This window comes from Camellia sinensis, chromosome 2 (assembly GCF_055761805.1).
Source record: "Camellia sinensis isolate YWXY chromosome 2, ASM5576180v1, whole genome shotgun sequence".
NCBI classification, from domain to species: domain Eukaryota; kingdom Viridiplantae; phylum Streptophyta; class Magnoliopsida; order Ericales; family Theaceae; genus Camellia; species Camellia sinensis.
Genome location: NC_138962.1, coordinates 23,819,379 through 23,891,467, shown reverse-complemented (window position 1 = coordinate 23,891,467; position 72,089 = coordinate 23,819,379). Strand labels below are relative to the sequence as shown.

At 35.4% G+C, this 72,089-nt stretch overlaps 1 protein-coding gene, 1 non-coding gene and 1 pseudogene across 5 annotated transcripts; all 3 read right to left on the bottom strand.

Annotated features, from left to right (window-relative positions):
• Positions 1–34,963: 34,963 nt before the first annotated feature.
• On the bottom strand, positions 34,964–35,664 carry LOC114313604 (uncharacterized). The gene is made up of 3 exons (XR_014360693.1): positions 35,385–35,664; positions 35,132–35,185; positions 34,964–35,044 (listed from the first exon to the last, which is right to left on the bottom strand). It is a non-coding gene; the product is annotated as an uncharacterized LOC114313604 (transcript).
• A 314-nt stretch (positions 35,665–35,978) lies between these two features.
• LOC114313650 (pentatricopeptide repeat-containing protein At1g31430 pseudogene) lies at positions 35,979–39,497 on the bottom strand (annotated as a pseudogene). Of its 2 annotated transcripts, none has more exons than XR_014360691.1 (2): positions 36,660–39,497; positions 35,979–36,453 (listed from the first exon to the last, which is right to left on the bottom strand). The product of XR_014360691.1 is annotated as a pentatricopeptide repeat-containing protein At1g31430 pseudogene, transcript variant X1 (transcript). The 2 variants fall into 2 exon arrangements; XR_014360692.1 differs by having other exon boundaries at positions 36,671–39,497.
• Positions 39,498–62,400: 22,903 nt separating this feature from the next.
• Positions 62,401–66,590, bottom strand: LOC145819511 (uncharacterized). Of its 2 annotated transcripts, XM_082913499.1 has the most exons (4): positions 66,527–66,590; positions 63,468–63,604; positions 63,313–63,388; positions 62,401–63,215 (listed from the first exon to the last, which is right to left on the bottom strand). In XM_082913499.1, exons 2-4 carry the CDS (start codon positions 63,552–63,554, stop codon positions 62,923–62,925), a joined length of 456 nt encoding a protein of 151 aa, XP_082769625.1. In that variant the 5' UTR covers positions 63,555–63,604; positions 66,527–66,590; the 3' UTR covers positions 62,401–62,922. The 2 variants fall into 2 exon arrangements, with proteins under 2 accessions (XP_082769625.1, XP_082769624.1); XM_082913498.1 differs by lacking the exon at positions 66,527–66,590 and having other exon boundaries at positions 63,468–63,725.
• Between the last annotated feature and the right edge of the window lie 5,499 nt (positions 66,591–72,089).

Here is a 72,089-nt window from a genome sequence, read left to right as displayed (position 1 = left end):
CGTTTGTGATAAATGGAAATAGCTTATGAAATGAGATAAAGCGAATTGAGATAAAAAAAAAAAGAGATTAAGACAGCATAAATTGTGATATAAAACTTAGTATGGCACCGTCTACAAAAAAGTTGTAAAAGATTTTGTCGTCAGTATATATGTGCATCATATTTATATTTTTGTTAAGATTCATATATTGTGTTAGATTATTTTTAATAGGCTTTGGCTCACCCTATTTGGGAAAACCATTTTCAAGTGCTGGTAATATGCCTCACTAAGGACTTAGCTTAGGAGGACTGTGGAGTTGAAGGCTCGATCTTATTATTTTCATACTTAATTTTTGTACAGCCAAAGGGTTTTAAATGTATTGGACTGAAAGTCCATTTTTGTTGTAATCAAGAACTATGTTGGAAAGATGTAAGCCTTTAGGGCATTTATTCTTGTTTTGCTTCCCGCTCTATCTCATGCTGTAGATTTAGGGGCAGACTCATGAATATATGATTGCATATGTCACTCTCTTGTACAATTGGATCTCATGTAATAGAAGGATTTTATACTCTGATTCTCACTGTCATTGTGATAACCCTGTCCCGTATTATGTTAATTAATCTTGATTATAATTGTGATTATGTACTTAATATGATTTTGAGTGCTATTTATATGATTATATGTGTTTTTGAATTTCTATCTGTTCACCGTAGGAAAATCTATTTAACTTTCTACTGTAGAATTTAAATTGGAGAGCGTAGAGGTTTCAGAAACTGAAATTGACTGTATTATTGTAATTGGAATAATTTTTAGAGCCTATGGTGAAATTTAATTAGAAATTGATTCAGATCAAAATAATTAGGTTCAGAATGATTAAATTGGAGCATCATTACTTAGCCTTAATCAATTTGATTAGTCAAGCCTATAAATAGGCCAATATACACTCAAATTCCTTCTTTTGAATGCATCTTGGTTGAAATCACATTCTAGAGAGAGAGAGACGGCCGATTTAGAGAGAGAGAAAAGCCATCCTTGTAGATTTTTGCAAGAGAATTCAAGATTTGAAAGGCTAGGCCCAAGTACTAGCTAGAAATTGGATGATTGGAGCCTCTAGGTGAGTAGTTAGACATAAATTTATGAATTTGAGTTGTAATTATATGAACTCAAAGATAAATTGTAATCAAAAATATGAATTGAGTTGAATTTGATGAATTTGAAGTTAGTATGTACATGCATGTAAAGAATTGTCATGAGTTTGCATAATTGAGTACAACCATGCATTTTATGATGAATTAAAGGTTGTTTGGCCCATGCAAGCATGATAATGTTGAGTTTCATGAAGATGATCATTAATTGTATTATTTAAGTTGAAAATGAAGCCTATATTTCACATGCATGTAAAATTCAAAATGATATGGAAATTAATTTGCATGAGCTTTGAAGATATGAAGTTTGGTAACTTGTGTTATGAGGTTGTCAAGAAAAATGTGAAATAGTTTGGGATTTGAATTATGATTTTGGACAAATTAGACTCGATTTGCTTATGTCCTCATGTTGTATAAAGATTTCCATGATTTTGTATCAAGAGCATGGGCTTAGGACATTTGAAGATGTGTTTTCAAGTTTAGACAGAATTCTGAATTCGACCTGTCTGCTTGAGCGAGGAAAGTCTCGCTTGAGCATGAAATTTAGCTCCTAGAAGTTTTGCAGAGATTGCACGGTGGCTCGAGCGGCCGAATCTGCGCTCGAGCGTACCCTGCTTTGGATGACTCCTCGCTCAAGCATCAATAGTTTCACTCGAGCGTAAATTGCAAGCAACCAAAACTTTTGCAGACCAAAGGGGTCCGCTGCCCTCAAGCGGAGAACCCTGTTTTAGAAATTTTGAAAAGTGGTTTTGTGTTTTGTTTTCCGTTCTCTTTTATTTCTAAGCACTCTTAGGCATACATTGAGTATTGTAAATGAATTAAGAAGATAAGAAAGTAACCTCAGAGGAATATATAAATTAAGAATGGACCGAATTGCTTGTGACCCATTATGTTTATGATATATGTAGGGTCAAGCGCAAGGGCAAATCATCTGCCACATCACTGTGAGTAATATTAATAAGAATGTATTGAAGTATGCTACTTCCAAATGTTTACTTCGGCATAAGCTCTATGGATTCGTTAATTTGAATCGAATGTCTGTTTGATAGAAATAATTGGGCCAAAGGCCGTTTGACATGAATGATTGGGCCAAAGACCGTTTGATAGAAATGATTAGGCCAAAGGTCGTTTGATAGAAATAATTAAACCAAAGGTCGTTTGACATGAATGACTGGACCAAAGGCCGTTTGATAGAAATGATTAGACTAAAGGTCGTTTGATAGAAATGATTGGGCCAAAGGCTGTTTGATATGAATGATTGGGCCAAATGTCGTTTGATATAAATGATTAGGCCAAAGGTCGTTTGATATAGATGATTGGGCCAAAGGCCGTTTGACATGAATGATAGGGCCAAAGGCTGTTTGACACAAGCGAATAGGACCGAAGGCCGTTTAATAAGAATGAATTGGGCTCGAGGCCATTTGACACATTTGAGCCCAAGGCCGTTTGATGTATTAGATAGAACATGAATGGGCCTAAGGCCATTCGATATGATTGTTATGAATTTTCATTCATGTAACTTCCTTATTTGATATTATTCACGAGCTTTCGCTCACTCTCATTCATGTGTATGTAGGTGAGCAAAGAGACGTCCAAACCCAACCTCGGTGAAGATTATGAGAGGAAGTCGAGTTTTGAGGAGTCAGCCCAAATGTCTCACGCACGAGACCTTGTTTTTGTCCTTTCGTTCTTTTGTTACTCTTTTGCTATTTTGGTGAATATGTTATATCACCTATGTGTATAAGTCTTTGTTTGGCTGACTAATTCTTTGGAGTTCCTGGATGTATAAGATGTTAATTCTGTATATATGTGTGAGTTATTATAAAATGCCATTGGAATGATTTTGTTATGCCATGTAAGCATAGCTTATTGGATAAAATATTTAAGCCTGCTTCTGTTTGGCCCCTTTATTTCTATTAAAACAAGTTTAATCAAGTTTAAGGCCGCAGGTAATCTCATGATTACTATCCGGCTATGACCTTAATCCATAGGGGTGGGTTCGGGTCATGACAAAGTGGTATCAGAGCACGAGTTAATAACTCACACACTTGTCCAAATGAGCAATAAGCATCTAGAAAAGATCTAGGATGCATTCATGTGATAAATAAAAACTTGAAGATATCGAAAATGTGCTTAAATGTTTGAAATAAATGACTATGTGCTATATGATTTATGATTTACTTGCATTGTGAATTATTTGAATACATATGCTCTTTTGTGTATACGTGCTTGTGAACGTTTTTGTATGAAGAATAATGCAAGTTTAATCAGATAATGGTGAGAACAAAAGGTGATGAATTAAAGGAGTCCTCTACTGCCAGAATGGATAGGATGAAAAGAATGATTCAGGAAATGGTAGAAACATTGAGACAACAACAGCAGTGGCAACAACAATGGCAACAGCCACACCCTTCACCTCCACCTCCGGTACGACCTGTACCAGATTTGTAAAATGATGACCGGACAATAGCTCTTACCAAAGAGTTCAAAAAGATAAAACCGCTATAGTTTCATGGGGAATTGGATCCGTTAAAGGCTGAAGCATGGGTCTTTGGGATAGAAAAATTGTTTGAGGTGTTTCCTTGTCAAGAAACACAGAAAGTATTACCAGCCACCTTTACGTTAGAAGATGAAGCAAGAAGGTGGTGGATGTTGATACGTGAAAACAATAAAGATATTAGCTGGGCGCGGTTCTTAGAAATTTTCTACGACAAGTACTTTCCACAATGTGTTCACGATAGGAAAGTGTCGGAGTTCATGGAACTTAAGCAAAATAGCATGATAGTAGTTGAGTATGAGGCCAAGTTCACTGAATTAGCCAGATTTGTACCACACATGGTCGACACCGACTATAAGAAAGTAAGACACTTTGAAGGAGGCCTTCAAGATGATATTCTAGACAAGGTGAATATGCTAACGTTGGAAACCTACATTGACGTGTTAGACTGGGCCATAATATCAGAAGCTAACATAGCCAGACAAAACAAATCATCAATTGATTGAAAAAGTAAGAGGCAGGGCTTCTTTTCGAAGAAAAGACTTTTAAAGAGGCAGAATACGGGGTCCTCGAGTACTTCAAATTCTTCCCGAGACGCATGTCCAATGTGTAGCCAATGTGGTAAAAGACACCATGGGGTTTGTTACCGTCTTTCGGGGGCCTGTTTTAAGGGTGGAACATATGGCATGAGATTGCAATCAAGTCAGCGGAAAAGTGGCTGCTAGTTCAACTGAATCAATCCCAAAACTAGGAAATACCATGAAACCTGCTATGATGAGAGACATCATGAGATAAGGAAGGGTCTTTGCACTTGTTCCGGGCAATACACGGAACGCAGAAGCCTTCATTTCAAGTACTATCTCTCTATGTAACCAGGATGCATTTGTGTTAATTGACTCTGGATCAACGCACTCCTTTGTAACATATGCATTTACATCTAGATTGAGTAGACCTCTAGAATCATTGCCATATTTGTTATGTGTATTTGCTCCATTCGGGGAATCTGTGTTGTGTACATCTGTGTATTGATTTTGTGATATGCGTGTCAGGAATGCTACTTTGTATGTGGATCTGTTACCCGTGGACTTTAGACATTTTGATGTAATTCTGGGCATGGACTGGTTATCTAAATACTATGCCACCATTGATTGTGTAACGAAACAAGTTGTATTTAGACCACCAGGACATGAAGAAACTGTGTTTGTGGGTAACGGGGTAGTGCCTCCACCTTATTTGATATCTACAATGCAAGCATGTAAATTGATCAGGAAAGGGTGTCAGGCCTATTTGTGTTATGTATTATCTGAATAATCTGTAAATGTTGAATTGAACAGTATTCCCGTTGCTAGGAGAATTGGTTGACAGGGAGATAGAGTTTACTATTGATGTGGTGCCAAGCACACAGCCTATCTCAAAAACCCCTTACAGAATGGCCACTGCTGAGATGAAAGAATTGAAAGAACAGTTGCAAGACCTACTGGACAAAGGGTTTATTCGACCAAGCACTTTGCCATGGGGTGCACTGGTATTATTTGTGAAAAAGAAATATAGAACCTTGCGCCTATGTATTGACTATCGTGAATTGAATAAGGTAACGATAAAGAATAAATATCCCTTACCCCGTATTGACGACTTATTTGATCAGTTACAGGGCTCGCAAGTGTTTTCCAAAATTGATTTGAGATCCGGGTACCACTAGTTGAAGGTAAAAGCAGAGGATGTTGAGAAAACTATGTTTCAGACAAGGTATGGCCATTATGAGATTCTTATTACTCCATTTGGGGTGACTAATGCTCCTGCAACATTTATGGACCTAATGAACCGAATTTTTAAGACTTACCTTGATAATTTTTTTGTGGTTTTTATTGATGATATCTTGATATATTCAAAGAGTAGACTTGAACATGAATGCCACTTGAGAACTGTCTTGCAAACACTTAGAGAAAAGAAATTATTTGCCAAACTAAAGAAATGTGAATTTTGGTTGGATGAAGTTATTTTCTTAGGGCATGTTATCAACAAGGAGGGGATTTCAGTAGACCCACAGAAGATAGAGGCAATTGTGAACTAGCCTACTCCAACGAATGTAACAGAAGTCCGTAGTTTCATGGGCCTGGCCGAGTATTATAGACGGTTTGCAAAGGACTTTTCAAAAATAGTTGTACCCTTTACCCAACTCACATGCAAAGGACAACCATTTGAGTGGACTGATGAAAGAGAGTCTACCTTTTAGAAATTGAAGCCAAGACTAACCACTGCACCAGTTTTGATATTGCCCCCAGGTATAGAAAACTTTGTGATATATAGTGATGCTTCTTATAAAGGTTTAGGCTGTGTACTAATGCAGAATAGAAGGGTGATCGCCTATGCCTCTCGTCAATTGAGACCGCATGAAAAGAACTACCCGACACATGACTTGGAGCTAGCCGTTGTTGTGTTTGCTTTGAAAATTTGGCGACACTACCTTTATTCGGCGAGATGTGAAGTCTACACGGATCACAAGAACCTAAAATACTTCTTTACTCAAAAGGAACTGAATATGCGACAAAGAAGATGGCTTGAACTAATAAAATATTATGATCTTCAGATTCAATATCACCCCGGGAAAGCCAATACCATTGCCGATGCATTGAGCAGAAAATCAACGGGGAATTTAGCTTATCTGCTCACCGAACAGAAAGAAATTTTGTAAGATTTTGAGAAAGCCGAGATTGAAGTCGTGCAACATGAACAAGCTAGGTTGATAGCTGCCATTTCTGTTGAACCAGCAATAATTACTAAAGTCAAGCAAAGACAAGAAGAGGATGAGTTACTTAAGAAAATAATTGAAGAGTTTGAGATAAATCCGAAATTAGAATTTAGCGTTGAGGGTAAAGTATTGAGATTTCAAAACCGAATGTGTGTCTCAAACATTCCTGAACTAAAGAGGAGGATCCTAGATGAAGCTCACAAGTCGATGTTTGCTATGCAAGCGGGTAACAACAAAATGTATCGGGACTTGAAGCAAAGCTATTGGTGGCCCAAAATGAAGAAGAAAATAGAAGAGTATGTGTCCAAGTGCCTTCAATGTCAGCAAAATAAAGCTGAACATCAGAAACCAAGCAGTCTACTCCAACCTCTCCCTATTCCAGAATGGAAGTGGGAACATGTGACCATGGATTTTGTTGTTGGCCTACCTCGAACTCCTAGAGGTATGGATTCTATTTGGGTTATAGTTGATAGACTGACTAAATATGCACATTTTTTTACCTATTAGAACTATATTTGATGTTTATAAACTAGCTACTATATATGTTGATAAAATTGTTCACCTACATGGGGTTCCGGTGTCCATTGTCTCGGATAGAGATCCGAAATTTGTATCTAGATTGTGGAAAAGTTTGCAAAGAGCTATGGGAACAGAATTGAGATTCAGTACTACATTTCATCCACAAATAGACGGGCAATCAGAGCGAACCATACAAACCTTGGAGGACATGCTTAAAATGTGTGCTTTAGATTTTCAAGGGAGTTAGGAGGATTATTTGCCACTAACAGAATTTGCATACAACAACAGCTACCACTCTAGCATTGGTATGGCACCATACGAAGCTTTGTATGGTAAGAAGTGTAGATCACCAATTTGTTGGACAGAAGTCGGAGATAGGGCTTTACTTGGGCCCGAAATTGCGCAAGACACTTCCGAGAAGATTAAAATCATCCAACAAAGGTTCAAGATAGCACAGAGCCAGCAGAAGAATTATCCTGATGTTTGAAGAAGACCTCTTGAATATGAGGTTGGCAACCATGTGTTTATTCGTGTGATTCCGATGAAAGGCCAGTTGAGGTTCGATAAGAAAAATAAATTGTCACCTCGTTACATTGGGCCGTTTCAAATTCTGGAAAGACTTGGTCCAGTTGCTTACAGAATTGCCTTACCACCAGGATTTGAACAAATGCATAATGTGTTTCATGTATCAATGTTGAGGAGTTACCTTCGAGATCCGTCTCATGTGATTGATTACCACCTGTAGACACCCCATTTTTTACGGCCCTTCAAGACTTAGATGTTCTTGTAGGTACATTCGATGACGAGTCTGTTCGCTCACCGAGCACTCAAAGTCCTCAGCAAAATGCCACAAATTTGAGCCTATCAAACCCTGCATCCATTTTGTCTCATTTTTGGACCATGCCTTGGTCTTTCTATCTTGCAATCTCTGGTGGCCTGCCAGCCATCCTGGAGGCTGCTGACCATCATTTCTTGTCTACCGGCCATTGATGTGCCTTGCCGGCCATCAATGATGCCTTGCCGGCCATCACTGATGGCAAGCCGACTACTAGTGTTTTCTGCAAATATTTTATGCCAGCTGTTTGCACAGATGCTTGCATCTATCCACACGTGGAGGGCTGGATCTCCTTGTATAGATTTTATCTTTTCTATATATAGGGACCCCCTCTCTCATGTTTTGAGATTAGAAAATTTTAGACTCAAAATTTTCCTCTCTCCCTCTCTCTCTCTCTCTCTCTCTCTCTATATATATATATTCTCTCTCTACAAATTTTCTACACATTTGCCTACAATTCCTACACTCTTGCCTTTACACCCTTAACCAAATCCCCTAACCTCTAAGATGAGGTGTTCTTGGGATTGGTTTGAGCTCTAGAATGTGGTATTTGCTTGGAATTGTTGCTTGGCATCACTCTTCTCTTCAAGAGGTATAATACTAGCTTTGTAGGCTTGCTTTACATACTTGTATTCCTATCTTTTTTTCATTGTTTTGGGCTGTTTTTGAGCTGTAAAAAAACCTGTTTTTATGGGCTGAAATTGGTGTTTTTTGGCCATTTGAGGTTAGGGGGTGGTTCATCCCTCTTTATTCCCTGTTTACAAAGCCTTTGCACCTTTGTTTCCCATTTTCAAACCATCTTTTTTTGGGCCTTTAAACACTGAATTTTAGAGTGTTTTCAGTTGTAAAAATCATGTTTTGAAGTCCAAATTTGAAGGGGTTAGCCTCCCCTCCTTATGTCTTGTTTGCTAGCCTAGTTGGTGCCATGCTTTAGCTTAATTTCCTAGCTTGTGGTAGCTTTATTCCAGCATGCTTTGGGCTCTATTTTAGACTATTTTAACTCTGTTTTGGGTTGGTTGCTGCATTTGAGTCTTGTATTGCGTAGTTATAGTGTAATAGTCCTTACAAGCCTGGTGTTTTAGGCCTTTGGACATCACTTGTTTGAGTTGATTGCATGTTTTTGGTGCTTTTCACACTTAATTTCAGCACTAATTATCTCTGCAACTTCTCTCCTTTCTTGGCTTTTGATTTTGCTTTGAAAGTGGTTTCAAGTCATTTGTTTGCCTAAGTGTGAAATTGAGGTTTCATACTTAATGGTTTAATCTCTTAGGGGGTTTATTACCAATGGTATGATACTTCTTTCATACCCAAAGCAACTTGTGTCTTGAGCTTTTCTTTCCAGTAGAATACTTTAACTCACATTTTGGACTTAATTGGATTAAGGAATGGTTGGTAAAATAAAATGAGTAATTAAAACTTGGAACTAAAAGTGAGCCAAGATAAGAATTTGGTTGTGTTTTGATGTGTTCAATTGGAGGTTAATTGAACACATGGAACTTGGACCATTTCATACTTGTTAGTGATAAAATGATCTAAGTCTCCAAGGTCAACTTCTTCCCTTGATCTTTCATGAAAGGGAGGACATTTGTGTCTTATTTTGCATTTATTGAATTTGCACCTCTTGAATCACAAGCCATCATGCAATAAAATTACTTGAGTTTGTGGTTTGTGGCTTGTGGCTTAAGTTCACAACTTCTTGGATTTGCTCATGAAAAAGAGGGGTGAGTTATGTAAACAATCTGTGGGAATACCCTATTTTTGCTCTGTTTGTTCTCTGTTGTAACAAGTTGAACCAGTGCATCAGTGGCCGACAAGTGGCCGGCAGGCCGCTTCCATGGCCGGCAGATGGCCGGCAGTCTTTACCAGCAGCCAACTGGCCACTGATGCAAACCTTAGCAAAATTTTGGTAAGGTGGAGCAAAATGGTTCTGGAAGTGTTTAACTCTACAAACAGAGGCTTACAGGAGCGAAATGGAGATCTTTTCGGGTGATATCCGAGCATGTGCTTCTTCCATTGCCCGAGGCAGAGTAGTGGTAGAGTAGTTAAATACTTTAATTACTTAGCTTATTTGCATTTGTGTTATAATTTGTTTAGCTTACTAGTTAAATAAAAAGTGTTGTAATAATTAGTTAATTAGTTTAGCTAGTTATTTACTTGGTTTGTAATAATTAGCTTAATTAGCTTAGCCCTAATAAGTTGCTAGTTAGTTTTTCTTTATTCATTCGGACTCTCCTTCGTGAGAGTAAAATGTAATAATATGTATGTCTTCCAACCCCACGTTTTTTTCCATTTTATTTAATCATTTTTGATGGTTAGATTAGGGACATGTTTCAATTAGCATACCTTATTGTAGACACCCCATTTTTGACCGTCCTAAAGACTTGGACGTCATTGTTTGAGTGCTCGATGATTGTGCATGTTCGCGCTTGTTTGGAGTCCCCGAGGTTTTCGGCTGCGCGCTTTGCCTCTAAGTCTTTGAACACTCTTGGTTTTGTGCTTGTTTTAAGCCAACTCTTGGTCCCCCTCTTTTTCCTGGAGGGAGAAACAGTGGTGTAGACCACTTTTCTCCCATGTCGACCAGTTTTCTCCCTTGTCAGCCACTTTAGGTGGTCGGTTGGCTAGGGTGGGTGGTCGGTCGACCACTTCAAGTGGTCTGCAATATGCCACAACCTTCTACTCTTTTGGGAGACCCCTTTTTTTCCCTATTGACCAGATGTTTCCCCTGTCGACCACCTGAGGTGGTCGGTTGACTAGGTGGGGTGGTCGGTCGACCACTTTGAGTGGTCGGCGGCCATTTTTCACTTTCTGTAGATATTTTTGGTGCCAACTGTGCCAGCTGTTAGGCACAAAATGCATCCTCCCTATTTAAACAAGCTTTGTCTTGCATTTCTATAAAAAGGGAGGTGCCTCCCCCTTCTCAAGGGTTTAGAAATTTTGAGAGCAAATTTTCCTCTCTCTCTTCCCTTTAAGTGCTTGAAAGTGAGCTTTTTTCATACTTTTGCAAAGAGACTCTTAGCCAAACGCTACCATCATTGGGTTGAGGTTCTTGGAGGTCATATTTGAGGGCTAAAAGCTAGTTTTAACTAAAGAAACTTGATGTTCTTGCCGTGCTTCAAGGATGAGTCCCGTATCCTCTTTAAAGCTTTATTCTAATTGCATATTTGGCTGCCTTTGCATGCCACTTTAGGCCTTGCTTTCAACTACAAAAACCTTTGTTTTTAAGTGTTTAAAATGGTTGTTTGAGGCCTTGTTTGAGTTAGGGGTGTTTCTCCCTCTTTTGTGCCTTATTTGCTATGCTTCTTGACATCTTTTAAAGCTTTTGAAACCATCTCTTTTTGGCCTTCTTACCACTGAAACTCAGAGGAATTTCAGTGGTGGAAGGTGGTTTTGAGGTCCCAAATGGGTGGGGGTGGTCCCTCCTCCTCTTCTCTTGTTTGCATGTGTTGATGGCCCATCAAAAGAGCATGTGTTTCTACTTCTTAATGGCTTTGTTTAGGCTCATTTTTGTGACTTTTTAGACCTGCCATAACTCTATTTTTGGCTGTCTTGGTCACCTCTTGCATGCTTCTTGTACTTGTAGTGTAATCCTACTTGTAGCCTTGCAAAGTAGCATGTCTTTGTGCCTTGAATTTGCTTAGTTCAAGCATGTTTTTAGCCATTATTTGCCATGTCATAACTCTGTTTTGGGTTGGTTTGGTTGCCTCTTGCATGCTCCTTGCACTTGTAGTGCAATTTTGTTCACAGCCTAGTGTATTCGGTGTTTCAGCCTATTGATCTAGCATGTGTATGCTCTACTCCAGCACATTTTTGGCTATGTTTTAGCATGCTTTAGGTCTGATTTGAGTCATTTCGGTCATGCATGCTTGGCTTTGCATAGCTATAGTGTATTTGGCTTTGCTAGCCTTGCACTTTGAGACCTCTAGCATGTCATATTTGAGCTTTTTGCATGGCATAGCGTCATTTGGCATGTTATTTCAGACCATATACCTCTACCATATTCTTGCATTTATCGCCCTTTTGTTGTGTTTGAGATTTGGGCCTTATGCTTCGCTTGTGAGCCAACTTGCATGCATGTTTGTCTAAACTTTTGAGCTATCATTTCAGCATGTTTCGGCCTCTGTTTTGGCATGTTTTAGGTCTGTCCATAGCTGGTTTGACCATTTGTGCTTGATATTGCATGCCTCTTGTGTGATGCTCTTCACTAGCCTTAGTGTTTTTGGCCTTTAACATGTCTTGCATGATTTAGCGTCTTTAGCATGTCATTTCAGTGCTGAAATATATGCCATTGCATCCCACTAATTCACTCTTTCAAAACTAGAGGACTCTCACTTTTGGACTTAACCGATTAAGGGACTAATTGGTAATCTAAAATGTGTAAACAAAATGAATCAAGTAAAATATGGCCAAGATAAGCATGTTGTTTGTATTGCATGTGTTTGGATCGGACATTAATCCAAACACGAGAAATGTCGGACGTTTCATACTCATAGTGATGAAACGTGTTACATTTCTCGGTCGTTGAGGCCTTTGATTGTGCATGATAGGGTGGAGGCCTTTCGAGTCTTATGTGTGCATTCATTGAGTTTTGTGCAAGCTTGATCCTTTGGCCACCATGCATTGAAAATGCTTGGTTGTTAGCTCGAGAGTCAAGTGCCATACTCCTTTGAGCTTGAGATATGATAAAGAGTGTGAAAGTGCATACATTTCCTTACAAATACATTGTCTTGCCTCTGTTTGTGCTCTATTGCAGCAACAGGAGGAATTTCAGCCCTCAAGGTGTTCTTGAGATCAGAAAGAAGCAATTTGAAAATTGGTGCAATTTTCAAAGATTCAAAAGAGTGCAAATAGGGGCGTCTTGAGGCAATGCGGTGGATTGCTGGGAGATGTAACCGAGCATGCATATCTCCCTCGCCCGCGAGGCCATTTATCGCTTTTGTTAGCTAGTTGTAGTTAATTACCTGTGCTGTAATTAATTTAGCTTAGTGCTTTGTAATATTCTAATTAGCTTAGATTAGCTAGTTATTCAATTTGGTTTGTAATAATTAATCAGCTTGAATAGTTAGTTAATTAGTTGGTTTGTAATAGTTAGCTTAATTAGCGTAGCTCGTTAGCTTTCATTTTATTCAGACCCTCCGTCGAGAGGGCAAATGTTGTAATAAGTGTGCGTGTGTGTGTGTGAATGTCTTCCAACCCCGCGTCTTTCTCCCTTTTACTTATCCGCTTTCAGTGGTTAGTTTAGGGCATACTTCAATTAGCATACCTTATGCTTTGCATGTTTGCATCATTCATTTGTCTTGCATGCACCGGGCTCGGCACATCATTCAAACTACATTGAATCTCAATACTTAGGCCTCGTTTGGGAACAGGCTAATTTAGTAACTTTTTGACTATTTGGCTAAAAAGGTAGGTAAAAAAAACTTGTATGTTTGGGATGACTTTTTGGCTAATTACGAAAAGATGTGCAAAAAGTAGAGAGAAAAGAGAATCTTTGACTTTTTGGTATGGGTTGTTGGCTTTTTGGCTAATTTAGTAACTTTTTGGCTAATTGGCTAAAATAGCCTCTTGCCAAACGAGGCCTTACTTGAATACGTGTTTCAAAGCATATTATCGAGTGTTGCATTCATATGCCATCTTAGATAGCCGAGCCTACTTAGTTGCATTTTGCATGTGTTGCATTAGGCATTGTTGACATAGCGAGGATTATGCATTGATTACTAACTAGCTTCTGTTTTGGCTTGAAGTACACTGTGAGTGTTTATGCTTTAGCATCCTTGCATGCGTGTAAGTGATTGCCATGACAGCATGCTTTCCATGAGGCTGTCTGCTTAAGTGTTTAACTGCCTGAATGCCTGTGGATGAAGGTTTCATTACTTGAATTGGAACAATTCATCAAAATGTGCATTTTAAGCCCACTTGGAGTGGCAAAATCATGTTGTTTTAAGCTCACTTGAGGGTGGCAAATCCGCGTTTTAGCCTACTTGCGAGTAGCAACTTCAAATCATTTTTGAAAAATAAACATGAGATGTTTTGTTCCAACTTAAGCGATTTGGTCTATACTTGTGTACTGTGCGCATTACATAGTAAGCTAGCTCATAATCAAACAAGAACACATGTGTTTTCAAAACAACATATCATGTTAGTAGAGGCCGATCTTTGATCGGGCGAGCAAAGGTGCTCATTTCAGGACCTTCTCCTCTCGTACCCAAGTTCCCGAGCCGAAGCAACTTTGGTGATGACGGACACGTGGCCTTAGGCATGAGTTAGGATTTCCTAAATTTCTCAAAAACAAAATATTTAGGTAGTGACTCTGAAATCTAGCAAAGCAGTTCATGTTTGGCGCTTTTTGATTAAAATTGATTTTCCAAAACCAATTGTCGAATTTGGACTCTTTGGTGATTTATCAGTCTCACATTGCGCTTTGCGAGATTAGATTCAAAACCATGACAGGAGTCCGAACTGTAGTAGCTATGAACCCAATTCGCGCCTTCACGCACGGAGCGAGTTCGGGCGGTCTACACTTATGCTTGCATCCATTCATCTTGTCTTGCATGCACCAAGGCTCGGCGTATCATTCAAACTGCATTGTCATTTCAATACTTCTTTGAATATGTGCTTAGACCGCATGTCTTGAATTAATTCATATGCCATATTAGTAGCCGAGCTAGTAATTGCATATTGCATGTGTTGCATTAGACATCTTGTATAGTTAGGGATCATGCATATTTTTCTAACTCATATCTTCTTAGCTTGGAGTACTAGGTGAGTTTTTAGTACTTTAGCATACTTGCATGAGTGTGAGTGGTTGTCATGTCTAGCATGCTTGCCGTGAGGCTAAATGCTTAATTGATAAACTGTCTGAATGCCTGTGGATGAAGGCTTATTGCTTGAATTGGAACGATTTAACGAATGTGCGGTTTTAAGCCCACTTTGTTGAGTGGCAAATTCAACCTCTTTTTACAAAACAAACACGAATTGAATTGTTTCAATTTGAGCAAGCTAGTCTATACTTGCTTGTGCGCATCATATAGTAATGCTAGCTTAATAACCGGAACAAGAGCACATAATGTTGATAAAAATCATATCATGATTAGTAGAGACCGATCTTTGATCGGGCGAGCGCGGGTACTCAATTCATGACCTTCCCCTCTCGTACCTAAGTTCCCGAGCCGATGCAACTTTGGTGATGATGGACACGTGGCCTTTGGCACGAGTCATGGATTTCCTAAATTTCCCCAGAATAAAATATTTAGGTAGTGACTCTATATCTGGCAAAGCAGTCCAATTTTGGCATTTTTTATTCAAAAATTGATTTTCCAAAAGATTTGCCGGATTTGGACTCTTTGGTGTTTATCAATTTCACATTGCACTTGTGAGATTAGATTCAGAACTACGGGAGTCCAAAGTATAGGGCTTTCTTTTGAGCTTCCGAAAGGGGGCGTGAAAAAGTCGAGCTACACCACTGAATAGCTTTGGATGAAAATAAGGAATACGAAGAATGGCCAGCACGAATCATTGACCGACAAGTGAAACAGTTGAGAAATAAATCCATCTCTATGGTGAAAGTAGAATAGAAAGAACACTATGGGAAGGACGCTATATGGGAAAAAGAAGATGAGACGCGATTACAATATCTACATCTGTTTCTGGACGAAGGTAAAATAAGTTTGGAAGACCAAACTTCCTAAAGGGGGGAAGATTGTGATAACCCTGTCCCATATTATGTTAATTAATCTTGATTATGATTGTAAATATGTGTTTAATATGATTTTGAGTGCTATTTATATGATTATATGTGTTTTTGAATTTCTATCTGTTCACCGTAGGAAAATTTGTTTAACTTTCTACTATAGAATTTAAATTGGAGAGCGTAGAGGTTTCAGAAACTGAAATTGATTGTATTATTGTAATTGGCATAACTTTTAGAGCCTATGATGAAATTTAATTAGAAATTGATTCAGATCAAAATAATTGGATTCATAATTATTAAATTGGAGCATCATTACTTAGCCTTAATCAATTTGATTAGCCAAGCCTATAAATAGGCCTATAGACACTCAAATTCCTTCTTTTGAACTCATTTTGGATGAAATCACATTCTAGAGAGAGAGAGAGAGAGAAGCCATCCTTGTAGATTTTTGCAAGAGAATTCAAGATTTGAAAGGCTAGGCCCAAGAACTAGCTAGAAATTGGAAGATTGGAACCTTTAGGTGAGTAATTAGACATGAATTTATGAATTTGAGTTGTAATTATATGAACTCAAAGATAAATTGTAATCAAGAATATGAATTGAGTTGAATTTGGTGAATTTGAAGTTAGTATGTACATGCATGTAAAGAATTGTCATGAGTTTGCATAATTGAGTGCAACCATGCATTTTATGATGAATTAAAGGCTATTTGGCACATGCAAGCATGATAATGTTGAGTTTCATGAAGATGATCATCAATTGTATTATTTAAGTTGAAAATGACGCCTATATTTCACATGCATGTAAAATTCAAAATGATATGGAAATTAATTTGCATGAGCTTTGAAGATATGAAGTTTGGTAACTTGTGTTATGAGGTTGTCAAGAAAAATGTGAAATAATTTGGGATTTGAATTGTGATTTTGGACAAATTAGACTCAATTTGCTTATGTCCTCATGTTGTATAAAGATTTCCATGATTTTGTATCAAGAACATGGGCTTGGGACATTTCAAGATGTGTTTTGAAGCTTAGACAGAATTCTCGAAAACCCAGAATTCGACCTGTCCGCTCGAGCGAGAAAAGTCTCACTCGAGCATGAAAACTTAGCTCCCAAAAGTTTTGCAGAGATTGCACAGTGGCTCGAGCGGCCGAATCTGCGCTCGAGTGTACCCTGCTTTGGATGACTCCTCGCTCAAGCGTCAATAGTTTCGCTCAAGTGTAAATTGCAAGCAACCAGAACTTTTGCAGACCAAAAGGGTCTGCTCAAGCGACCAAAGCTGCGTTCGAGCAGAGAGCCCTGTTTCAGAAATTTTGAAAAGTGGTTTTGTGTTTTGTTTTCCGTTCTTTTTCATTTCTAAACATCTTAGGCATACACTGAGCATTGTAAATGGACTAAGAAGAGAAGAGAGAGACCTAAGAGGAATATATAAATTAAGAATGGATTGAATCGCTTGTGACCCATTATGTTTATGATATATGTAGGGTCAAGCGCAAGGGCAAATCATCTGCCAGATCACTGTGAGTAATATTATTAAGAATGTATTGAAGTATGCTACTTCCAAATGCTTACTTCTATATGAGCTCTATGGATTCATTAATTTGAATCGAATGTCTGTTTGATAGAAATAATTGGGCCAAAGACCATTTGACATGAATGATTGGGCCAAAAGCCGTTTGATAGAAATGATTGGGCCAAAGGCCGTTTGATAGAAATGATTGGGCCAAAGGCCGTTTGACATGAATGGTTGAGCCAAAGGCCGTTTGATAGAAATGATTGGGCCAAAGGCCATTTAACATGAATAATTTGGCCAAAGGCCGTTTGATATAAATGATTGGGCCAAAGGCCGTTTGATATAGATGATTGGGCCAAAGGCCGTTTGACATGAATGATTGGGCCAAAGGCCATTTGACACAAGCGAATTGGGCCGGAGGCCATTTGATAAGAATGAATTAGGCCTGAGGTCGTTTGATACATATGGGCCCAAGGCTGTGTGATGTATTAGATAGAACATGAATGGGCCTAAGGCCGTTCAATATGATTGTTACGAATTTTCATTCATGTAACTTCCTTATTTGATATTATTCACTGGGCTTTCGCTCACTCTCATTCATGTGTATGTAGGTGAGCAAAGAGACGTCCAAACCTAGCCTCGATGAAGATTATGAGAGGAAGTCGAGTTTTGAGGAATCAGCCCGAATGTCTCACGCACGAGATCTTGTTTTTGTCCTTTCATTCTTTTGTTACTCTTTTGCTATTTTGGTGAATATGTTGTATCACCTATGTGTATAAGTCTTTGTTTGGCTAACTAATTCTTTGGGAGTTCCTGGATGTATAAGATGTTAATTTTGTATATACGTGTGAGTTATTATGAAATGCCTTTGGAATGATTTTGCTATGCCATGTAAGCATGGCTCATTGGACAAAATATTTAAGTCTGCTTTCGTTTGGCCCCTTTATTTCTATTGAAACAAGTTTAATCAAGTTTGAGGCTGCAGGTAATCTCATGATTACTGGTCGGTTATGACCTTAATCCATAGGGGCGAGTTTGGGTCATGACAGTCATTCACATATTGTCTTGATTGGTTTGTTGTATTATTTTGGGGATGTTACACCTTTCCTAACGAAATCATGTGCTGCGCTTTTCCTGTCACGTTGAAGAGGTCGGCACGCCTCTGGTTTTGCCAGCTTTCCACGGACTCAGTCACTTTCTTTCGCTAGCTCAGCGAATCCTTTTTGAGCCATTTCATTGGCGCTTAATAACAACGACATCCAGCGACCTAACTACTAAACATCCAGCAAACGGAAGGGGAGTCGCTATGTAGCTTTGTCACCCGTTTCAATACCGAGGCTTTACAAGTGGAGGAAAATGATGACTCTCACAGTCTTCATGGTTGGCTTGCGCCTGTTAGATTTCTTCTTCTTCCTTTCCAAAAATCCCCCGTCCACCATGGCCGCCTTTCTTGCCAAAGCCTAAAAATACATGAATGCCGAAGATTCCTTGGCAGCTCGCTACGACTCCACATCCAAAACCCCACCCTCCAAGGACAAAAGAAAAGAACTTGAGCCCAGGCCCTCGCAATATACACACCGCCACCTCAGCATACAAACCGACCTTCGTGCACAAACCGATCAGCCCCTACTCGCCCACCAGGTTGGATTGAACAGTACACCCTTCTCAATTCACCTATGGAGCAAGTTTTGAACTGTAGCTCAACTTTTCGTGCCCCCTTTCGGAAGATGAACAAGCCCTACAGTATCATACTCCCGCGGTTCTGAATCTGATCTCACAATTGCAATGTGAAATAAATAAACACCAAAGAGTCCAAATTCGACAAATCTTCTGAAAAATCGATTTTGAATCAAATTGCCAAAAATAGACTGCTTTGCCAGATACAAAATAGCCACCTAAATATTTTTTGAAAATTTAGGAAACCATGACTCGTGCCGAAGGCCACATGTCTGTCATTACCAAGATTGTCTCGGCTCGGGAACTTGGGTACGAGAGGGAAAGGTCATGAATTGAGCACCCCCGCTCGCTCGATCAAAGATCAGCCTCTACTAATCATGATATGAATTTTGTTTACATTATATGTTCTTGTTCCGATTATTAGCTAACATTACTATGTGATGCGCACATACACAAGTATAGACAAATTTGCAAGAATTGGAACACTTAATTTATGTTCGTTTGTCAAATTGTTTCGAATATGTACTACTTGAAAAAGTGATCGTAGGTAAACATTACTCAAATTATTCCAATTCAAGCAACTAGCCTTCATCCACAGGCATTCAAACAGTTTATCATTTAAGCATTTAGCCTCATGGAAAGCATGCTAGACATGGCAACAATCACACGCATGCGATATGCTAAAGCGAGTAAAGGCTCACCTAGTACTCCAAGCCACAAAGATGAAATAATCCTAACTTATGCAATATGACTAATGGAACACATGCAATTACTAAGTTCGGCTACTAATATAGCATATGAATTAATTTGATAGCATGTAGTCTAAGCACGTATTTAAAGAATGTTTAACTGACAATGCACGTTAGAATGATGAACCAAACCTCGGTGTATACAAGACAAGTGGATGCAAACATGGAGAATGCTAAACAAAACATCATTCCCTAAACTAACCATCATAAGCATGTAAATAAAAGGGAGAAAGACGTGGGGTTAGAAGACATACACATTATTATAACATTATGCCCTCACACAGGAGGATCCAAATGAATAAACTAGCTAACTAATTAAAGCTAAGCTAATTAATGAACTATTACAAACCCAAATGAATAATTTAGCTAAACTACTTAACTAATTCTTACAAACCGAGTTAGTAAACTATTCTAGCTAATTAACTAATACGAAACGAATCAGCTATTACAAAGCCACTACTTCAAGCACAACATTAATATTAACATCACTTCACGGATCCCGAGAATTGAGGGAAGGTTCATGCATGAATGCGTTTTTACCTGAAGAAGGCCACTGTTCTGCTGCCAGATACCTCTGTTGCACAGTAGAACACTTACATTGTTTTCCATCTCAAGACCAATTTTGTTCTGCTTCAAAAGTACACTGCTGGGTTTTGTATAGGTGACCGGAAGGCTAGAAGTGATACCCTATCATCCACTGATGGTGGCCTGCTGGCCACTGTTGCCTGGTTCTTCTTGTTGCAACAGAGAGCAAATAGAGCAGGAACAAGGTATTCTCAAGGATTTGTTTGCACAACTTACCCCTTCTTATCATTAAGGAGCTCAAAGAAGTGGCAAAATTTAATTCACAAACCATCGATGGATGCAATTTCATTGCATGATAGCCTATGAACCAAAGGGTGCAAGTTCAATGAATGCATCAAAACAAGACTTTGAAAATCACCTCCCTATCATGAATGATCAAGGGAAGTAGTTGACAATAAATCTTGAGTCGTTTGCATCACTCATGAGTATGAAACGGCTCAAGACTCAAGAGTTCAATTAACGTCCGATTGAACCCAAACCAAATTATTATCTTGCCCCTTTTTTAATCACCAATTTTATTACTCCATTTTAGTTACCTTTCAATTCTTTAATCAATTAAGTCCAAAAGTGAGTTTAAGTTCTCTGAAAGAGAGAAGTGTCAAACTATGAGTTGGCTTAAGGAATGAGAGAGATGTCATGCCATTGATAATGAACCCCTAAAAGGGATTAAACCATTAAGCATGACAACCTCAATCTCAAGCTTAAAAGAACAATAGGTTTGAAACAACTCTCAAAGCAAAGCAAAAGGAAAGAAATGAGGGAGGTTGCAGAGGTGATGAAAGGTAACCACAAGTAAGGAAAGCATGAAATAAATGCTATCAACTCAAATAGGATGGTGGCTAAGGCCTAAACCATCAAACCTATGAGGACAATTGCACTACAAGCATGCAATACAAGGCTCAAATGCAATGAACACTTAAAAATAGCCCTAAAACAGTGATAAATAATTCCTAAAACATGCTGGAATTAAGACAAAAATAGCTAGAACAATAAGCTAAAACATAGAACATACTAGGCTAGTAAGCAAGACACAAGGAGGGGATGCAAACCCCTCCAATTTTGGACTTCAAAACAACATTTTAGCCATTGAAATAACTCTAAAAATTAGTGTTTAAAAGCTCAAAAAAAGATAGTGTAAAGGTGGGAAACACAAGGGTAAAGGCCTTGAAAACAAGGTGTAAAGAAAGGTGAACCAGCCCTCAACCCTTATTGGCCTTAAGCCACAAGTTTCAGCCCAAAAATACAGATTTTATACAAACCAAAAAAAGTGGGAAAACAATTAGGAAAAGAGTAAATAAAACAACAGGAGAAACAAAACTTTATACCTCTTGAAGAGGAGAACCAATTCTATGTAACAAATCAAGGCAAACACACCCTTAAGAGCTCAAACTAGGCCCAAAGGTACCTCAACTCAAAGATGGTAAGGTTTGGTTAAGAGTATATAGGAAAAAGCTTGCAAAAAGCTAAGAAATTGCAAGAGAGAGAGAATTTTTTCTCTAAAAATTCCAACCTTCAAAACAGAATGAGAGGTCTTTTATATACAGAAAAACATGTAACTCCCTCAGAAATATCAATATATACACGTGTAAGACAGTGCATGCATCCGTGCCAACAGCTAGCACAGCTAGTAGAAAAATATCTACAAAACACACTTGTGGCCGGCAGGCCACTAATTATGGCCGACAGGCCATATCAGTGGCCGGCAACCAAAAGCAGTGGTCGACAGCCAATAGAAGGGGCCGACAGGCCACAAGAGGTTGCAAGCTTGAAAATATTTGGTTTTGGTCCAAACATAAGGCAACAAGTGTGTAAGGTTTGAAGGCTCAAAGTTGTGGCATTCCACTGAGGACTTTGAGCACTTGACAAGCGTATACACTCATCATTGTGTGTGCAAACGTGACATCCAAGTCGTAAAGACAGTCAAAAATGGGGTGTCTACATGAACCAAATTCAACAAGGCTATAACCTGAAATGGCCTCAACCATCAAGATCTCCCTCCGACCGGCGGGATCAATCCAAGTATTGTTGTTTCCATCAAAGACAACGACCATAACACTAAGAAATGTGTCAACCATAAAGACTAGGTTGAGGATTTGATCCGCCAATGACGTCTCAGCTAATTCACGACAACCTGTCCCCCACAAAGACCTAGGACTGACCCTCAAGGCACAACCACCAGCACGCTCCTCCTAGGCAACCTGCACAACCTAAGCGGAATAATGACCAGACTCAACAACAACCCCGAGCACAAGGTGATCCTCCCTCCTCCCCCTTGGTAGGGGAAATTAGGGTCATTGCCAAAGAGCTCGCGTGCGATGGACCATCTCTGTCTGCACAATGAACTAAGCTCAGAAAAATCAAACAAGGCTCTTATAAGGAAGTAACGACGGTGGACCGACCCTACAAGCAACCCAAGCAATAGTCTGAGCCGATCACCTTTACAGAAATAGATTGCACAGGTGTTCGCTATCCTTACGACGATCCTCTGGTCATCTCTGCTCTTTTGTCAAACTACAAAGTCAGAAGAGTTCTTGTCGATAATGGCAGCTCCTTAGACATCATCTTCCTCAACGCCTACCTCCAACTTAAGGTAGGAGAAGAAAAGTTGTCACCCTTACAAACCCCTTTTGTTGGCTTCACAAGAGATCGAATGACCTCCTTAGGCTCCATCAACCTTCTAATCACCATAGGGGAGTATCCACGACAGTCTACCAAACTCCTCATTTTCTTCGTCGTCGACTGTCCTTCCACTTACAATATCATACTCAAACGAACAGCTCTCAATGCCCTACAAGCCGTAACATCCACATACCATTTGGCTATAAAATTTCCTACTGATTAGGGGGTCGGCATTGTAAAGGGCGAACAGAGAGTGGCCAGAGAATGCTATGTCGCCTCCTTAAAAGAGGTAAAGATGAAGGAGGCTATGATCATTGAAGGCCTTGATGTCAGAGACGAGAAGGAGCTAGTTAGAGGGGAACCAATGGAGGAACTCATTAAAGTGCCCATTAATCCCGCCGATTCAACGCAGACGGCCAAGGTTGACAGCCAACTGTCCTTTCAGGCCAAGGTCGACCTCATGGCTCTCCTAGCTAAGCACAATGATGTTTTTGCTTGGACTCATTCAGACATGCCAAGCATCGACCCTTCTTTTATTACTCATCACCTCAGTATTGAGCCCTAGTTCTGACCATTCCGCCAAAAACAACGCAATTTTCATCTAGAACGCAACAACCTCATCGCCACTGTGGTGAACAAGCGGTTGAAGGCCCAATTCATCAGAAACGTGGACTATTGTAGATGGTTGTCTAATGTGGTCTTGGTGTTAGATGTGAGAGGTATATTAGGTAGTCTTGCTGAGGTACTCTTTTGACCAATCGGCCTAGTTGCATATCGAAAGCCATAGAGACAATTCCAAACTAGGACAAGATGCTCACCCGAATACAGGATTGTGTGAAACCGCTTTTTTTGAATAGTGACCCTAGTTCTTGATGAAACTAGGACAAGGTAACCTTACCCCCTTATAAAGGTGTTTTGGCTCTCCCTTAACTAGTATGTGTTTTACAGTGAAACTATACAGGAATGTACGTATCAGTTGCAAGTTTGGTATCCGTTTTGGGGGCAAGAATTCAGTGTTGAGTGCAGTCCTACAGCTTTAATTACATCTGTGTTGGTAACGTTATTGGCTGAGGTGCTATGTGGTTTCTGATTACTGCTTTCTTTTTTTTATTTCTTTTTGTTAGGTAGCTTAACACCATAGCTTCCAAAAGTTCGGATATCTCCCAAGTGCTCTGGACCGCAGTCAAAAGGCTTTGTAAAGTCGAAGATCTTGTTAGGGGACAGCCCGTGTTTACTTCACTCCCACCGGTTACGAGACGAAGGAGAGTTAGGCAGAATTCACCGGTTTAGTTTTTACAACAGCCACCCCTCAATTCACCTACCTCCAGTCAGGCTCAAGGGCAGTCTTCTACATCTAGTCCACCACGAGATCACTCCCTTATTTCGATGGCACAGTATCCCCCAGTCAGTATAGAGGAATTGATCCATCATCTTTAGCAAATAGTTGAAACCTTGCAGCAAGATGTTGCTCGTCAGGCCGAGGTCACAGCCCGTCAGGCTGTGGTAGTAAATAGACTGCAACAATAACAACCGCAACCAGCAATGGTTTCTGCCCCAATCCAAACCCGCCCTTATAGGTTTAGCGTCATGACCGGCCAGTAATCATAGATTACCTACGGCCTCCATACAAATAAACAAATAATATAAAGTACGGGGCTTACCGAAAATCTAAAATGTTATAGAATTCATCCATTGAGCCGTGTATATATGAGGAGAGCAAATATGTTAAGTAAGGTTTTGTTTCAAGTTACACCCAACATAAGTACAAATTCATAACTTACAAAAACACTACCCCAACTATGTACAAAATACAAAACCATTAAACCTCACAAAAGGGGTTCGACAAGCATGGCTCCGCCCAAGCTTGATTACTTCACTTGGAAGCTCCACAAAAGGCTGACCCGGGTAGACTCGGGGCTATCTAACTCCGATGTTCAGTTTGCCCACCTACAATTACATATCTAAATAATTAGTGAGCTAATGCCCAATGAGTAATAACAGAATAAAGATGTTTTATGAATGAAGCTCGACAATATTACGAATAACAAATTTTAACATCAATACCCATTCAACTAACATGTATTACATTCGATAGAATAACTGTGTTGTTATACCAACAGAACCCCGAGGGCCAATCAAAATATTATATCCAATTATCCAATGGGCCACGGTATTATTTCCCCCGGACGAGGGCTAATGGGCCATGGTATTATTCTCCCCTAGGCAAGGGTCAATGTGCCATGGTATTAATCTCCCCCAGACAAGGGTCAATATGCCATGGTGTTAATCCCCCTCAGGCAAGGGTCAATATGCCATGGTATTAATCTCTCCCAAGCAAGGGTCAATGTGCCATGGTATTAATCTCCCCCAGGCAAGGGTCAATATGCCATGGCATTAATCTCCCCCAGGCAAGGGTCAATGGTTGAGTCGTGAATACATTTTCAAAAGGGAACTTCATTCATTTATAAGAACTAGAGTTTCAGTAACCCATTCACATATCGATTCCGATAATAATGACACTTTCGAAAATAAAAGCAATTTGAACATATCTTTATAAGGTTATTACTCATAGTGGTTTGAGTTGTCCCTACGCCTCGGTCGTCCACCTAAACGAAACACATAACAAAGTAAAAATGAAACTCTATTCGTTTTGATTCAATTCTCTTTAGACCTCTCTAACTTATTGTATGGTTATATGAGTCCAAAAAGGTGCCTAAGAAGGCTAGGAGTGGCATGAGGATGCAAATGTGCACTTAAAAGAGTTGATAAAATTTTGCTAAAAACAGGGTCTCCGCTCGAGCGCAACTTCTTACACTCCAGCGGGGGTTCAAAAACAAAGGTGGTCACTCGAGCGTGACATCCGTCGCTCAAGCGACCTGCAAAAGTACTGGATACGTGAAATTCCCACTCGATGGTCGCTCAAGCAGAAAACTGAGAAAAAGGGTCCTCGCTCGAGCGTCACTTTGGTCGCTCGAGGGGACTATAAAATTTCAAAGACTTCTGGGAGCTCGAATTCCACGCTCAAGCGTGGACTCCTCCGCTCGAGTGGACAACACGAATTTTGGAATTTCCAGAACTGTGCTTGAAGTTCAAACATGGCACTCAAAGCTTCAAATCTTGCATTTTTGGTATAAAAACATGGAGAGTCACTATGTAACATGAAAACACTTTCAAGTTGAGCCCATTTATTCAAAATCATGGTAATTTCTCAACCATTAACTTCAGTTTCAAGTTGTAAAATAAGTCTAACTCAGTTTGAGTATACATTTCACCAAAACATGTTCAAAATATGATCAAGTGACGTGAGAGGCATGAAGACATGATGGATTCTCTAAAATGACGTATAATTGTGCCATGCATGAATGAATTCCATGAAATTCCAACTCAAATATGCATGCATGTAAGCTATTCAACTCCATTCTTCCATTTCTTGATATTCATAGCTTCTTTTCTTCAATAACATGCCAATGAGTTTAAAGAAGAGAGGAATTCAACTACTACATGCCTTATCTACATGAATTAGTGATGAATGACATACCTAGTGTTGAATTCAAGTGTGTTATGGCTCAAATCTTTGAATCTCCCTCTAAATCTCTACAATTCTCCTCTTTCTCTCTCTAAATGTTGAACTCTCCTCTCCTCTCTCTCAATTCTCAGCTGAGTGTGTACACAAAAATGAGTTCATAAGCTTAATTTGGGTCTTATATAGGGTGTGATTAGGTTGGGTTAATCAAAGGTGCTTAGGATTAATTAATTAGACTTAATTCCAACTAAGTCAATCAGTATATTCTAATTATTTTGGTCCAAATCAAATTTCAATTAAAGTGGCCATAAAATTCTAAATATTCCAATTAGCCTATTGGGCTAGTCAATTTTAGTTTTTGAAGCCGTTAAGGCTCCCAATTTTCGACTCTATGTCGTCAAATTAAACAGATATTCCATATATCAACAGATAATTATAGAATTAAACATGTAATCACACAATCAAGCACATAATCATGCAATTAAACTCATTAAAACTATATAATGTACTAGTTTGGAGGTCGAGGTCTGTGACAAGGCTCACCTTTGATTAGCGTTAAATTGTGATCAAACATGATAAGTAATTGATTAAGATGAAATCCTGAACTGATTACATGAGTGTATTGCTTTAATTTTATTTCTATCTGTTTGTCATTGAATGATCTGTTCATGTTTTGATTTCGAATTGCGAATTGAAAGTCTTATCGGTGACCGATTCAGAAATTGATTGGTGTTTTATGCTAATTAGGAATTGTAGGATTTTATGGTAGGTTTAATTAAAATTTAATTTGGAATGATTAAATTAGAATAAATAAAGTTAAGTTACATTAACTTGAGTTTATTACATTGTTGCCATTAGTGGGCACTCTCTAAGCCATTAGTTGATTTCATATTTGACACTATCATTTTACCATCCCCTCTAGACCAAAACCGTAAGAGAGAAGGAGACTAGGGGAAATTGAGTTCATCTAGAGTTTGGCTTGGATATTTAGAGGAATTGAAGGAGGATTGCATTTTTTGAGCTAACACACTTGGAATTCAAGACTTAAGGTAGGAAATTCATTCTTTTAATTATAAATTTAAGTTGTTACATGCATGGTTCATGGAAGAATTGGTGATTAGAGTCAAGAACTAGCTTAATATTGGTGACTTAAGAGGGCAAGGATATGGCAATGGCTCTAACATGAAAGGCAAAAACAAAGGTGTTCAAACAAAAGTACTTTAAGTAAATCCTAGAGCATTCTATACGCCGTGTGGTTGTCATAATCTTAACCTTGTACTTTGTGATATGGCCAACTCTTGCTCTAAAGCAAAAACTTTTTTTTGGTGTGATACAACACATATATGTATTGTTTTCATCTTCCGTTCAATGTTGGGCAATTTTAAAAGATAATCTAAAAGGAGGCCTCACGGTTAAGTCATTGTCACAAATGTGTTGGGAAAGTCACATTGAAAGTGTTAAACCACTAAGATGCAATGCTTCAAAAATAAGAGATGCTTTAGTTGACTTATACAACAATCCTACCACAGATTTGATTGCAAAAAGTGAAGCTAAATCCCTAGTAACTCATGAACTTGAGACTTTTGAGTTCTTGTTTAGTATTGTAATTTGGTACAACTATTAGGAAGCTTCTTCAAAGTGAAGACATGGATATAGCAATTGCTGTAAAGCATCTAGATGGGCTTGTTAAGTATGTTGCAACGTATAGAGAAGTTGGTTTCATGGAGGCTATGGTTGAAGCTAAAGAAATGGCAAGTGAATTGGGAATTGAACCTATATTTGTTGAAAAGTGCATCATTTCTAGAATGAAACAATTTGATAAGAATATTAGCGAAGAGGTGACCCAGTCGGCTGAAGAATCATTTAGAATTGGTTACTTCTTTTATTTTGTTGATCAAGCCCTTTGTTCACTCAAAAATAGGTTCAAACAATTCAAAGTATATAAGGCAAACTTTGACTTTTTGTTTGACTTGAAAAAGTGCAGCAATGAATCGTTGAAGGCAGGGTGTGTGAACCTTGAAGAATTTTTAAAACATGGTGATATTTCCGATATTGATGGAAGAGATTTATTGATGTAGCTAAAAGTCTTGAAAGAGAGATTACCAAAAGAAGTCAATAAACCAATTGAAGTGCTCAATCATCTGCAGTTGATGGCAAATTGTTTTCCAAATTCATGGGTTGCTTATAGGATACTTTTGACTATTCCGGTTACAGTTGCAATCAGGGAAAGAAGCTTTTTAAAGTTGAAAATCATCAAAAATTACCTTCAATCAACCATGTCATAAGAAAGATTGAATGGATTAGCATTGTTATCCATTAAAAATGATTTTGCAAAAAAAAAACTAGATTATGTAAGTATGATTAATTTATTTGCTCCTAAAAATGAAAGAAAAACGATGATCAAGTGATACTTATTAGTTATTTTAATGAAATACTAAGTGTTTTTTGTGATTTTAATACAAATCTTTTGTCCTTTACCTTTTTTTTTCATTCAATGGAAAAAAAAAATGTGAAGGGCTCCAAAAATTTATTAGTTGATTATCGACTTTGGGCCTTAGAAATCTCAAGACCGGGCCTGGTGTTGGTAGTGGTATGGTGGTGATGGCGGTAACGATGGTGGTTGTAGTAAAATGATGGTAGTGCTTATGACAACAATGACAATGGTGATGAAGGAGGTGGTAATAATGGTGGTGGCAATGGTGGCGGCGACATGATGGTAGTAACGGTGACGGTGACATGATGGTAGTAATAGTGGTAATGGTAGTGGTGGCGGTGGCATGGTGGTGGTGGCGGTGGCGGTGGCATGATGGTGGTTGTGGTGATGGTGGTGAATTTATAATAGTATATATCGATACTTATATGTAATATTTATAAATTTAGCTAAAATTAAATAAGTTTTATACGATTTAAAATTTTCTAAAGTTTATGATAAAATTTTAAGTGATATCAATTGTCGTTATCAAATAAATTTAATTAATTATCACCTAATACATTCAGTTTATAGTGCTGAATGAGATTATCAAATACCCTCTTAGATAACGTGAATGACAAACAGAAGACAACGGTTTGGTAAAACGCTATGATGCTATAGTTTTATCTAAAAAATATATTTAAAAAAAAACAAAAATATTTATTTGTTTTTGTTTTTATTTTTACATAAGATAGAATGATATTTTTCTATACATGTTGATATTTTTCTATAAATTCAAATTTGAGACTTCAAACTAGTAAGTGGTTAGATCACTTGAACTTACAACCCAGATCCTATAAAAAGATGCACTAGTTAGTTATGTTTTATTTCGATATATGTTTAATAATTCTTGACATAAAAGTTGTTTGTTACATTAGAAAATCGTGTTATATAAAGATTTAACAAATATTTCATTAAGAGGATAGATTTAAGTGCTTTAAAAGTTTTCTTCTTTTTGCTAAATAACACATAGCTAATATTTAACATTTGTGACCTTGTATTAGATCAATAAATAACGTATTTTGTAAATATATATATATATATATTTTTTTTTTTCACAAACTAAAAGATCTCAATTAGTTTTTGTAAATAGCTTTCAAAATCATTGAGAAAAAAAATTAATATATATGCTAAAATAGTAAAAATAGATCAATAATTTTAAATTTACACTTGGACTCATTTGGAAATTAATTTTTTTAATGACTTTTTAAATTTTTGTACTTACCAAACATGTAAAAAAAAAAAGAAGTAACAAGAATATATTAACTTTTTAATAATTTGACTAAAATTTTCACTTGCCAAACTTGACCAGGCAATCTATTTTGCTTAATTCTCACAATAAATCCAATTGTGTACAAAAACTTGTGACTTCTAGTCACAATTATGCCATGTATGTTGTTGATGGGGTTTAATGATTTTGTTCATGTGAAGAAGATTTTCCACCAACCCGTTATATAAGAACTATAACTTAAGAGATGTGACAATTTATAATTGATCACTTTTTGCCCAATTCAAACCCAACTGATCAATGTTCAATTGAGCAGCAACTTTCGTGTAACTTATGCAGTCAATATTAACTTAAATTTTAAGAAAGGAATCTATATATTTTTAGGTAACTTGTATATCTTTTAAAATTAAAATTCCATCTAAAACTTTTTTCAAAAGAACTCAATCTGGGTCTCTAAAACATATCCTAACATATTCTTTGATTGCATATGTTCATCGCTTTGCTTATGTATAACCAGTGAAATGTGCCAACAATATTTGCCTGTTGCTTGGTCTTAGTCTTGAAAAACTAGGGTGCTGAATTCTTTACCCATAAACAAAAACTTTAGGTTATACTATCAATCTACCTATGTTTTGATTAAAATTTGTACTCTTCTTAGTGTGTTTCTTTTCCCTCAAACTTCTCATTGTTTTTAGATTATAAAACCAAGTTCAATGGATTTAATTATAAAAGAAACACAAATTGAAGATCAGATTTTTTTTTTTAATAGAGAGGCAATTACAATGTAGTTGGTTCGAAAAGTTGAAGAAATATGTATTTAAATAGAAATTTGATTGTAAAAAAACAAAAATTACTTGAAAATACATACGATTCCTTTCCTGGAATTTGAGTAGAGTTTTTATCCAATTAAATATGAAATAGTAGATTTTGAATTATATAAAAGTAGTCGATAATAAGTTGCCACGTTGAGTTGTAGGAGTTTCTACATAATGGGTTGGAGGAAAACCTTGTCCCACGTGGCCTAGGATTGTCTCCAATCCAATTACTGCACCACATTGTTAGGCTTCCGTGGGCACACCATAGAGTCCAAATCGATAATCCAAAATGTTTAATGTATACAACTAGCACTTCATCGCTGCAAAAAATCACGTTGATTGGATATCGATAGCCAATTGGTTCATATTTTTGTCAACGATAAATATAATTTTTTTAAAAATTATTGACATATATGTTATCTGATCAAGTGACTATCGATATCTAATCAACGTGATTTTTTGTAAGGATGAATTACTCGACATGCTCTACACATTAACGGTTTGCATTATCGAGATAGATTCAAAATGGGCCAGACAGGACGGTCCAATTGGGCTGCCCAACTGGAGACAATCGAGTCCCATATCATATTGTCCAGAATATGTTGTAGACTGTTTTTCAGATATACTTATTCTCCTTTTATTGGTGAATGTTATGATTCCTGCCTTTAAATCTTATCTTATTTGCCAATTGAGGCCATGAATTCTAGTTTTAATTCTGAGAATTGAGCAAAATGCTCCAACAATATCACCAACAAAAACCTAATCAAGCCAGATAGGGCATATAGTCTATTGTGCAATAGTCAAATTCTCAAATATGTTCCACTGTTTAGGTTTTTCTTCACATTGTAGTAATCTTTTATTGTTGTGTCAAAGCTTTTAATGATTTAGGAGAAGTTGTTTGGATAAGATCGACCAAGGGTGATGCGAAGGTGTTTATGGGTTTGCTGGCGACGACTTAGGCTATCACAAGTGGGTTTATTCTGGCAGACGTGTTGAAGGGTCAGATATTGCCGAAGATAAACAAGTCATCCAAGTATGGAGGTGTCATGCTTTGGTCTCTGTATTGGGATAATCAGAGTGGGTACAATGCCTCCATTAAGAGCAGTGTTTGATTTCGAAATGCAGAATCCATCAAATTCAAAATGCTTCTTCTTGCTTGCTTTGCTTTAACCTATGAAGCACGGGTACGGATACGAGTATCGATACTGGTACTGGTATGATACGGGTAGGCCGTACGGTAAAATCCAAAAATAGTAGGATACGAGTACAGCTTGGTACACTTGTAAAAGAAAATTATTTTTAATTTAGAGTAATGCAAAAATTAATTAAATGGTTTAATTTGTTAAGATCTAAGAAGCATAGGTGTGGGTACGAGTATGGTACGGGTACGCCAATACGACAAAACCCCAAAAAAGTAGGGTACGGATACTGCTGCGGTACGCGGATTTTTTTTTTTTTATAATTATGGTTAAAAATAATATTTATGATTATTATTAACATTCTGTTGATCTAATTTTATGATTAAAAATAATATTTATGATTATTAATATTTATGATTATTATTAACATTCTGTTGATCTAATTTTATGATTAAAAATAATATTTATGATTATTAATATTTATGATTATTTCCTAATTTATTAATTTTTTTGATCTAATTTTTTTTTTGTTCTAAATATGATTGAATAACCTGGTTCTAATTTTTTTAATTTTTTTGTTCTAAATATGATTTTTTGTGTTCTAATTTATTAACATCAGATTATACCTCTGAAGAAAAAAGAAGAAACAAGAAAAAAAAACAAAAAAAATAAAGATGAAGAGATACCTCTCTGCAGGTCGAAGCCGAAGTCTCTGGGTCGAAGTCGAAGCCGAAGACGAGGGTGATGGTCGCTGTCGAAGACGAGAGTGATGGTCGAAGTCGCCTCTTTGCTTCGATGAGATTAGGGCAAAAGTCGAAGTCGAAGTCGAAGGAGGGTGATGGTCGAAGTCCTCTTTGCTTCGATGAGATTAGGGCAAATGTCAAAGTCGAAGACGAGGTGATTAGGGCAAATTGCATATACATTTTTTCTTTTTTTCTTTTTTTCTTTTTAATTTTTCTTAATATTGCTCCGGTACTCCTCAATTTTTTGGAAAATTTGATTTCTGCCCCCGCCGTACCCAAAACGCACCATCAGCGTACCCATTCCGTACCCAAGCCGTACTCGACTGAGGCAGACGTACCCGACCACTTTTTGCCGTACCCGGTACGCGTACCCGCACCCGGTAAGTACCCGGTGCGTGTACAGCACTATTTTTGGAGTACCCGTGCTACATTAAGAGCCTACCCGTAGTTTAATTTTAAAACCATGCTAAGCATAAAACTTACAAACCATATATTAAATAACTTACAAACCATAGTTTATAAGTTTATAAATCAAAATTAAATGTCAATATTAAGAAACTTACACAAAACACACAGTTTATAAGTTTATAAATAACTTACAAACACATAGTTTATAAATCAAAATTAAATGTCAATATATTAAATAACTTACAAACCATAGTTTAATTTTAAAACCATGCTAAGCATAAAACTAAAAATAAAAAATAAGTACCCGGTAAGTTTATAAGTTTATTAAGAAACTGTGTGTTTCGTGTACCCGGTACGTATGCAGAAATACCATACGAGGTATCATACGCTGGTAAGTACCCGATACGAGTACAACATATTTTTCGAAGTACCCATGCTTCATAGGTTATTGTTGTATTGGCATCTATGAAGCACGGGTATGGGTACGAGTACTGGTACTGGTACAATACGGGTATGTCCATACAGTAAAATCCAAAAAAATAGAGTACGAGTACAGGTATGGGTACGGGTACAGCTTGGTACGCTTGTAAGAAAATATTTATTTTTAATTTAGAGTAATGCAAAAATTAATTAAATAGTTTAATTTGTTAAGATCCAACCTATAATTAACATTTAATGTCAAAAGTAAAGGTATAAATCAAAATTAAATGTCAATATATTAAATAACTTATAAACCATAGTTTAATTTTAAAATCACGTTAAGTATAAAACTAAAAATAAAAGAGAAGACTAGTGAAAGGAATTTTATCTCTGTAGTAGAAGAAAACATTGTTTTAACTGAGGAATGGTACAACTTGGGGATACACTAGGTACGTCTGGGTACGCCAAAAATTAAAAAGAAAAAATTTGGATACAAGTTTCGTGTACCTGGTACGTATACAGAAGTACCATACGACGTATCATACGCCAGTAAGTACCCAATATAGGTACGACATGTTTTTTGAAATACCCATGCTTCATAGACTGGCATCACCCTTGGTCCAAATCACCGGTAGGTAGAGGAATGGTAGGGTTTTAATTTTGGACTTAATAGGATGTTTTGATTTGAAAACAAATTTCATATTCATAACAACTCTCAACAGATGCGCGTGAATTACACTTTTGGTTAGTTTTGACAGAAATTGTAATTATGCATTTCAATCTAGTAACCACAGGAGGTTATGTGGTGATTTCCAAATGTCAGGGGGTAATCCGCACCCGGCCCAAACCATAGAGAGTAAAGTGAAGTTTGTGTTGAATATAGAAATTAGAGTACATAGAATCTTTTTATTTTCAGTATTATAAATATAATCTGTGATTGTGTCAATAACTGATTTAGTATTGTTTCCTTATTTATATTGTTTCCTAAATTGTATAATGAATCTAGTATATATGAATAAGGTAGAGACCATGTATATATAACAAATTCATCATACAATTTAAGAAACGATATAAATAAGGACACAATACTAAATCAATGATTGACACAATCACATATTATATACATAATACTAAAAATAAAAATATTCTATATACTCTAATTTTTATATTCAACAGTTTGCCCCAAATTTTATTTGGTCAGGCGATCTAATGCCTTGTTGTCATAATGCAGCTTTGTAATCTGCAAAGGAACAATTACATCCAAAGAGCTCACACTCTTCTTTACAGGAACACCCTCAAAGAGCTCACACTCTTCTTTTTATTACCATTCTTCCATAAAATAAAAGAAAAAAAATTAAACTTGAAAGAAAAATCAGAGAGCTTCAAAGAACTCACACTCTTCTTTTTATTACCATTCTTCTATAAAATAAAAGTTTAAAATCAAACTCGAAAGAAAAATCAGAGAGCCTCCAATTTCAAAAGTCAAGAAAGATAAAATGCCAAAAAGCCTCCAGGAGGAAAAGGCATTTTATTCTGGTCATCGAGAAAGAACTGAAACAAGAACTCAAAGGCAATTGATGATAAAAAACATTAAATACCTCCTGTTGTGCAATCTTAAGTTCAACCTCCAGAGGTGCAAGGATGGCTTCAATTGGAGGTATATCATGAACCCTTCGAAGAGTGACTTCTGCTGAGCTTCCATAGAGGCATTCTTCTTATCGTTGATTTTCTTTATCTCAAGATTCTGCAAGAAGGAAATCTCTCATTAAATATAGCGCTTAAACAAATGATAAAAATATATATTAAAGCTGAAAAGAGTACAATCTCATACTTCGTTTCTAGAAGAGACTCTGTTAACTTCAGTTCCCCTCCACCCTGGCCAATTCTTCAGTAAGCAATGATGTGGAAAAAGAGAGAAAACAAAGTCAGCTTTCATTCCAAATACAGTATATAACTGTGGAAACATTGTCTAAAAGAAGAAGAATAACATAAAGAAAAGAAGGGACCTGCAACACAGCAATAACCCAGATCAAATAAAATAATGATACATTTTTTAGAATAACTCAAAGGGTCAAAAAACATACCCACACACATGAGTGACTTTTAACTTCTTTGGGATATCTTCTTAAAGTTTGTTGTGGAATCCCATAAGAGTATTGAAAAGCAATACAGTTATCAATAAGAAGTATATCTGTACATATACAGAAACTGTGCCTAAATATGTCCAAGAGGCAATATTAAACACCAAGCTACCAAAAATACACACCAATGCCAGCATGGTTGATTTTACTTAGCAAAAATAAATGCTGTTTTTTTTGTAAAAAAATAATAATTAACACACACACACACACACACCAAAAAAAAAAAAGGAAGACGAAGAAGAAGAAGAAGAAGAAGAAGAAGAAGAAAACAGAAAGAAAGAAAGAAAGAAAATCCTACCTAAATTTTAAATTTAGAATTGGCAAGGTACTAGGCAAGTCCCAGGTATACATTCTGTTACATTTTAGTCTCAATCTTTTACTTGTTCCACTTTGGTCCCCAAAATATGTAATATGTGATGCTTTAGTCCCTAATGTCAACACTATTCAAAATCAATAACGGAAATATATAACATTTAAACTTTTGTTGTTTGTATTAAATAGCTACACTAGTAGGCGGATGCTTGATTTTTTCAGTAATTTTCTCTATATGATATGATCTGTCTTGAGTTTAGGAACTAAAAACAAAGCTTAATATGTTTGTAATTTGATATCTTATTGATATGACTAAATGAATTTATTTCTCCTTTGTTTTCAATTTTTATATGATAGAAGCAACCTAGCCTCTTTGATCCCATGCCCCCAAGTTTTTAACCCAATCTTATGTTCGTTAAGATGTTCCAAGGTTCATTTGTCTTTCATCAACATTTTCTTAACAAATTTAAGATTTAAACATAGCATAAATGTATTTAATATTACCTAGTTCAAACCATTATCTCTTCGCATGCCAAATACATTTATCCAGGGGTGGACCCATAATTTTTATCTAGTGGGCCAAAATTTTAGCTAGAATTAAAATTTAAAAATTGAATAATAATATGAAGCAAATTGAACTAATAGTAATAGCGTATCTGTTTTTTTCCTTTTCCCAAGTTTTCTCAAAAAGCAAACAGGCCTACACCAAAAAATATACAAATTATACCTTCAAAAACAATTCTACTGAAATAAAAACTTAAAATTTGGACTTCATAATTTCCTAAAATCATGTTTTATTTCTTAAAGCTCCATTTCTTGACAAAGATTTCCAAACTAAATTTCAAAATATGTTCTGGGCCAAGAAGACAACAGTTTACAGAAAATTGCCAAGCGAGGCAATCTTACTGTCATGAAACCTTGTAAAATATGCCAATTTCGAAGCTGTCTGTCAGCAGGATGTCATTCATAGTTCCTCCAATCTCACGTCGGCACCATTGTCAAAACTGGTCTCTATCACTCCAACACCGAGGCCTCTCCGCTAACGCATTTTTAGTTCATGTCTAAACTCAAGAGTGGTCACAGGGCATTTTAGCCCCTCAAGCCTCGACTCACTGCTCAACATCAAGATCTGCAGCCAGTTGAGGATGGTTCTCTCTGCATTGGCATGTTGTATATTTGAGCTTTAGTGGAGGGCATGTGTCTCCATTTCTTGAAATGGTAGTTCTTTTTTGGGCAGCAATGACATGGCTGGCTTTCTTTGCATTTGATTGTCCAACTGTTACAATATTCTGCCCAGCACCAAATTGGAGCACTCTGTCTTAAGAGCATAATCCTCCACAAATGGTTCCCTTTGATGAAAGCCAGCCACTAGAGAAAATAAATGGGTTATTTCTTGATATGGAAAATCAGAAAACAGGAAGTTAAGCTAACATTTGCCCTTCAATATCACATGCTTTAACTGCCTTTTGGACCCCACGGAGTACGATTCCCTGATGCTTTCTTTTTTTCATGGCTTGTATGAATGCACATGCCCTAAATTTCTTCCATTCCAATTCCAATTCCAATTCCAATTCCTACGATACTGATTAAACAAATGTAACCCTGCATTATTGATGAAATCCACTTCTCAGAGCTTCTCTCTTGCAAATTTACCAAGAGAAACTTTATCAGGAAACTGGTGTTTCAATTTTAATTTAATCACAAGCATCATCTTCAAACAATGATGTGATCAGAGTAAATAAATTTTTCTGGCATCAAATTACAGGGTCTGGCTCAAGCATGAGTACATATCAAAGGAAATTAGACAGATATCACAATCCAAATTAGTTACACTCCATCCCATTGTTCTCGATAATGCAAGATACTTGAGTCGAAACTATCAGATTGCAGAATTTTATTAATTCCAAAAATTGTCTCAGATATGTTGTCAATCTGAGTATGTGAACTATCTGCAACAAAAAATTCAGAAACAAGACCGTTTACTTCGACTAAAGAGCATCCAGGTTGCTTTTGGGTTCCGTGAACAAACATATTTTTCCTTACCTGCTTCACATCGCTCCACCTAGAGGCAGAAGCATAAACATTAGACAAAAGAACACGTGCCCCGCACTTTCTAGGTTCTAATTCTTCGATTTTATTGGCTGCAAACTCAGCCAGTTCTACATTCCCATGACTCCGACAAGCAAAAAGCAAGGATCGCCATATAACCACATCAGATCGAATGGGAAGGGACTTGATAAACTTCACTGCCTCAACCAAAAGGTTTGCACGGCCTAGAAGATCAACCATGCACCCATAGTGTTCAAGCCAGGGGGAGAGACCATAGCATCTAGTCATTGCTTCAAAATAGTAAAACCCTTTATCCACAAACCCACTGTGACTACAAGCAGATAAGACCCCAAGGAATGTGACCTCATTCGGCCTGACATCATTTGACATTTCCATTTGAGAAAAGAAGTGCAATGCCTTCTCAGACTGCCCATTCATTGCAAGGCCTGATATCATTGCGGTCCATGAAAATACATCTTTCTTGGTTATTCCATGAAAAATTTCAACAGCCTTTTCAATATCTCCACACTTAGAGTACATATCAATCAAAGCATTCTTTACTGGTAAGTTCATTTCTATGTGGTTCCTCTCACAGTAACCATGCACCCACCTCCCCTGATGCAGAGCACCCGAATGCCCACATGCTGAAATGACACAAGCAATTGTCGGTGAATCTGCTCTAACCCCAACAACTTGCATCTCCCTAAACAAGTCAATCGCATCCTTGTATAAATCTGACTGGACATAACCCGCAATCATAGAAGTCCAACAAACTATATTTCTATTAGGAATTCTATCGAACACCTTTCGAGCATCCTCTAACTGCCCACATTTCGCATACATGTCAACCAAAGAAGAACCCAAAAAGACATCCAAATCAAAGCCACTTACTACACTAAATCCATGAACTTTGGTTCCTAAATCAAGAAACCCATTCCTTCCGCATGCAGTAAGAGCACTCACCACAGTAACCTCATTTGGCCTCACAGCACAATCATCCAACAATTCCCCAAACACCTTCAATGCATTGGCACAACAATCACTCTGTACATACCCAGAAATCACACTATTCCAAGTCACAACATCCCGAACCAAACCTGGAACCATATCAAATACCATCCGCCCAAATTCAACAAAACCACACTGAAAATACATTGATATCAGCGCATTTTGCACAAAAACATCAAACTCAAGCCCGAGCTTGGCACTCAAACAATGAATTTCAAGGCCTTTTTCAATCAACCCAAGTCTACCACAAGCTTTGAGGACAAAAGGGAATGTATATTTATCCGGGATGACTCTATTGCTGCGCCTCATAAGATTGTAATGGGTGAGAGATTGAAGGGGGGATGAGCTGTGGGAATAGGCTTGGAACATGAAATTCCAAGAAAAGAGATTTGGGTGTTGGATTTGGAAGAAAATGGAGCTTGAGAAGGAGATGGGAAGAAGGTGGGAGGAAGAGAGAGAGTAGCGGAGGAGTTTGCTGGAGACAAAGGGGTCAGTGAAGAGGCCTGAAGTGATGGCATGAGAGAGGATTTGGTTGAAATGAAAAGGGTGAGGGTGGGTTTCCAAGAGGGAGAGAGAGAAGGTGTGGAAGTTGAAAGAGGTGTGGAGGAGAGAGACTAGGGTTTTGGGGTTTGATGATCTGAAAATGGAGGTAAGGAGTTGCATTTGGGTGGGTAATAGTATTTGAAGTTTGTTTGTAGGTTATAACAGAAACTTAAATTTGATAAATTTATGTCAATTTACACTCACCTCCCTTAACTATTACCTAAATTACACTCAACTCCGTCAATGTTGGAAAATGGCACATCTTCATCCTAACATGTATCATCATCAGCCCTTCCTCTCTTTCTCTTCTCCTTCTCATTCCCATTGCTACCCCCTTTACTATGTTTCTTCATTCAAAAGAGTATTTGCTACCAAATCGTAATCCATGATGAAGCAGCAATACAAACAAAACAAATTAATACCAAAAAGGCTCATACAAAAAAGAAAAAAGAAATAATGATAGGGGGCTTTTGATTTTGCTTTTGTTTCTCACTATAGAAAGAGAAAGCAACAATGGTGGCTCAACCTTTTTTAAGCGAAGGCGCAAATGAGATTTCTTTTTTTGGTATTCAGTCCAACTGTCAAATTTTAAATTTTTTCGATCCACAGGTCCACGTGTTAAATTACTTTGTCCATAAAGATAAGTTTTTGAAAAATGACCAAATTACCCATTCTTCATGTTGTAAAGTTAGATTTCATATAACAACTTGTTGAAATCCATTCAACAAAGCTCATTCTCTCTATCTCATCCATCTTTCTCTCTCTCTCTTTTTCTTCTCTCCTACCCTATCTATTGAAATGAACCCATAATCTCTCTCTACTCTAACTCCTCATCCTCTCAATCTCAAAACCCCAATCGATGAGTTCTGCTCCAATGCTTAGATCTAAATCGAAGACGCCGTCTCTTTTCGGCGACGGAGATGTTAGATCAGCATCGTCGAGCTCCCCGCGATTTTGTCACTACTGTCTTGCTTTCTCTCTCTCTATATATATATTCATATCTATCTATCTATCTATCTATCTATCTATCTCATTGTCTTCGGTGCCGTATTGACTCTTTTTCCTCATCTGCTAGTGGCTCTGCTAGGTTCGAGAAGATCTGACTACCGTAAGCGCATACACATCCGTCACCATGGCCATATCTAAAAATCTCATATTTAAGGGGTTTGAAGCTTCAGTACATCTCTCAGTAGTGAATTCACTATCATCATCACGATACGGTAATAGATCGGTGGCGGCGTAGTTACGTCCTTACCCTTTCACCTCAGATCTGTCGATCAAGTGGCTTTATCTGTTTAGAGCTCGCTCGTTAACTCCTCCTCAGCGGCTACATCGTCCACACCACCCTCTAAAATCTCAGTTACTATAATTACCCCTCTTTACCTCTTTTGCTTGAAAGCTACCTACCTATATACTACTTAGCAATAATTTTTTTATAATTTTTTTATTTTTGGTTTTGAAGAATGAGCAAGAAACGAAGCACTTGGAAGCCCTAGAAGAAGCAGAAACAAGGCTTTGTCTCTTTCAGATTGATCTCATTGACTACGCATTCGTGTTCACCTTCATCAATGGTGCCAACATTCTCTTCTATGTTACATCTACATGCTTTTTTCCAAATTCATGATCCTGAAGTACCAAACACGTGAAATCAAAGTAATCTACACACACATTAATATATTAAATGCATATCTAATATATGTATATCACAATTTGACAAATGTATTTACAATTATAGAATTGAAGGTTGTATCCTCACTATATCTCCAGCCTACTTGATTTCCTTTTACTTTTTTCTTCTTCTTATGGAGTTATGGCAATTTCAACACTATGTTTCAGGAATTGAACATCAATCTTTATTTGAAACAGATAGTGATTGGTGGAAAGAGAGATAGAGAGTCAAATCTGTTTTTCAATTGATTTTCAACAGATAAAACAAAAGATCAGATCTGTTTCAACAGAACAGATCAATTCTGTTTAAACAGATAAAAACTTGGATAGATAAAATTTGAGTAAAGAGCCATGATTTTAGTTAAACGTTGTTTAAAACATCGAACAAATAGCCATTGTTAAGAATTTCAACAAATAAAATTATAAGACCTTTCTCTTTCTATATATATATGAGAAAAAAATGAACAGATAAGGGAAAAAATTAAATAGATAGTCAAAAAATTAAACAGATAGGGTAAAAAATTGAACATATATGGAAAAATTTTGAATAGAGAGGCAAAATATTCAAAATTTTGAACAGATAAGGAAATTTTTTGAATAGATAGTCAACAAAAGTCAACAGATAAAACGAAGTTGACAGATAAATTAAGGGGTAAAATTGGAAACAAAATTGTCTTTTAAAACAAACAACTGGACTTCTCACCAAACTATTTCACAAATGGTGAACCTCTCACTAACAAAAAAACAAACATCCACTAGAGCTAATACCTTATATCCTCCTTAGCTTGGACTTTTCAATAATTATCTCTTCTTTTTTTTTTGCATTATATTTTTTATTTAATTTTTTTTTTTTTTTAACACAAAGGCTATGTTTGTTTGGACATACTAGATAAAAGGGGATTGTAATCTATTGAACTATTAATTCTGGGGTACATAATCCTTGGACTATTTTGTTGTAAAAGATGTGTATCCCATGTTTGTTCAGTCATGTGATTAGATGTCAGGAAATGACTATTCTATTGAATCATATGTTTGTTTGGGATATTATGAAGAATGATAAATCCTCAAAAGATTATTTTATCTTTTTGAATTGTTTACTAAATAATAAGAATACTAAATCTGAGTTATATATTATATTTTATTTTTTGGCTAGAACTTTTAAAAATTAAATAAATAGAATATCAATAAAAATTAAATAAATTTATTTTAATTTTTAGTTGAGACTTTTAAATTTTATTTTATTTTACTAAGTACAATAATCTAAAGGGTCAAAAATGTCATTTTACTCTCTAATTTGGAGGAGGAGTTATCCCACACCCCCCATGGGACACAATAATCCCACAAATAAGAGATTAATAGTCCAACTTACATTTTTTGACCCAAACATCAGACTATTACATAGAGAATGGATATGGAGTTTTATCCTACCCTCAAATCCTTCCAAATAAATCCAAACTATAATCTTTTTCAGTCAAAAGGACAATTATTTGTTCAAAATTCACGTATGTGCTTATCTTTCCAAATACCACTTATCAGTACACATGTTACCTATATGTATAATTGTTTGTTCAAATCTTACCTATTTGTATCATTTCACCTATTTGTTCAATGTCATTTATTTGTCTACCTCACTGCTACCAGCTACTATTCGCTGACCACCGGCAACTTTTTCAATAGTATCAACTTTCCAATAATATGGCCCTATTGGTGTGGAATTTTTATCAATCAACCCTTTTTTTTTTTGTTAAATATAAATTATAAGTTAAGACTTCATTTGAACATTTTTAGTTTTTTATTTATAAAAAACAAGAAATAGTTTTTCATTATTTTTTTTCAAAAATAAAAATAGAAAACTTGTTTAGTGCACAAAAATATTTTGAAATAAAAATAAAAATAAAAATAGAGAAATATATTTAATGAGTTAGGTGACCAAAGATGAAAGATGACGGATGTGATGACCAATAGTGACGGGTGGTCGGAGATGTCTGCCAAAGTTAGAGTTTGGATGTTGCTGAATGTCATAAGGTGGCCAAAAGAACGTCAAAAATTGGCTGAAGATCACAACAATAATCGCCCACCCACCGAAGGTTGGCCGGAGCTCTCCAACCGCTGGCGGTGGGCGGTGTTAGTCAGTGGTCAGCGGCGGCGGCGGCAGTAGCAATGAGTGGTGTTGGTTAGTTGGCGTTGGTTGGTGGGTGAGAGGAGAAAGTGAAAACATATTTTTTGTGTTTTTAAAAATTTTGAAAGCAATTTTGTTTTTTCAAAAACGAAAATAATATATCAAATAAGTTTTCATTTTCAATTTTTTTTTTATAAAAAGAATACAAAAACAAAAAATAGGAAACAAAAAAGGTTAACAAATGACCCCTAAGTTTTTATACGTAAGTTTTCTAACATATTCTTTTTGAATTGATATTGTGCTCAATCTATTTTATCTTTTTATTCGATTTTGCATAATAATAAAAAAATTAACTTTAATCTTGAATTTTTTTTCTTCTACAAATGTTATATTGTCAATGTAAATAATGTATGCATTTAAAACATACTATAATTTTTTTATACAATTCAATACTTCAATTAAAGTTACTTCAACCCATTTAAAATTAAACATGTTGAGTCAACTATTAAGTGCTTAGAATGGGGCCTATAGAGCATTTTATAGATATATTTTGTGCTTTCAAACATTTTATTAATTAGTATAATAACTGTCTAATCAATTTAGAAAAATTTATCCATAAATCTCATATAGGGGAATGTCAATTTATTTAATCCTATGAGTTTTTTATGAACCAATTAGTCATTTTTGTTTTCAAAAATTATATTTATTTGATTTTGTACTATATGAATTTAAGTGAATGTCCTTTTGTGATTCATTTTTCTAATTTTCTGATTCGTTTTTGGGATGAGAATGGAAAGATGAGGTATGGAATATCCTTTTTTTTGGAGGGGGGGATTGGTGGCTAAAGTGCTGGTTGTCGAACGTGAAAATCTACATTTCTGTTAGTGTGATTTTCTGGTATTAATATTAGAGTGCTACGTTTGGAAAAAAGTATACTAATGAGTTTTTATGTGTTACATTAATTGGAGTGTTATGTTTGAGAAAAATACACTAAAATTTTTTTTTAGAATATTATATTGTTACGTTTGAGAAAAGTACACTAAGGAATTTTTTGGTGTATTACACTGGAGTGTTACATTTTTAAAAAGTATACTAAAGAATTTATGTGTTACATTGATTAGAATGTTATATTTAGAAAAAGTATACTAAGAACATTTAAAAAAGCTACACTAAGTAGTTTTTGTGTGTTATATTGATTGGAGTGTTACGTTTGGGAAAAATACACTATAGAGTTTTTTTAAAATGTTACGTTATTACGTTTGAGAAAAGTAAATTAAGGAGTTTTTTAGTGGGTCACATTGGAGTGTTATGTTTGGAAAAAGTATACTAAAAAGTTTTTGTGCGTTACGTTGATTGGAGTATTATATTTGAAAAAAGTACACTAAGGAGTTTTTTAGTGTGTTATATTAGAGTGTTACGTTTTTTGAGTATTACATTAGAATGGTATGTTTGGAAAAAAGTACACTAAAGAGATTTTTTTGAAATATTACGTTTACTAATTTTACCATTATAAGAAAATTCATATTTGTCCATCAATACATAACACACGTATTTATACTTAGTCTTTTATGTAATTCACAGTAGAATGAGACCTTAGATCTAAAAAAATAAAAATAATAATAAATAATAAATAAATAAATAAAAGACCAAATAGTTCATAAGATTATTATTTAAAAAATTTTATTGATATTTCACCCATCAATTTAAGCACATGAGTTATTGAGTTATAAGGTCCCTCCTAATGCGAGGCCTTAGGCAATAGACTTTGCTTAATGATTAAGCCACCATTGTGGGGATGATAGGTTGGGAAGGCGTTGGATTGACCTTAAAAATTGAGAGATCGAGAAGATGAAGAGATCGAGAGAAAGATACATGGATTTACGAAATTATCCCTGTGATGTTTGTTTTGACTAAGGTTTAATGTGAAGAAATTAAAACCGTGGAGCTTTATTTGTTATTAGTGCCAAATCCTAAGTTTTTTATTTTCTTTTTAATTTCCTTTATATTATTTTATATGAAAAATTTAGAAAAAAATGGGTTAGAAGTCCATTTTGAGGGGTGTGTATGACATTAGGTTTAAAAATTATTTATTTTGATTGTATGAACATGATTAATAAAATTATTTGGTAAGAATAACAAACCACTACTTTAAAGGATAATTTATTTCCATTTTACCTACTATTGTTGAATTGCCATCAAATCACTAGTGCCAAAAAAGTTGTCGTCGCCAAAAAAGTCACTGGAAGTTGCTGGCAATACGTGGTAGTAGTAGTGATATTGACAAATAAATAAATTATGTGGACATAGAAGTGACATATGAATAAATAAATGAATAACTGTGGATAGATAAGTAACACTAAATAGATAGATGGACAAATAGGTGACACGTGAACAAGTAGGTGACGTGAACAAATAGGTAAAACAACGAACAAGTAGTGGATACATAAGGGAAATATGATATTTTAAATTGTTATCGTCATTTTGACCCCAAAAGATTAGAACTTAGGACTATTGCCTCAAAAGTTTCAAAATTGAATTTAGGATAAATTATGAAAATGGTCATTGTAATTTACACGATGCATCAATTTGATCTCTGTTGATTTAATTAACTCAATTTTGCCCCTTAATTTAACGGATTGTGTCATATTAGTCCAATAAATAACGGTCATTAGGTTTGGTGGACGGAAACTCAAACGATGTGTCAATTTGATCCATGTAGTTTACACAATGTATCAATTTGATCCCTGTCAAACTTAAGCAAATTAAAACAATATAGACCAAATTGACATATCGTGTAAACTATAAGGGCCAAATTGACACATCGTGTAAACTATAAGGGCCAAATTGACATATCGTTTGAGCACCTGACGACTTTCTGTTCCCCAAACCTAACGGCCATTATTTATTGGACCAATATAACACAATCCGTTAAATTAAGAGACAAAATTAGGCAAATTAAAATAATATGAACTAAATTAACAGATCGTGTAAACTACAGGACCATTTGCATAATTTATCCTTATATTTATGATCCTAGTGGCAGTGTTCGAAAATTTATTTGAACCATTTGTTTGAATTTGCTATGGTGGGTTGATCCTTTTAAAACTCTTCCTATATTTGTTCTTATTACTGAGTACAGTAGCATACGGAGAAGGAGACACATGAGTTGTTTTTGGAAATCCAGTAATTCAAGTTTCAGTTGAATAATGAGTATCTGAAAGAGAAGAGCTTCAGTTTCAGTTCCAATTCCGATAAAAGAAGTCAATCCTATTGTTGGAGCGCTCCCACTTTCTGTTTGCTCATAAGTAAGCTCTTCTTGAGCAGCTTTGAGAAACATTAGAATCGACGTGTGGGCAGGAGGAACCTTGGTCAGACCCGTCTACCTACCTATGGTTCTCTCCGTTTGAGCCTCTTTTGGGATCTCATTTACATGAGGCATATTTGTTCCAATCTTTAGAGCAATTTGGTACAGCTTATTAACTATTTTTTTATAAAAAAAAAATATTAAAAACAATCTTTAAGATTGTTATTAGTATTGTTAAATGTATAAAACAGTATATTAAAACATGTAAAAAAAATATATTTAAATATTTATTAAAATTATACGTGTTTTTGCATTGTTGAAAGCTAGCAGACCCTAAGTATTTGGTCCAACCACATACTGTTTATGACAAAAGTAATTTAAGTAAATTGACTATTAAGAAACGAGTAAGGATCCTCTAGAATTTTTTTTTTCCTAAAGTTTTCTAGAGTAGTGCATTGTGTGGTTGAGATTTAATGACAAGTCACATCAATTTTTCAACATTAAATCTCAACCACACAATACACCACTTTAGAAAACTTTAGAAAAAAAACACTCTACAGGATCCTTGGTGTTAAGAAACAAGCATATAAATATTTTTAGTTTCTACTGTTAATTATTAATTTTAAACTTATAAAAATTTGCACAAACATTCCTGAAAAGGACTCAGGTCCATTACATCTATTACTAGAAAAACATCAAGGAGCAAGAGAGAGAGAGAGAGATCAGTATTTGTGAGGGGGTTAGGGCAAATATAAGGCAAAGGATTAAATAAATAAAAGAAAATAGGAAATAAATTGACTATTTGCGATTGCTAATCATGTGGTTGCAAATTATATGGTAGCAAAATGTTATTTTTTCAATAGCGATCCTCGACATTGATAGAAATCAAAGCCCATTTAAAAATAGATTTAGAAGAGGAAAGAATCTAGTATCAAATTCTGCAATTACATATTGAAAACCATTGAATCGAGTCCCATTTTATTGTACATATCTTTTATGTGTCGTGTTTTATATTTTAAATATTGTCATGCCAATATATTCGTGTCGCGCGTGCTCACCCATGCTTCATAAGGATGTGTTTAGATCATAAATTTGAATAGGAATGTAGAAAAAGAAAAAAAAAATGTAAATAAAATATAATTACATTTCATTTACGTCTTCACTTTCCATTTTCAAATCTTTACCCAAAACAATGATCTAAACACAACCTAAATAACTTGAGAGCAGGAGTGGGCGTGGTTCAATTTGATTCGGTTTAGGAGTAAACTAAGACCAAATCATTACTTAAAGTAAAATACCAAACCAAATCAAACTATGAAAATTTTAGAATCAAATCAAACCGAACTAGTAAAATACGATTTAGTTCAGTTTGAAACCACCAATTTTAGAATCTTGTCATCATTTACAATATGATCACAAAATAACTTACAACCAACAACCTACTCAAATATCAAGCAATACATCGTTATTATTTTATAAAAAATAATGATTTAAATAATTGTTCAAAACTAGTTCTACTACTATTATGCAAAAACACATATATATGTGTGTGTGTGTGTATAAAACAGTATGATTAAGTTCCATACGGTTCTGTAGCTATAAAGCCATGAACCAAACCATTAAATACGGTTTGTCTATTTTAAGAACCTGGACCAAACCGTGCATAGAGAAAACCAAACCAAACCATTCAATTCGATCTAGATCAGATCAGTTTACAATTTTTTGCTCACCCCTACCTAAAAGAGTGTCAAATTTTGGCAAGGACAATTTGAAAGCAAACTGGATGGTCTTATTGGGCCGTATTAGGCCCTAACCCGATCTTATTTCAATGATCTAAATAGTTTAATATTTAAAGTTTGTCGAGTATATCACCCCTGTGAAAAATTACGTTGATCGAATATCGATAACCACTTGATCATTGTCACAATTTATTTTGAAAATCATACTTGCCGTTAACAGAAAAGTGATCTAATCAAGTAGCTAACAATATCCAATCAATGTGATTTTTTACAAGGATGATATACTCGTCAAGCTCTACAGATGGTTTGGATCATTGAAATGAGCCCGGATTAGAGCCCACCACGGCCCAACAGATCTGTCTAGTCTGAAGATGGACTGGAGAGCAGACATAATTTCCCCAATTTGCTACCCTATCTGTATCTGACATAAATGGCAAAGCCAAAGTGGCATAGAAAGGGATATCTTGACCTAAGAAAGGCCAAGCACTAAAACTGCCATCAATGCAACCAACTTATCACAAGTGTCCACAAGTTTAAGCCCTCTAAACTATATATTAATTTCATCAATCTACATAATTGTTGGAAATGGTTGGAAAATTTTGAGTAAAATCAGAATTTTTTCCTAACTTTAGTCTATTATTTAAGTGGGACCCGAGCATCATTTGTCGCGGGTCAAAGTGGTAACGCGTTCTATGCGGCGTTGTGATTCACGTGGTATTTTTGGTTGCTCAAAACCATTACCGAGTGAATGGGAAATTGAAGCCAAAGTATGCTCCATAGAAATGGAGTTTTGGTGGAAAATCCTTAAAGGTTTGAATAAGGCTTGTCCTACATTGCTTTGGTGGGAAGTTTTGAATGGGTCTATCAGGCATGGGATTGGAACTTGGGGTGTGCCCCAAGAGGTACCCAAGTGTTTTAGAGAGGGAGGTTATGGGCAAAATGGGCTAGACCCATTGGACCCAAAAATCACTACGCGCGCGCCGCCGCCGTCCTTTCGGTCGGTCTGGCGGGCTGGGCTGGGCCTGGGCGAGTGCGCGGTGTGTGGTTGGGTTGGGCTTGTTCGGCCCGATACCTATCTTTTTGGGCCAAAAACATTTGAATTTAATTTTATTTTTTGGTAAAATAAAATCCAGAATTCAAATTAATTTCGAAAATAAACTGGTCTGATTTTACTGTACACCCAAACAGGACCCTTCCCGTTTTTTATCTGTTTGAATTTTTGAACAAATTCAAATATGTTTAAATTCAAAACCAATCATACCTGTTCAAACAGGTTTGCACCTGTTTAATTCAAAACCTATAGCCACCACTACATCTATAAATAGGACAGCCCCCATTTAATGTTTACACATTCAGAAAATTCGTACTTCACCTCTGCAAATTTATTTTTCATTTTGCTGCATTTAATTTTTGTCAGAAAGAGTATAAACACTTAGTGTGTTCGTTAGGAAAAAAATTTCTAGTGCTGCTATTGTTTGTAGTTGATCATTTCATCCTGGGAGATAGACGTCCACATTCTGAAAGCACCGTGGAGAGGACGAATCTGTCTTAAGGACACAGTGTCAAACACTAGACTTGATCAGATAATTATTCAAACAAATTAATCGAGTAAGTTGTTTAATTTATTATTTTGTTTTATTTGTTTATTTAATCAGATTTTAATTTTATTTTTGTAACAAAATAAAATCTATTTTTATTTTTTTATTTCGAGTTTGATTTTTGTAATTAAACAAATTCTCTCATTTCTTTTATTTCTTTTATATTCTGGTTGTTGTTTAGTACACAACAGAATTTAATCTATTTAAATACAATAAAGATTGTCCTACAATCTTAAGACAGAATCTATTTTGGTATCTTCATTGTATTTAGTTTTCTGTAATTTCATAAAGAAATATTCTGGTTGGAAAAACAAATAGTGGTTTATGCTATTTGGCAGATAGTAGTAATATACTGTCTCTTTTCTTTAACAACTAGTAGTAATATACTAGTGTCATTAACAATTGCAGAATATTAATTTGTGTTACAGAAAATTATTGTGGTATTTTATTTTTCTAGTTTTAGTAACAAGGAAAATAAAATTATTTTGTGTAATAATTTATTTTCTGGTTTTAGTAACTAGAAAATTAATTTGTATTTTAATTTTTTCTGATTTTTGTGATCAGAGATTATGGCTACTGCAACTGAAACTGCAACTGGAAGTGGTACTCCAATTGTTACACCAACACCAGTCCCTATCCAGAACCATGTTCATGTACCAATAAATCATGAAGAAAAACCGAAAAAATTTAACGGTACTGAGTTTAAGAGATGGCAGCAGAAGATGCTGTTCTATCTTACAACTCTTAATTTGGCCCGGTTTCTCCATGAAGAGGCTCCAACACTAAAAAGGGTGAAAGTGATCGGCAAGTTGTTGCCGCTGTAGATGCTTGGAAACATTCAGATTTCCTATGCCGAAACTACATCCTCAATGGCCTTGACAACATGTTGTATAATGTTTACAGTCCTTTGAAGTCAGCAAAAGAATTGTGGGATTCTTGAAGAAGAAATACAAGATAAAGGATGCCGGCACGAAGAAATTTATTGTCGGTAAATTTCTGGACTTCATTATGGTAGACTCCCAAACGGTAATTTCTCAAGTTCAAAGTTTTCAATTAATTTTACATGATATTCATTTCAAGTCGCTGCTTTAGTGGAAAAGTTACCACTGGCTTGGAAAGATTTCAAAAATTATTTAAAACATAAACGCAAAGAGATGACCATGGATGAACTTATTGTAAGACTGAGAATTGAGGAAAATAACCAAAAGACTGAAAAGAGGAATAGAAGAAATCCCATTGAGTCCAAGGCTAATGTGGTTGAACAAGTTCATAAATCACATAACAAAAAGAGGAAGTTTACTGGAGATGGTCTTAAATAAGGTGATAGCAATAAGAAGTTCAAAGGAAAATGCTACAATTGTGGCAAGACTGGACATCGAGCTTCTGACTGCCGCCGCCCTAAGAAGGATTATGGAAGTACAAGCAAGAAGACTACCAATCAGGCCAATGTAACTGAATTAGATTACATATCTAACGGAGTGAATGACATCAACCTCTCTGCAGTGGTGTCTGAGGCTAACTTGGTTAGAAATCCCAAAGAGTGGTGGGTTGACATTGGAGCAACTCGTCACATATGTGCGGACAAGAAGATGTTCACTACCTACAATGAGGCTGCAAATGGTGAACAACTTTTCATGAAAAATTCTTCCACTTCTACTGTGGCTGGACAAGGAAAAGTAATCTTGAAGATGACATCAGGGAAAGAACTGACCCTTAACAACGTACTGTATGTACCTGACATCCGGAAGAATTTAGTTTCTGGTTCTTTGTTAAGTAAAAATGATTTTAGGCTTGCTTTTTAGTCTGATAAATTTGTATTAATAAAGAGTGGTATGTATGTTGGTAAGGGATACATGAGTGATGGTCTCTTTAAACTAAATATAATGACAGTTGTACCAAAAATTGTTATGAATGAGAATAACACATCTTTTGTTTATATTCTTGAGTCGAATTTATGGCATGGTAGATTAGGACATGTAAATTATGATGCTTTGCATAGATTAATTGGTTTGGATTATATACCAAAGTTTGAAATTAATTTTAATCATAAATGTGAAGTTTGTGTAGAAGCGAAACTAACTAAGGCTCCATTTAAATCGGTTGAAAGGAAAATCGAACCTCTAGAATTAATTCATACTGATGTATGTGATCTAAAATTTGTTCAAACTAGAGGAGGTAAAAAGTATTTCATAACATTTATCGATGATTGCACAAGATATTGTTATGTTTATTTACTTAGAAGTAAAGATGAAGTCTTAGAAATGTTTAAACTCTACAAAATAGAAGTTGAAAATCAACTTGGTAAAACCATTAAAATGGTTAGAAGTAATAAAGGTGGTGAATATGATGCACCATTAAATGAATTTTGTGCACAACATGGCATTATTCACCAAACTACAGCACCCTATTTTCCTCAGCAAAATGGAATAGCTGAAAGGAAGAATAAAACTCTAAAAGAAATGATGAATGCCATGTTACTAAGTTCAGGCTTACCACAAAACTTGTGGGAGGAAGCAATATTATCTGCTAATTATGTTCTTAACAGAATACCCCCCAAGAAAACCAATAGCACTCCTTATGAATTGTGGAAAGGTCGATCGCCTTCCTACAAATACTTAAAAGTGTGGGGGTGTTTTGCAAAAGTTGAAGTTCCTGTTCCTAAAAAGACTAAGATTGGACCAAAAACAGTAGATTGTGTGTTTATTGGTTATACTCAAAATAGTAGTGCATATCGGTTTCTGACTTATAAATTAGAAATACCTGATATAAATGTGAACACTATTATAGAGTCAAGGAATGTTGTGTTTTTTGAACATGTATTTCCTTACAAGAAATGACAGGAATTAAGTTCAAAGAAAAGAACTTATGATTGTACACAAAGTCAAGAGACTAATGACAATCAAACACAAGAGACTAGTAGTGGTCTCGACCAACAGGATTTAACTAATGATGAACCAAGACGAAGTAAGAAAGCGAGAACATCAAAATCCTTTGGTCCAGATTTTCTGACATACCTGTTAGAAAATAAACCTCAAAGCTTTAAGGCAGCAATGACTGGTCCTGAAGCACCTTTGTGGAAAGATGCTGTTAATAATGAAATTGAATCCATTATGCAAAATCATACTTGGAAATTGGTGGATCTTCCACCAGGTTCTAACCTCTTGGATATAAATGGATATTCAAGAGAAAAATGAAAATAGATGGTTCAATTGACAAGTATAAAACAAGACTTGTAGTAAAAGGTTACAGACAAAAAGAAGGTCTAGACTATTTTGACACATATTCCCCTGTGACAAGAATAACATCCATTCGCATGCTTATTTCTATAGCAGCGTTGTTTAATTTAGAAATACATCAAATGAATGTAAGACAGCTTTCTTAAGCGGTGATTTAAATGAAGAGATCTATATGGAGCAACCCGAAGGGTTTGTAGTGTCGGGGCAAGAAAATAAAGTTTGTCGGCTTGTAAAGTCTCTTTATGGATTAAAACAAGCACCTAAGCAATGGCATGAAAAATTTGATCATGCAATGCTTACTAATGGGTTTAAGATAAACGAATGTGACAAATGCGTCTATGTTAAAAACACTGACCAAAGATATGTCATAGTTTGTCTTTATGTGGATGACATGCTTATCATTGGAAGTAGTCAAAACATGATCAAATCAACTAAGCATATGCTTAACAAAAGATTTGATATGAAAGATATGGGGGTCGCAGATGTTATATTAGGAATGAAAATTACTAAAATATCTGACGGATATGCATTATTTCAATCACATTATATTGAGAAAATTCTTAGTAAATTTATCAAGGATGATATGAATTTAGCTAGAACACCTGTAGACGTTAATATTTATTTATCAAAAAATAAAGGTGATGCGGTGTCTCAGTTAAAATACTCCCAAATTATTGGAAGTCTAATGTACCTAATGAATTATACTCGTCCTGATATAGCTTATGCTATCAGTAAATTGAGTAGGTACACTAGTAACCCCAGAGAAGACTATTGGAAGGCGATCATTCGAGTTCTTAGATATCTAAGATTCACCCGTGATCATGGTTTGAACTTTACTCGATATCCAGCAATATTTGAAGGTTATTGTGATGCAAATTGAATATCGGATACTAAAGATTCAAAATCTACTAGTGGATATGTTTTTACTCTGGGAGGCACTGCTGTCTCTTTGAAATCCACGAAACAAACATGCATCGCACGATCCACAATGGAATCCGAGTTCATTGCTTTAGACAAAGCAGGAGAAAAAGCAGAATGGCATCGTCACTTCTTAGAAGACATTCCAATGTGGCCAAAACCTATGCCAGCTATTTGCATTCATTGTGATAGTCAATCTGCAATAGGTAGGGCACAGAATCACATGTATAACGGTAAGTTACGACATATTCGTCGTCGACATAATACCGTAAGACAATTGTTGTCAAATGGAATAATCTCAATAGATTATATAAGATCTAAAGAGAATATTGCAGATCCGTTAACAAAAGGTTTGACAAAAGAGTTAGTGTATAGTTCATAGAAGGGGATGGGATTAAAGCGTATTACATAAGAGTCGTCATAATGGTAACCCTACTTATATGACCGGAGATCCCAAGAACTAAGTTCAAAGGGACAACTAAGTTATATATGGCTTACCAGAAATCACCAAGGGATTTAAATTCCCTACCCATTCCTATGGTGAGAGTGATATCTGCAACATATGTTGTATGCAGGGGTATAAGGATAAGCTTTGCTTTTAATGATTACTTATATCTTGATTTAGGTATAAAAATCAAGACAAGTATAAAGAGATACTTACAATAAGAATCACCTATATGAGTGTCGAACTGGGGCTGGTTCTGTGAGAATATAAGAGGCTAAATTATCTAGAAACGCTTATGAAAACCAGGAGTGTTCAAGGCCAAAATGAACACAACAGTGAGAACCACGATGTGTTAGAAGATATTTTGTGTGAAATCTATTATCTTGACTTACACAAACGGCTGAACAATTCAAGGTATCGCGTCCATTGGTTAGCTAGTAAGTCTGATAGGTTATCACTAGAGAAGGTTCAAGGCCGAAAGTTACCTATCCTGATGCAAGATATTTTCGACTTATACTCTTTCGATAAAGTCTGCATATTGTTGCATTTCCGTTGTCATCAAATTCCATTCATGTGGGGGATTGTTGAAAATAGTTGGAAAATTTTGGGTAAAACCAGAATTTTTTCCTAACTTTGGTCTATTATTTAGGTGGGACCCGAGCGTCGTTTGTTGCGGGTCAAAGTGGGCTAGACCCATTGGACCCAAAAATCACTACGCGCGCCGCCGTCCTTCCGGTCGGTCGGGCGGGCTGGGCTGGGCCTAGGCGAGTGCGCGGTGTGTGGTTGGGTTGGGCTTGTTCGGCCCAATACCTATCTTTTTGGGCCAAAAATATTTGAATTTAATTTTATTTTTTGGTAAAATAAAATCCAGAATTCAAATTAATTCCGAAAATAAACTGGTCCGATTTTACTGTACACCTAAACAGGGCCCTTCCCATTTTTTATCTGTTTGAATTTTTGAACAGATTCAAATCCGTTTAAATTCAAAACCAATCATACCTGTTCAAACAGGTTTGCACCTGTTTAATTCAAAACCTACAGCCACCACTACATCTATAAATAGGACAGTCCTCATTTGATGTTTACACATTCAGAAAATTCGTACTTCGCCTCTGTAAATTTATTCTTCATTTTGCTATATTTAATTTTTGTCAGAAAGAGTATAAACACTTAGTGTATTCGTTAGGCAAACAATTTGTAGTGCTACTATTGTTTGTAGTTGATCATTTCATCTTGGGAGATAGACGTCCATATTCTGAAAGAACCGTGGAGAGGACGAATCTGTCTTAAGGACACAGTGTCAAACACTGGACTTGATCAGATAATTATTCAAACAAATTAATCAAGTAAGTTGTTTAATTTATTATTCTGTTTTATTTGTTTATTTAATCAGATTTTAATGTTTTTTTGGTAACAATATAAAATCTATTTTTATTTATTTATTTTTTATTTCGAGTTTGATTTTTGTAATTAAACAAATTCTCTCATTTCTTTTATTTCTTTTATATTCTGGTTGTTATTTAGTACATAACAGAATTTAATCTATTTAAATACAGTGAAAATTGTCTTACAATGACCCATTCCAACTTGCCATTGCAACAATTGGTTCAGAGAAAAATCACCTACCCAAACCGTTCCCCGTGGCCTTATTCGCTCTCTTCATGCCCAAATCCTACTTTCCAACCCACGGGAGTATACAATGACAACTTCCAGGCAGACCTATTAGTGGATAAATCATGAAAATCGCTTTCATCCACCAAATAAGCAAGAGTTACTAAAATGGAGAGAGTGTCTTAAAAGCATATTTCCGACAAATTACAATTCACAAGCATTCGTGCACAAAGAAAAAGCCGAGTAACTATAGATGAAAAAGGGACGTAATCATGGAAACTCTGATTTTTATCAGATATTACAAGAATATTGACAAACCTTTACCGATGACACTCACGCTTGCTGCAGATTACAAATATAGGCTGCGTACGAGAGGGGGGGAAAAAGCAGCAGACCACGTAAGGAAATGCCAACAAGCTACCTATACAACCACACAATTACTGCCCACTCAAAATAAATCTAACATAAGGTTAGCTCAACTTCAATATCCTTCATTTTCTATCTTGACGACTTCTAACCAGAAGGATAACAGTCCAAGTCAGAAGAAGCATACCAACATCTTCCACCAGTTTTCTTCCCATGTTGAATTTTCACTTCTTGTCAAACTCAGTGAATGCGGGACCACTGGCATGCCAGTTACAACATTGTAATCAACCGCAGATGGGGAAACAAGAAGATAAAAAGACTCAAGAGAAGGCCTATTCCAAATTACTCTTACTGTTGCAATTGGAGTTCTTGTCATTGGGTACTGCGTGTTAACCCACCTCGTGTTATATTTCTGCACAACAGAATGACTTGTTATCTTTAATGAGTTTCAAGACAACAATGACCAAAATGAAGCAGTGACAAATTTTAGCAGTGACTGAATTTGTTCAGTACAATCCTAAAAATTCAGCAGATTAAACAGTCGTACAAATTGGGAAAAAAGTAACTAAGATAAACTAATGGGCTATTTTCACAAGCCATCACTGCAAAATAAAAAATTAATAAATAAATAAATTCAGAGCTTTCAATGTTAAGAAACATTTACAACTACCATCCAGAAAACATCATGCAATACAAACAAGCAAAGGAAAAAGAACATTTTAAAAAGAAAAAATAAAGAAACGAATTAAAACACATAACAAAGTTTTTTTTCTGTCCATTGATCAGTAAATCTATGACAGAAAGAAAACTTATCATCCAAAATAAGCAAGTTTACACGGGACCCAATCTTCTCACACCTTATGCAGCTCTTAACAGAAGACCGACTCCGCACTCCCTTCCGATTGTGTATTATATCTCATGTTTGGATTAACTCAAGATTATGAGAAGGGATTAACAACATCCTATGAGTTTTGCAATTTTGGCTAACTAGTCTGAATGTCTCCTTAGTCCCCCATTTTGTAAGCTACCCCCCTAATGGGATTCAATAGTCCCAATATGGGGTATACTATGTCCAAAGGAACTATTAGTCCAAACTACAATTTTCTTAGCCAAACATCGGATTACACATTTTATTGGATTATTAATCTAATCCCAAGGCCATGTCCACCCAAACAAACATGCCCTATGTGTATTTGGTTAGGGGAATGAAAAATGGAATGGGAGGGAGGGAGGGAGGAAAGGTGCATTCTCAAGGAAAGGACAATATCTTGTCCTACATTTGTTTTGTCATCTAAGAAGAAATTAGAAAGAGAGGCCAACGGTTAAGGTTTCATTTAAACATTGTGCCATAATAGCAAAGGATGTTATTTCAAGGGGAGGGGAGGAAAAAAAGCTTATTCCCTGCCTTTTGTTTGGAAAAAATGATTTTTTGGTTTGAGAACTGAATGAAAATTGTCTCATAAAGTTGGCCTCATGAATAAGAGATTGAGAATATTGATTGAGCATTTTATACATGGTCTAATCGTGACAGACACATGGCCTAACCATAAGGGACACATGGCCTTAATAGTCTTAGACCATGAGAGACACATGGCCTTAATGCTATCTTAGACCATGAGGGACACATGACCTAATCACGAGGGACACGTGGTTTTGGAAGCCATGAGGTATACATGGCCTTGTCATATGTCTTGCCAAAGATGCCCATATAAGGCATGCTCAACATTGTGAATATGATCACAAAAATAAGCTAAGTTCTCTCCTCCTCTTTTTCCCATTGTGTATAAAAGGAGACCATCCTCTTTGGTTGAAATATATAAATTTTTGCTCTCATATTATAGTCAGTCTACTCCTACAATATATTCTTCCTGTGTGAGAGTGCTGCCATTGTCAATTTGTCGGAGCTAAGCTACTTAGCAGGTTCTAAACTATCGTATCCTGGGAGACAGACGCCGACATACCTTCAACATACACGGTGAGACGGCGAATCTATTTTAAAGAGACTGTAGTATCACACAGGCTTCAGTTTGCTTTCTTTTCTCATTTCAGTATTCATCAAGATGAAATTTCCCACGAATTCTTGTTCTGTGGCTTTTCCAGTTTAATTTATCATGAATCTATTTCTTTTATTTAATTCACACAATTTGTACAACACCTTCGGCATCCATGCTCTTTTGGGTAGAAAGAAAATGGCAAGCGTTCCAGCTTTACTTTCTCTTAGGTTCTCACCCCTTCTTCGCTAACAAACATGAGAATGCTCTCCATCTCAAGCCTTTTCCTTCCCACCATTGCCCCATGTAAAATGGACTCTTTGTGCATGTGCGAGAATTTGAAAACAAGTTCACTTTTTGTCACAAAGATAACTATGACTTATTTGATTAAGATATTTTGAGCACATGTAGCATGAACACTTTAATGGCTTGCATGCTTTGTACATGACTAACTTTTTTTTTGTTTTTGTTTTAAAGAGGTTCATGACAGCTTAAGCAAGAACAAGACTGTGTTTTCAGCTTGAGCACATTCGGTTGATGCTCATAGCTGCCCAGGATAGCCCCCGAAAGAATTATCATAGTGGGTACCTATAAAGCACAACACTTCTATGAAGGTAGTGTGTTCATGTCGTGCCCTTGTTGGACACTGACATTCGTTAGACGTTTCCCAATATATGTTGGACACTCATTCAAATGTATCCTATCACTTTCTTAAATTCTTTAGCCCTAAACACGCTTCGGACATTTAGAGGACACATATGTCCATTGCTTAGACACATGAAACTAATTATAAGCATGGTTGTTAAAATCGGGATCCTATGCAGAAACAGTGAGAGGGTCCAGTGGATCGGATCAAGGATCATAAGCAAGGTTCTGAAAAGCGGTTGCGGTCGTCGTAACGGTAGTGGTGACGCGGTTACGGTTGCGGGGTGTAAAGGCCGTAGCGTAACGGTTGCAGTTACCGGAACTGTGAATTTTTTTATTTTTCGCACAATTTGTAAAAAATTTACCGATACGCATATTTTTTTTTAGAATCATATTTATTGAGTTTTAAAATAAATTTTGATAAATTTTTCATAATTTTTAAGTATGATCCAATATATTTCATATTTTTAAATCACTAGAAAATATTTTTTTTTTGCATTTTATTACAATAATTAATGACTTTATATGTCATAAATCCATATTACACTTGTGGCAAAATTTTCTTTTATTGGACTTAGATGTATAAAATTATTTTTAATTATTATACTTGTGGAGGCATATGTACATTTTAACTCAAATAGTTTTAAAAAAGTATACATCCTTAATGGAAGAACTTGACAAAGTATATAACATCATAGCATAAATCACAAATAACAGAGAGTACATTTTACATAATGTTACTACTAAAATTACATAATGTCACCACCAAAATGAGTGATGTGGTGCATCTTGGGATTCAGATTGTTGAGCTTGATTGTTGCTGCTACCTTCACCCCATCAAAATGAGTGACGTGGTGCATCTTGGGAAAGCTTGATTGTTGCTGCTACCTTCACCCCACCAAAATGAGTGACGTGGTGCATCTTGGGAATCAGATTGTTGAGCTTGATTAGTACTACCTTCACCCCATCTGGTAGGAAATATATAAGTAAATGTGCTCATCATGTCATCCCTTTCTATTTCGTGCATTGGGAGAAAAAATGGATACCTTCCCAGAAAAGGATCAACATACTCTTGTTGGGCTTGTTGATAATTTGGCAAACCGTATCCTACAGGACCATTTTGTTGAGGGGGCCAAGGATAATTTTGTTGAGGTGGGTAAGGATAGCTCTGGCTATCACTGCTATAGGATGGGTAAGGGTGATATAGCGATCCCGGTTGTCCCTTTTCTGTTCTATTGTATTCTGGACTCGGTTCTGTGGAGTTGGTAGTTGTATCTATCTTATTGTCGTCCTTTAATTCCGTTTGTTTGAGTTTTGGGATGTGTTGGACTTGTTTCGAGCAGGTAGGTCGAGCCTTGGTCTAAATCTTTGTCGCCAGGTTTTTGGTCGTTCCGCTCGAGCGGGTCGTATGGCGCTCGAGCGGGGTTTGCACCCTTCCAGCATTTCGTGTCCCTGCAAAACTTCTGCAGGTGTGTTTTCTACGCTCGAGAGGGTTTCTTGCGCTCGAGCGGGTTGCGCTCGAGCGGGATTGTTGGCGCTCGAGCGGGTAGTACCTTGTTGGTGAAAGTTCTGGGAGATGAAAATCTACGCTCGAGCGGATTGGTTTTCGCGCTCAAGCGGATGTGCTTCATTCTTGTGTCTTGACGCTCGAGCGGGTCTTCTTGCGCTCGAGCGTACCTAGTTTTTGTTCTTGACGCTTGAGCGTTGTGTTCTCCGCTCGAGCGGAAATGTCGTATATCAGTTGGCAGCTGGGCGTTTTAAATTCACTTTTTACATTCTCTCTCTCTCTCTTACTTTCTAAAAAGACATTTTGAGAGTTCCTTTCTTTAGAAACTCCCTTCTCTCTAGGATTTGATCTAGTTAGAGTGGTTTCTTTCCCTTCGGCCTTTGTAAAAGTTTGGTTGATCGTCGAGGGCTATCCATTGATCCGAGAATATTGAGTTTTGGAGCACGTTGAGTTTCTTCACCTTCTTTCCTTGAGCTCCGAATTTGAGGTAGGGATTCCTACTCACTCTTATAAGTTTTAACCTAGATTTTGAGCTTATTGTTTAAATGGTTGATTTTGGGACTTAGGGTTTCAAAATGTGTTAAAGAGAGTTTTGTGATTTTGGGCTCATAATATGTAGTTTGGGTTTCAAAATAATGATATAGCTGTTGGTTGGTGATATTTGAACCTTTGAGTTGATATTGAGAGTTGAGGAAAAAAGCCCTAATTTGTTGTTTAAATTAATTAGTATAATTAATTTGGGAAAGTTGTGACTTTATGGAATTGAATTGGAAATAATGAAATTGGTTCATTATATGGTTGAATAGTGGAGTTAGATTTATTAATCGCTCACTTTAAAAAAAAACATTGATATTTTATCTGTTGGAGTTTTTATTATCTGTTTAGAAATAATTTCTTGGGCTACCGGTGGAGGGTAGTTTTGAATGTTGTAGACAATGCATGATGATTAGGCAAACTAAAACTAATCAATTGGGTATGTCATAGAGTATGACGGTTGATAGAATACATTAACGTTATGTATTGATTGATTGTGTATATGACCTTTGTGTATATACGTTGTGTGTGTGGGAGGAGATAGGGGATGTACTCCACGGTTTAGGGAAAGATAGGGGATGGACCTCTAAACCGGATGTTGTTTGAGAGGAGATAGGGGATGGACTCCACTGATACAGCTCATATGCTTGTCAGATGATGTGTTGATATAGCTCATATGCTTATCATTGGAAGTGTTGATATAGCTAATATGCATATCTGTTGAAATGTGGATACAGCTTGTATGCTTATCTGTTGAGATGTTGATACAACTAATATGTTTATCTATTGTAAAATGGGAAATGTTTAATATGAGTCACTGTCTCATATAAATGGTTGGCCAGGTTCTGAGCCGTTGATGTAAATTGTGAAATTGATAAGAAATGGAAATTGAAATGAAACATGAACGTAGTGGTCATGAAATGGAAACGGGTTATGAATTGGTTTATGGGAATTAAACATTTATCAATTGCTAATGTCTTAGTTATTGCTCATACTGTGTTTAGCATACCTCTACTGGGTATTGGCCTACCCTTTATGAGACATTATTTTCAGGTACAGATAGTATGCCACCTCCAAGGGCATAGCTTGAGTGAGGATGAGAGTTGAAGACTCTTTTGTTTATTTTGATGTATTACTTGTAAATTCAAGCCAAGGGCTTAATATGTATTGAGTTAGCACTTTTTTTTGTAACCAAGTGTTAACTTGGAAAGCTGTAAGCCCATAGGGCATTTTCTTTTGTTGTTAACTTGTAATACAGTTGTAAGAATTACTCTGATGAATATAAATGGTTGGCTTCTTTTATATCAATGCTTGTCTAAAGTGATGGGTTTTATATATTATTTTGAGGGCGTTACAGGTGATATGGATAACTATGGCTACTATCAGATGAATCAAGCTGTTGTTCTCTATTTCTTATTCTTCTTTCATTCCTACGTGTATCACTACCACGAAACCTCCTAGGTAGTTGGGGTAAAGGTGCAACAGGTTCTCCAATATCATAATGTTCCCCAACATCACATAATCCAAATCCTCCAATAAAATCTTCCCTTCCTGCACCAAAACTAGTACCATCACCGCCATCACCACCATTGTCACCGCCACCACCACCACCGTCACCGTGAGAAGTGCCTTCACCATCACCATCATCACCTCCTCCATCAGATGGTGTTAAACCACCACTATTATCACTTTGAGTTAGAGTAGGAGTTGAGCTTTGAGAAGTGCATCGAGCTTGATATCTATGGGTGCCACCACCATCGTTTCCATCGCTGCCATCGCCATTGCTGTCATTGCCACCACCACCATCATCATCTGAGACGAAATCTAGCCATTCAGAATTATCCACACCATCTAGTAAATGATTTTCCTTTTCTTCTATCCATGGACTTTATGGATCATCTTCTTCAAATATGTAATCCAAGTTAATAGGATTAAAACTCCTATCAATCTCCTCTTGGCTGCTTCTTTTAACGTGTCTCAATTTTAATCTCATGTTATAGGTGATGAAGACTAATCTTTGAATTTTCTTATATTTCAATCTATTCCTTGTCTTCGTATGGATGAGACTAAAAGCACTCCAATTATGTTCACAATGAGATGATGTGGTGGTTTGATTTAATACTTTCACAGCTATTTTTTGAAGTTCAGGAGCACAACTGCCATGAATAATCCACCACTCAACTGCACAAAATTGCATTACATTAGACATAAGTCAAAATATGACAAAAAATTATTTAAGTATTTATATATTGTAAATTTGTAATTTTGAAAATAAAACCTGGATTTGATTGTTTCCATGCTCTTTGTGCTAAAGGAGTGCCAAAAGTTTCCTGTTTATCTCGAAACAGCAACAACTACAATTTGGACAATCATTACAAGTAACATTTGCAAAAGTAGATTATTACTATTAAAATTTAAATAATTGGTACGTACTTGATTTGTTGCTTTCACTTGAGCATCCATATTAGGCTCCAGTCTGGTAATTACTTTTTTAAGTCCATCCATCACTTCTCTTATCATTTCATTGGATGAGGTAACACCATATTGGAATTGAGGATTTAAAAAATATCCTTCAAAAATAAGAAGACAATTAATAATTGTAAATAAATATACATTTTATAATTGAAATCGTAACACTTACCAGCCGCATGCAAATTTTGATGCAATTGAAAAGACCATCGAGTATCAATAATTTTCCAATACTCAGTGTAGTAGTGACAATCTCTTTTAATTGCCAACTTTGCTCTATCTATAGCTTCATATATAAAATCCATTGTTGGCTTCTCATCCCCATCAACCAACCTCAATACTCTGACTAGGGGCTCATGAACTTTACAAAGCTCTGTTGCTTTCTGCCAAAACTTCTTTCCCAAAATAATTTTTTTCACATTGTAAGGCTGCCCAGTCTTGCCTTCCCCCATCTAGAATTCTTCCACTCATCACTATTAAACATTGCTCTCAATTGTTGTTTATATCTAACAATATTCTCAATGGCATTAAAATTTGTAGCAAATCGAGTGATGGCAGGTCGAATCAATTCTCTACATCCAGTGAATTTTCTCGTTAAATCCAACACCCATCCACTATTATAAATGAAATTGGTGATGGTTTTACCATTTTCAATCACCTTTGCTACACTTTTCTTATTGGCTATGTCTTTTAGCATGAGATCGATACAATGTGCTGAACAAGCTGTCCAATATAAATGTTTCCTTTTTCTCATTAACATTTTACTGGCAGCTTTCAGTGCAGGTTAAGTATCAGTTACCACTTGAACAATGTATTGTTCTCCAATTTCATCAACAACTTTATCTAACAACCCAAAATAATATTCAACAGTCCTACTAATAATATTAGAGGCATCAATTGATTTGTGAAATATAGTACCTCTATTGCAGTACATTAAGAAGTTGATGATGTGTTGCCAAGTTAGACTGCTCCAACCATCACACATGATGGATTCACCTCTCTCTGCCCAAATTCCCTTGAATGATCCTATCCATTCTGCCATTTCATCATACTCCATGCCCAAATATACTTCAGAAACTTCATAAGCACTAGGACCTTTTACTCCTGGCCTTACTTCAGCAGCAACATCAAGCATGGGTTGTGTATACTCTGAATCAACTACATTGAATGAAATACGATTATAGAGTATAAACTTGGACACTGCCTGTCCCAATCTCTCTTTTAACTTCTGTAAATTCATTGTAGAGATTTTTCGCTACTTTGTACTCTTGCTCTTTTGAAGTTCAACATTCATTGCCCTCAACCTTGCTTCAGGAGCATTGGACTTAATCTAATTACGTCCACTCCCACCAGTTTCACGCACCGATTGTGATCGACGAAAAACATTAGCAATACCTGACCCTTTTGGCATTCTTTGAGCACTACCCCCTGCACCAGAACTACCACCTGCATCGTATTGTGATCCATGACTTGCAACACCTCGTCTAAATTGTTGCATTTCCTCCCATTGTTGTTGTGAACGAATACTTGCTTGTCTAGCCCTGGTCATCTCTGAATCAGAGTCAGAGTCATCATCTCGAAGATCTACAAAATCTCCCCCTTCATTTTCATCATAGAGATCATCTCCCCTAATATGTGCTTCCAATTCAGCTTTCTCTTTTGCTTGTCTGCTTTACTCATTTTCTTATTTTGTAAATGTTTCATCATTTCTTGCATCACGTCTCTACTAACATTAGGACAAGAATGCACTTGTCCTGTTTGATGTGCTAAATGTTGTTTGAAATGCGTAATCCCACCTTTAATGTGATGTCCACAAAATTTGTAAATAATATGATGCCTAGTGCCTTCAACTTGAGTTCCAAATTTCCAACCAATATCATCACTTGGGGGTTCATCATTGGCACCCTTTTGTCGTGGCATTTTTGAATTTGAATTTGAATTCTGCATCATTGAAACATTTTTTAAATTTATTTTTAAATGAAATGATTGTAAAAAAATATTTAAAATTAAATACTAAATAAAATAATTATAAAAAAATGCAACCACTATTTATACATTTGGATTTTACATGCCAATGTAATCATATAAAAATTAAAAAATAAATTATAAAAATATTTTTAAAAAAAGAAAATTTTGCCATAAAAATTGTTGTCACAACAAATTTTGTCATCAAAAAAAAAAATGTTATCACAACACATTACAATAAAAAAAATAAAAAAATATTTATAATTAAATGTTAAATGAAATGATTATAAAAAAAATTCAACCGCTATTTATACATTTGGATTTTACATGCTAATGTAATTAGGAATAAAGACATTTTTCACGGCATTGATTGAGCTATTGTTTTTATTTTTATTTTTTGATTTTATAGAAAGACATTTTAAAAAAAAAAAATAAATTTGTGCTATCAAATTTGTTGTCACAACACATTACAATAACAAATTTTTTTAAAAAAAAATTCAAATTAAATACTAAATAAAATAGTTATAAAAAATGCAACCACTATTTATACATTTCAGTTTTACATGCTAATATAATCATATAAAAATTAAAAAATGAATTATAAATAATTTTTTTTGAGGTATTGATTTTTTTTTTTAAAAAAGACATTTTTTTAAAAAATAAAATTATGCCTTTAACAGTGTTGTAATAACAAAATAAAAAATATTTATAATTAAATATTAAATGAAATGATTATAAAAAAAAATACAACCACTATTTATACATTTGGAGTTTACATGCTAATATAATCATATAAAAATTAAAAAATAAATTATAAAGAATTTTTTTTGAGGTATTGATTTTTTTTTTCTTTTGAAAAGATATTTAAAAAAAAAAATAGTGACTTCAACATTGTTGTCACAACACATCACAATAACAAAATAAAACATATTTATAATTAAATATTAAATGAAATGATTATAAAAAAAATTGCAACAACTATTTATACATTTGGAGTTTACATGCTAATGTAATCATATAAAAATTAAAAAATAAATTATAAAGAAAAAAATTCTTACATAGTTGTTTTTTGGGCTTCAATCACTTGAGTATTTGTTATCTTTTTGAATAACCTGCAAGAAAAAAAAATCAATAAAAACTGACATATATAAAATGTATTAATATAATTATAGGTGTTATGATTTTTAGATATTATAAAAAAAAATCAATCACTAATTATTATATATAAAATACTAAAAATAAATGCATAGCTCTAGATATATATATATATATATATATATATTTAAAAAAAATCAATCACTAATTAGTATATAAAAATACTAAAAATAAATGCATAGCTCTAAATATATCACATAAATTTTGTAAGTTTTACAAAATTTAAAGTCTGAAAATCATTGTTAAAAAAAATAATTAAAAAAAAAAAATTTGCCAAACCATGGGTGTATCTTCCCCAGGAAGCTGCACAAACAAAAATAAAATAAAATAAACAAATGCTATATTATATTATATAATTTATATACCTTCCCAAGGGTGTATCTTCCCCAGGAAGCTGCACAAACAAAAATAAAATAAAAAAAAAGAAGTAAACAGAAATGCACAGAAATGCTATATTATATTGTATAATTTATGTACCTTCCCATGGGTGTATCTTTCCCAGGAAGCTGAACAAACAAAACAAAATAAAAAAAGACGTAAACAGATCAGAGGAGATGAACCTGTGTCTTCCCCAAGAAGCAGCACTTCGGTTGAAGACGTAAACAGATCAGAGGCAGCACTTAAATTTTGTGTTGAAGAACAAAGGTGCAACCGGAGAGTTACTGATTTCAACACAGAACAGAGGCAGCCTTGAAGATTCAACACAGGTTTATCTCCTCCCTCTTCCCTCTTCTCTCTTCTCTCTTCTCTCTTCTCTCTCTCTATTTCTCACTCATATCATCCGTATTTCAAATCTAAAAATTTGTGGATGGATACACCTCACCTCGAAGTGGTTCATGTGCTGTAAAAACAAAAAAGAAAAGTAATTGAACCAGTGCTGTAAAGACAAAAGACAAAAGAGCAAAGCACTAGTTCAATCTTCACTTTTCTCTTTTGTCTTTTGTCTTTACAGCACTGGTTCAATTACTTTTCTCTTTTGTCTTTACAGCACATGAGCCACTTCGAGGTGAGGCGTATCCATCCACAAATTTTTAGATCTGAAATACGGATGATATGAGTAAGAAATAGAGAGAGAGAAGAGAGAAGAGAGAAGAGGGAAGAGGGAGGAGATAAACCTGTGTTGAATCTTCAAGGCTGCCTCTGTTCTGTGTTGAAATCAGTAACTCTCCGGCTGCCCCTTTGTTCTTCAACACAAAATTTAAGTGCTGCCTCTGATCTGTTTACGTCTTCAACCGAAGTGCTGCTTCATGGGGAAGATACAGGTTCATCTCCTCTGATCTGTTTACGTCTTTTTTTTATTTTGTTTTGTTTGTTCAGCTTCCTGGGAAAGATACACCCATGGGAACGTATATAAATTATACAATATAATATAATATAATATAGCATTTCTGTGCATTTCTGTTTACTTCTTTTTTTTATTTTATTTTTGTTTGTGCAGCTTCCTGGGGAAGATACACCCTTGGGAAGGTGTATAAATTATATAATATAATATAGCATTTGTTTATTTTATTTTATTTTTGTTTGTGCAGCTTCCTGGGGAAGATACACCCGTGGTCTGGCAAATTTTATTTTTTTTATTATTTTTTTTTAACAATGATTTTCAGACTTTAAATTTTGTAAAACTTACAAAATTTATGTGATATATTTAGAGCTATGCATTTAATTTTAGTATTTTTATATAATAATTAGTGATTGATTTTTTTTTAAATATATATATATATATATATATATCTAGAGCTATGCATTTATTTTTAGTATTTTATATATAATAATTAGTGATTGATTTTTGTTATAATATCTAAAAATCATAACACCTATAATTATATTAATACATTTTATATATGTCAGTTTTTATTGATTTTTTTTTTCTTGCAGGTTATTCAAAATGATAACAAATACTCAAGTGATTGAAGCCCAAAAAACAACTATGTAAGAATTTTTTTCTTTATAATTTATTTTTTAATTTTTATATGATTACATTAGCATGTAAACTCCAAATGTATAAATAGTTTTTGCAATTTTTTTTATAATCATTTCATTTAATATTTAATTATAAATATGTTTTATTTTGTTATTGTGATGTGTTGTGACAAAAATGTTGAAGTCACTATTTTTTTTTAAATATCTTTTCAAAAGAAAAAAAAAATCAATACCTCAAAAAAAATTCTTTATAATTTATTTTTTTTAATTTTTATATGATTATATTAGCATGTAAACTCCAAATGTATAAATAGTGGTTGCATTTTTTTTATAATCATTTCATTTAATATTTAATTATAAATATTTTTTATTTTGTTATTACAACACTGTTAAAGGCATAATTTTATTTTTTTTTAAAATATCTTTTTTTTAAAAAAAAAATCAATACCTCAAAAAAAATTATTTATAATTGATTTTTTAATTTTTATATGATTACATTAGCATGTAAAATCGAAATGTATAAATAGTGGTTGCATTTTTTATAACTATTTTATTTAGTATTTAATTTGAAATATTTTTTTTTAAAATTTTGTTATTGTAATGTGTTGTGACAACAAATTTGATAGCACAAATTTATTTATTTTTTTTAAAAAATGTCTTTCTATAAAATAAAAAAATAAAAATAAAAACAATAGTTCAATCAATGCCGTGAAAAATGTCTTTATTCCTAATTACATTAGCATGTAAAATCCAAATGTATAAATAGTGGTTGAATTTTTTTTATAATCATTTCATTTAACATTTAATTATCAATATATTTTTATTTTTTTATTGTAATGTGTTGTGATAACAATTTTTTTTTTAATGACAAAATTTGTTGTGACAACAATTTTTATGGCAAAATTTTCTTTTTTTAAAAATATTTGTATAATTTATTTTTTAATTTTTATATGATTATATTGGTATGTAAAATCCAAATGTATAAATAGTGGTTGCTTTTTTTTTATAATTATTTTATTTAGTATTTAATTTTAAATACTTTTTTACAATCATTTCACTTAAAAATAAATTTAAAAAATGTATCCATGATGCAGAATTCAAATTCAAATTCAAAAATGCCACAACAAAAGGGTGCCAATGATGAACCCCCAAGTGATGATATTGGTTGAAAATTTGGAACTCAAGTTGAAGGCACTAGACATTTTATTATTTGCAAATTTTGTGGACATCACATTAAAGGTGGAATTACGCGTTTCAAACAACATTTAGCACATCAAACAGGACAAGTGCATTCTTGTCCTAATGTTAGTAGAGACGTGATGCAAGAAATGATGAAATATTTACAAAATAAGAAAATGAGTAAAGCAGACAAGCAAAAGAGAAAAGCTGAATTGGAAGCACATATTAGGGGAGATGATCTCTATGATGAAAATGAAGGGGGAGATTTTGTAGATCTTCGAGATGATGACTCTGACTCTGATCCAGAGATGACCAGGGCTAGACAAGCAAGTATTCGTTCACAACAACAATGGGAGGAAATGCAACAATTTAGACGAGGTGTTGCAGGTCATGGATCACAATACGATGCAGGTAGCAGTTCTGGTGCAGGGGGTAGTGCTCAAAGAATGCCAAAAGGGTCAGGTATTGCTAATGTTTTTCGTCGATCACAATCTGTGCGTGAAACTGGTGGGAGTAGACGTAATTGGATTAAGCCCAATGCTCCTGAAGTAAGGTTGAGGGCAATGGATGTAGAACTCCAAAAGAGTAAGAGTACAAAGCAGCGAAAAATCTCTACAATGAATTTACAGAAGTTAAAAGAGAGATTGGGACGGGCAGTGTCCAAGTTTATACTTTATAATCGTATTTTATTCAATGCAGTTGATTCAGAGTATACACAACCCATGCTTGATGTTGCTGCTGAAGTAGGGCCAGGAGTAAAGGGTCCTAATGCTTATGAAGTTTCTGAAGTATATTTGGGCATAGAGCATGATGAAATGACAGAATGGATAGGATCATTCAAGGGAATTTGGGCAGAGAGAGGTGTATCCATCATGTGTGATGGTTGGAGCAGTCTAACTCGGCAACACACCATCAACTTCTTAGTGTACTGCAATAGAGGTACTATATTTCACAAATCAATTGATGCCTCTAATATTATTAGTAAGACTGTTGAATATTATTTTGGGTTGTTAGATAAAGTTGTTGATGAAATTGGAGAACAATACGTTGTTGAAGTGGTAACTGATAATAAACCTGCACTGAAAGCTACCGGTAAAATGTTAATGAGAAAAGGAAACATTTATATTGGACAGCTTGTTCAGCACATTATATAGATCTCATGCTAAAAGACATAGCCAATAAGAAGTGTAGTAAAGGTGATTGAAGATGGTAAAACCATCACCAATTTCATTTATAATAGTGGATGGGTGTTGGATTTAATGAGAAAATTCACTGGAGGTAGAGAATTGATTCGACCTGCCATCACTTGATTTGCTACAAATTTTAATGCCATTGAGAATATTGTTAAATATAAACAACAATTGAGAGCTATGTTTAATAGTGAGGAGTGGAAGAATTCTAGATGGGGGAAGGCAAAGACTGGGCAGCCTTACAATGTGAAAAAAATTATTTGGGGAAAGGAGTTTTGGCAGAAAGCAACAGAGCTTTGTAAAGTTCATGAGCCCCTAGTCAGAGTATTGAGGTTGGTTGATGGGGATGAGAAGCCAACAATGAGTTTTATATATGAAGCTATAGATAGAGCAAAGTTGGCAATTAAAAGAGATTGCCGCTACTACACTGGGTATTGGAAAATTATTGATACTCGATGGTCTTTTCAATTGCATCAAGATTTGCATGCGGCTGGTATGTGTTACGATTTCAATTATAAAATGTATATTTATTTACAATTATTAATTGTCTTCTTATTTTTGAAGGATATTTTTTAAATCCTCAATTCCAATATGGTGTTACCTCATCCAATGAAATGATAAGAGAAGTGATGGATGGACTTAAAAAAGTAATTATCATACTGGAGCCTAATATGGATGCTCAAGTGAAAGCAACAAATAAAGTACGTACCAATTATTTAAATTTTAATAGTAATAATCTACTTTTGCAAATGTTACTTGTAATGATTGTCCAAATTGTAGTTGTTGCTGTTTCGAGATAAACAAGAAACTTTTGGTACTCCTTTAGCACAAAGAGCATGGAAACAATCAAATCCAGGTTTTAGTTTCAAAATTACAAATTTACAATATATAAATACTTAAATAATTTTTTATCATATTTTGACTTATGTCTAATGTAATGCAATTTTGTGCAGCTGAGTGGTGGATTATTCATGGCAGTTGTGCTCCTAAACTTCAAAAAATAACTGTGAAAGTATTAAGTCAAACCACCACATCATCTCACTGTGAACGTAATTGGAGTACTTTTAGTCTCATCCATACGAAGACGAGGAATAGATTGAAATATAAGAAAATTCAAAGATTAGTCTTCATCACCTACAACATGAGATTAAAATTGAGACACGTTAAAAGAAGCAGC

Excerpts from the sequence above, each read along its gene's own strand:
- LOC145819511 (XM_082913499.1), bottom strand. The coding sequence starts at position 63,554 with ATGATAAGAGAAGTGATGGATGGACTTAAAAAAGTAATTACCAGACTG. Across the intron at positions 63,389-63,467 it reads AAGTGAAAGCAACAAATCAA|TTGTTGCTGTTTCGAGATAA; the intron begins GTACGTACCAAT and ends TCCAAATTGTAG. Across the intron at positions 63,216-63,312 it reads ATGGAAACAATCAAATCCAG|TTGAGTGGTGGATTATTCAT; the intron begins GTTTTATTTTCA and ends AATTTTGTGCAG.